This window comes from Neolamprologus brichardi, chromosome 6, assembly GCF_056152115.1.
Source record: "Neolamprologus brichardi isolate AB-2024 chromosome 6, ASM5615211v1, whole genome shotgun sequence".
NCBI classification, from domain to species: domain Eukaryota; kingdom Metazoa; phylum Chordata; class Actinopteri; order Cichliformes; family Cichlidae; genus Neolamprologus; species Neolamprologus brichardi.
In genome coordinates, this window is record NC_142109.1 from 3,950,237 (window position 1) to 4,022,325 (window position 72,089).

At 39.9% G+C, this 72,089-nt stretch overlaps 2 pseudogenes across 1 annotated transcript; one reads left to right on the forward strand and one right to left on the reverse strand.

Annotated features, from left to right (window-relative positions):
- Nucleotides 1–14,105: 14,105 nt before the first annotated feature.
- On the reverse strand, nt 14,106–30,837 carry LOC148102425 (uncharacterized; annotated as a pseudogene).
- Nucleotides 30,838–43,919: 13,082 nt separating this feature from the next.
- LOC148102426 (voltage-dependent P/Q-type calcium channel subunit alpha-1A pseudogene) lies at nt 43,920–46,533 on the forward strand (annotated as a pseudogene). Its single transcript, XR_015719157.1, has 3 exons — nt 43,920–45,057; nt 45,771–46,106; nt 46,434–46,533. The product of XR_015719157.1 is annotated as a voltage-dependent P/Q-type calcium channel subunit alpha-1A pseudogene (transcript).
- Nucleotides 46,534–72,089: the final 25,556 nt, after the last annotated feature.

Sequence of the window (72,089 nt, forward strand, 5' to 3'; positions counted from 1 at the left end):
TTCAAGCTTGTCAAAATTAGATAGAGCTCATGGCGGAGAATGATAGAAGATAGAATGGCTTGTCAACAAAGATGGAGCAGGGAGAGGGAGAGTGATAGGACAGACTGAATTGCTTGTCAACGATAGAGGGAGAGGGTTTTCTGCAGCAGGTCACCTGTAAGACAAAAAGGGACTGGAATTAGGCATATTTCCAATAAACATAGCTTTCCAGTATTTTTCGGACTATAAGTCACACTTAAAATCCTTTAATTTTCTCAAAAATCAACAGTTTACCTTATGTATTAATTCTGGCTGTGCTTACTGACCTCAACCCAATTTTATGTGCTACACAGCTCTCAAACCTCTGTCAAAATGTTTTAGTATGACTTTGGAAAGCTACAAAGCTGCAGCGCTTGATGGATTGTTGGAGCATTACAGCTACAGTAGTCAGGAGCCTCGCCGAGTAATTCGTATTGTGCTTAAACATAATATTATGGTGTGTGTATGAGGACCTGGCATCTGTTTACAGACATGCGTACGAAGCAGATTTCAAGCCGATCAATCAATGAAGAATTTGATAGATTTGTGGAAGAGGACTGAACAGAAAAAGATTGTAAGTGTACAATCTTTTATTGTAAGTACTTTATACATATAAAAAGTGTATTGTGTATTGTACACATATAAAAAGTGTATTGTTATGTGTTACCACTGAAAAATGTTGAGAGTTACTGTGAATGAGTTGAATAGTTTGAGTTATCTGAATATTTGGTTAGCTGCATATGCCTTATAATCCGAAAAATACAGTACACACAGGGCTTTACATATTGAAGAGTTCCACAGTACATTATTGGACTGAACTGATTGAAAATGCTCAAAAATAGTGGTGGAACTATTCTAAAGAAACTTTACATTCTATCAACACAATAAAAACAAACAGTGTCTATAAACTTAAACCAAGATGTGCTGAGATGTGCTGCTGTTGAGAGTTATTGTAAATGAGTTGAATAAAGTTTGACTTATCTGTTTTGTTTGGCTTAATGTGCCTTAGAATTTAGTGCGCCTTACAGTCCGAAAAATACAGAACATATATATCATTACACACTGAAGAGTTGTACAGTACATTATTAGATTCAACTGAATGAAAATGTTTAACATATGGTGGTGGAACATTTCTAAGGACATTCTATTAACACAATAAAAACAAACAGAGTCTGTAAACCAAGATGTGGTGCTACAGTAACTTATTATAAACATTATATGGTCAAGCTAAACCCACACAATGAAGTTAGAGCAGACAGTTTCAGACCACATGCTTTAAACACTTCACATGCACTCAACTCACATGTTCCTAAATGCCCAAAGGTTTCAAATTCCCGTTTCTGTGTGTACTTACCTGGTACAACAGTATATCATAATGTCTGGGGAGCCGTTAACATAAAAGTAACAAATAATTTACTCAGTATGACGTTTGGCAAAATGAAAAATTTGGAGACAGATGACTCCTATACAGCAGTTTCTACATTTTTCAGTCAAATATGGGGCATACACACTCCGCTAAATCTACAATAAACAAACAAACAATAAACTTAGCATGGCCGATATTAGGGCCTAATTAAAAATGTAGCATGATGATAAGAGAGATCTGTAAGTCTGGAAATGTTTACATAGACTTTTCTAGGATTTGATGATTGCCAAGAGCTGTGCTGACTCACTGCACTACACTGAATCTCCTATAATGAGAAACATTTCCCAGCACTGCACCTCAGACAAACCTTTACTTACCAGACTTGAGACGATCAGATCAGCAGTCTAGAGAAAGGAAACAATTCATCAGATCACTGTTTGATGATTCAGACTGTTGAGCCTCTTCACACACAATCCAATTTACTGTGACATAAATTAACTAGTAAAATTCTCAATTACTTTAAGGCTTTATGAGCTGAATTTAATTGCAGAGTCTCAGATGGCATGTTTAATAACATGTTAACATGTTAATTAACATGTTTAATAAAAACATTCATACTACAGAATTGCAAAGAATAGGCACCAATATTTGTTGGCACAAATGCAGGATATACCAAATATTTTCGTACACAGAACCTTTGTGGCTCCAACATTTTCTATCACAATTCATTTCTAATAACATGTGAAGAACGACAACTTTTAATCTCATTTCAGATTAAAAATGTTGAATACAAATTAATTATTTAAATCAGAAGCAACAGAAAACCACAACAACAACAGTGGCACACCATTTTTCTAATGAAAATTTCTTAAAATATTACGCTAAAAAGTCATTCCATTGTACTTGTTGCTAACAATATTTATGTTTTGCAGTATATCCCTTTTTGGCAACATTTATATTTAATTTTAAAACATTGGCTTTAATATACCTACTCACAACTGTACTTCTCTTACATTTTATTATTGCTTAAGCGTTTAAGCTATCACTTACAGTCACTCAGGCAAAATACTTCTAGTGTTTCGACTTCATGCTAATTCAAAAGTGGAATGAAAGAGACAATAAAAATCGATAGCTGTGGTGCTCTTAAGTGTTTAAGGTACCACCTATACTTACCTAAAGCACTTTCATAGTTTTGTTTGATACTTAAATCCACAAACATAAGGAGAAATCAAACAACTGCATAAAGATATCTCTGACATTTAACTATGTTTGGACTTGATAAGCCATCAAAAATTAAAATCAGAGAAAAATGGGCGATTAAACTTCATTGACATTTTCAGGGGCAGTTAGTGGTCCTGTGTGGGGGCTTTGCTGCTACAGATTCTAAATCCTGACTATTTGTTTTTGCCCATGAGTGAATGGCAAGATGACACAAGTAAATTACTAAACATTACCATTACTGTCTACTTACCAGCAAAGGCAAAACCAAAGATCAGTTCACTCTGTGTAACAAAAGACAAAGAACAAAAATACAGGATCAGACAACTCCAATCAGCATTAGAGTCAATACTGCATCACTCTCTGTAGTCAAAAAGATTCCGGAAACTTCTTTGTTTACCACAGCTGGAATACAAACAACAACTCTCCTCTGTTTTTCTTTAAAGATTATCATCTTCATAAAGGTAATATGTAGTTTTATTCATTTGCAATAAGCCACACAAGTTTCTGATTCATGTAATGCTCCAAAATTTAGGTTCGATTACTTAAGAGAGTAGACCAATGATTTGCAACACCTAGCACTGCACACTTTATCAAATGGTGATGTCACAATTTAAAAGTAGGCAACAATCACAAATGATAGCTTGTATGGAATGTTTGTAGGTTTTAACATTTGAGGTGGCCTGAATTCAAATTCTATTAACACAATAAAAACAAACAGAGTCTATAAACTTACACCAAGATGTGCTGCTACAATAACTTACTGTAAATATTATATGGTCCAACAAAACCAACACACTGAGGTTAGAGCAGACACTTTCAGGCCTACATCACAGGTTCCTTAATCCCCAAAGTTCTCAAATCACTGTTTCTGTGTGTACTTACCTGGGACAACAGTACATCATAATATCTGGGCACACAGAAACAGGGATTTGAGATCCGTTAACATAAAAGTAAACAATACTTTACTCAGTATGACTTTTGGCAAAATGAGAAATTTGGAGATGGATGGTTCCTACAAAGCAGTTTTTACATATTTCAGTAACATTTGGGGTATGTTTAATACACAGCCATAAGCACTCCACTAAATCTAGGACGTACTTATAATGGCGGATTTAAAGGCCTAATTAAAAATGTAGTATGATGATAATTTCTTTGTAGATCATTTAATCATAAAATACAGAAATGAGTGCTGTATCTGTGCTTTTGATTTTTTCCAGTCATCAACAAAATCTTTAGTTAAAAGACTAATTCAAAGAGCAGTTTTCAGAAAGTGACTTAATTTAATGAAGAGAAAGAAGGTTTTGAAATCCACAAGGCCCTACTTGAAGACTTAATTGTACCTAAACTGCTGTTCATGAGCTGCTCTAATGTGAAATAATATGTGCTGCTACAATAACCTACCGACCTCTGTAGGTCTGGAAATGTTTACACAGATTTTTCTAGGATTTGATGACTTTCAATGATCACCAATAGCTGTACTGACTCACTGCACTACACTGAATCTCCTATAATGAGAAACATTTCCCAGCACTGCACCTCAGACAAACCTTTACTTACCAGACTTGAGACGATCAGATCAGCAGTCTAGAGAAAGGAAACAATTCATCAGATCACTGTTGGATGAGTCAGACTGTTGAGCCTCTTCACACACAATCCAATTTACTGTGACACAAATTAACTAGTAAAATCCTCAATTACTTTAAGCTTTTTTAAGTTTACTGTAGTCTAAAGAGGAGATAATTGAACTGCAGTGTCTCACATGGCTATAGTAGTGTAATAGTGTAATAAAAGCATTATTACTACAGAAATGCAAAGAACAGGCACCAATATTTGTTGGCACAAGTGCAGGATACACCAAATATTTCCTACACAGAAGCCTTGTGGCTCCAACATTTTCTACAACAGGTCAGAGCTAATAAAGTGTGGAAAACCAAAACTTTTAATGTCCTTTCAGGTTAAAAACATTAAATACAAAGTAATTATTTTAATCAGAAGCAACAGAAAACCTCATCATGTTTTGTTAGTCTGATATGAATATGCAAATCCTAAAATACATGTAAATATTGACATGTTACAATAACAGAGGTGCAGAATGTTTTGTGATTAAAATTAAATGTCTTAAAATATTACACTAAAAAGTCCTTTCATTGTACCAGTTGCTACGAATATTTATGTATGTTGCAATGTCCATTTTTGGCAACATTTCTATTTAATTTTAAAACACATTATATTCACTAAATAAGTAATAAACTAATTTGACACAATGGCTGTAATGTACCTAACAATGTCCACTCACACCTCTGGTTCTCTTCGTTTTTATTATTGCTTAACTGTTAAAGCTATTACTTATACCGAGTCAGGCAAAATACTTCTACAGTGTTCTGACTTTAATGTAATACATCAGCAGAATTTGAGAGACAATATAAATCAATACCTGTGCAGCTCTTAAGTGTTTGAGCAACCACTTATACTGAAATACTTAATATACTACTATAATATAATATATAATATAATAATATAATACTATAATACTTAATATAAAATATACTGAATACTTATACTGACTCCCCTAAAACACTTTCATTGTTTTGTCTCCTACTTAAATCCACAAACATAAGGAGAAAATGAACAACTGCATAAAGACATCTGACATTTAACTATGTTTGGATTCAATAAGCCATAAAAAATTTAAATCATACATAAATGGGCTATTAAACTTCAGGGACATTTTCAGGGACAGTCAGAGGCCCTGTGTGAGGGCTTTGCTGCTACAGGTCACAAATCCTGTGTTTTTGCCAATCAGTAAATGGAAACATATCACAAAAAGTCAAACTACTGTATGTAAGTCGTCAAATGTGCTACGCAATGCCAGGTTCATACAGCTTCGGTTACAATCACTGTTTACTTACCAGCAAAGGCAAAACCAAAGATCTCTTTCACTCTGTAACAAAAGACAAAGCACAAAAACACAGAATGAGACAACTCAAATCAGCATCACAGTCAATACTACATCACTCTGTGTAGTCCAAAATATTCAGTACACTTCTTTGTTTACCACAGCAACAAACAACTCACCTCTTTTTTCTACACCTTATTAAAGATTACTGTCTTCATTAAGGTAAAATGTGGTTTCATCCATTTGTAATAAGCCACACAAGTTTCTCAGTTATGTGATAGCTCTATTAGTTTGGTGCTATTAGATAACACAATAGATTTAATAAGCAATGATTTGCTACACCTAGCACTGCACACTTTATCAAATTCTGACATCACAATTTCAAAGCATGAACAATCATAAATGAAACCTTTGATGATATTTTTGTAGGCTTCAACATTTGAGTTGGTCTGCATTCAAATTATGCTTCCTAAAAATATTATCACCTGCACACAGTATCATTTAATATGCTGTTGTTTTAAATATTTACATATCATATTTATAATATTAATGGTGCACTGCTGCATTTTATTTATCTGAAGGTGGACTTTTTTATATTTCATTAACTTTTCACAAAGTGAGAAGTTAAACAGAGCTGCAGGTGTAGGTTTTATTTAAAAAACCAACCTGCACAAACAAGTCTTTGTTAAACAGTTCTTAAAATTTAACTAAAAAACTAAAATTAATTAATTAAAAAAAACTTCTTGTTAAGAGATAGTATTATTCTTATATTATGTGTTTTATCCTCACTCTCTCTCTCTCCCTTCTGTTAATTAACCCACAACACAAACACACATGGTACAGGCACGTGACTCTTTTTCTCCCGGCAAGCTGTGTCCCAAAACGCCCCGGGGGGGGGGGGGGGGGGGGGGGGGGGGGGGAGGGAGGTGCAATGGTCACTCCAGCCGCGAGAGCAGCGGACTCCCGGCTTCATCGTTTTCAGACCCCCGCTCTTTCGCTACTCAGGTTAAACATGATATATAAGTCACTCGGATAACTTAAAAATGTAAATGTTTGCCTTTTTTCGGTGTTTTATTTGTTCCGGAGTAAATCGGTTTGGCTGAGATCAAAGTTATTAGATTATTGGATTAAATAAAACTTTATTAATCCATCGGGTGAGTTCCTCCGGGATTTTCACACAGCTGAATAAACGGTCGAGAATTTACGCCAGTGTCCTGTCATATTTTAAATAGCAAGGAGCAGACGGCCGAGATATTAAACTCCAGCGAGACAGCGGTGACGCAAATCTGAAGGCTAGACGTCCCATTTCACACCTAGTCAACGAAGGCTGGGTCCTCCGAAGGATGCAGCCGACGTTTTGGGACACAGCTAATGGCGGTAAAATGGCTCCTTTGAAGTTGCCGAACCTGCTGCTTCAGCAGCTAATCAGTGGTTCTAAAATGGCGGCTCATTACCTTACAACCTAAAGAATGAGGCCGTTTTAACTGACTGATTTGTGAAGAGGAGAACTAACTTCAGCTTCCCTAAGAGACTCAGAAACACTAACACACCGAATGAACCAAATACAACACAATAACTGTATTAAACAATCAAATGAACCATATTAATTTCACACTGGGCCTATAGCAGCTAGGCTAGGCGTTAGCGCTTAGGTTGTTAGGGCTAGCATACCAAACACACCTTTTAAATACTAAAATTACAACGTTTCACTAAAAAAGCAGTCATTGTGTTACTTTAACATGACTTATACTTCGACTGGCTTTATAAGTCACTAACAACAACTGGCTAAATCACTCAAACAGCTTATAGACATTTCACTTCAGAGAAGAGAGACAGAGAAGCAGCTTACCAGCAGGGATCGACCAGAGAGTGGGCGGAGATTCAGGAGTCAGCCAGAGACGTAAAAAAAGAGGCATTCACAGGTAGTGGGAAACTCCGCAATTACACAAAATTGGCATTGAAAACGTGAAAAATATATGTAAATTTAAATATTATTATACTAGATTTTTTTGCAACAAAAAACAACCTGCAGAAATTTAATTCTATAAGTTTAATAAATGTTTCAAACAGGATTCTTTGAATTTGAAATAATGGTTAAAAGACATAAATAAACATAAGGTCATTATGTTAAAATGTACTGTATTATGATAGATTTATTTAACTGACTGCAGTAATAAGAACAGTCTTCTTCTGAACACCAACACCAAGGAGCTGGTGTTGGTGATCGCCTAAGCATCCTCACAGGACAGTGGCTGCAGAGGCTCATCTCACTCCACTGCAGGACTCAAGAGGTTCAGGAGGTCCCTTAACCCCACTGCCATGAGACTTTTTAACAGCCACTCCTGACATGTTCATTGCACATTTGTTTCTTTTATTCTAATACATATTGGTTGCAATCATATGAATTCTGAGTTGCTTTAAAGCTGAAGCTGTCTGCTAAAACTAGCTGAAAAAGCTGAAAAGTTGCAGAAATTGTAAAAACTTTGCAGAAGCAAAGGAACTTTGCTAAAAAGTAATAACTTAGCAGAACTGCAATATCTTAGAGGAAACATAATACTTGGCAGAAATACAATAGCATAGCAGAATTTGGCAGAAATATTGTTACTTACCAGAAACATGATAACTTCTCAAAAATACAAGAATTTAGGAGAAATAGTATAAGATAACAGAAAGAATATATTTAGCCAAAAATACTTAAACATTACAGAAACACTATGATTTAGAAAAATAGTACAACATAGCAGAAGTACTGTGATTTACCAGAGACACTGTGATGAGCTATGAATATTGTAATTTTAAATTAATACTATGTTTTAGCACAAATACTATAATTTGACAGAAATACTATCATTTGGCAGAAATACTATGTTTCAGCACAAATACTCTGGTTTAGCACAAATATTATAACATAGCAGAAATACAATTATATAGCAGAAATGCTATATTTAGAAAGAAAAATATAATATAGTAGAAATAATATGATTTAGCAGAAATACTGTAATCAGCACATATACTGTAACATGACAGAAATTCCTCCACTTAGTAGTAATACTATAACATAACACAAATGTTATGATTTGGCACAAAAACCATGATTTGGCAAAAATACTATGATTTAGCAGAAATACTATGATTGAGCAGAAGTACTAAGATGTAGTAAAAGTACTTTGATTTAACAGAAATACAATTATGGAGGAGTAATACTTTAAAATGGGAGAAATATTGATACACACACATACACAGAGCCTAAAGGGAACAGTATTTGTGCCATGGAGTGTTAACAAGAATGTGAGGTCCATATTAGAAAAGCTGGTAAAATGATAAAAGTTTGCAGAATTGTAATAAATGATGAATATGAATTACTGGTCTGTGATAGTGTATTAATTTGTAGGGAAAAAAACATGTTGACCAAGGTGGAATCAAACCAACGACCTTTCGCTTAAAGACCCGTGTCATTACCAACTGCGCCACTGGGAAAGAGAGCAGATGCCTGGAAAACAGGGTGATGAGCAGTCAGAATTAGATCGCGGTGAGAGGCGAAAAACACAGTTTTTTGGAGTTGCAAAACGTCGTATAACTCAAAACATAGGTGGACTGCAAACATAATTCTTGTACTGGGTAAATCAGCGGACTTTGGTGTACTTTGACTGTGATTTCCATTGCTCTTTGTACATCCGTCGCTGAGATATGACGAGAGAAGAAACGGCAGACCTCAGATATGATTGGCTGGCTTACAAGCCGTGAAGGCCCCAATATGCAAATTTGAATGCCTGAGCCCTCAGATATGATTGGCTGCCTGGGGACCTGGCAGTAATATATAGAAATAGTATGATTAAGCATAAATACTACATTTAGTAGAAATACTATGTTTTAGCACAAATACTATAAAAAGCAGAAATACTATAATTTAGCAGAAATACCATAAAAAGCAAAAACACTATAATTTAGCAGAAATAAATAAATAAATAAATAGCACAAATACTATATTAAGCAGAAATACTATATTAAGCAGAAATACTATAAAAAGCAGAAATACTATATTAAGCACAAATACTATAAAAAGCAGAAATACTATAAAAAGCAGAAAGCTCAAATACTATAATTTAGCAGAAATACTATAAAAAGCAGAAATACTATAATTTAGAAATACTATAACACAACACACACACACAGAAAGAGAGAGAAGCAAGTTTTTAGGTCAATCAAGCAGACTGGGAGCTGCTAAATTTGAATCCACCAATCAGAGAGGCTGTGTACTTTTCCCCGCCAAAACAGGTGCAGCCGTTTTTACACACGCAGGAGAGAAACAGGATTTTTGCAGGCCCCAATATGCAAATTTGAATGCCTGAGCCCTCAGATATGATTGGCTGGATGGGAAGCCGTGCAGGCTCTGATTTGTAGATTTGAATGTCTCAGTCCTCACAGAGGATTGGCTGCCTGGGAATCTGGCAGTAATATATAGAAATAGTATGATTAAGCATAAATACTACATTTAGTAGAAATACTATGTTTTAGCACAAATACTATAAAAAAAAGAAATACTATAATTTAACAGAAATACTATATTAAGCACAAATACTATATTAAGCAGAAATAGTGTAAAAAGCAGAAAAACTATATTAAGCACAAATACTATAATTTAGGAGAAATATTATATTAAGCAGAAATACTATAATTTAGCAGAAATACTATAATTTAGCAGAAATACTATATTAAGCAAAAACACTATAAAAAGCAGAAGTACTATAATTTAGCAGAAATATTATATTAAGCAGAAATATTATATTAAGCAGAAATACTATAAAAAACAGAATTACTATAAAAAGCAGAAATACTATAATTAAGCAGAAATACTATAATTTAGCAGAAATACTATATTAAGCAGAAATACTATAATTTAGCAGAAATACTATAAAAAGAAGAAATACTATAATTTAGCAGAAATAATATAAAAAGCAGAAATACTATAATTTAGCAGAAATACTATATTAAGCACAAATACTATAAAAAGCAAAAATACTATAAAAAGCAGAAATAGTATAAAAAGCAGAAATACTATATTAAGCACAAATACTATAAAAAGGAGAAATACTATGAAAAGCAGAAATACTATGATTTAGAAATACTATAACACACACAGAAAGAGAGAGAAGCAACTTTGTAGATCTGTCAAGCAGCCTGGGAGCTGCTGGATTTGAATCCACCAATCAGAGATGCTGTGTACATTTTCCCGCCAAAACAGGTGCAGCCGTTTTTACACACGCAGCAGAGAGAAAGGAATTTTTGCAGTCTATTTCTAATTGTGACGACTACCGTCCAAACAAATGGCCATAATTTCCTAACCGTAGGGGCTAGAATGGTCATTCTTACACCATTTTGTTCAGAAGAGATGGGGGAATCTTCAAGTGTTGACAATTTATCATTAAAATATGAATTATTAAAGATATTTGACTTGTAATGCACCATAACTGAGTAGAGGCGAAGCGAAAACTGCCTTGACTTGCCCTCAAACAACGCTTTCTAACTCTAAATCTATTTGGAGTATTGATATCATTCTTTCACCGTAAGAGACAGCAGGCTTTGGTGAACAACCATGGAAATTTTCAGGTCTTTGTGGAAATCTATCAAAAAGATATGATGAGAGAAATAAGTGGCTCATTTCCAGAGTTTGAAATCTGAAGAAATCTGAGCGAAGGACGAATTTCCTACCCTCAAACAAACGTAATTCATGGCCAAATGGTAATAGGTGAGAAAAAAATTCTTGAATTGTGAGCGTCAGGAGAGTCTGAAGATATATTGGCACAAGCCTCATGTCTTAACTTCGCTTCATTAAGGAGATATGACGATTCGAATATGCCTCTCATTACAGAAATCCAGCGGTGATTTTGAACAAACTCTCCATTGACTTTCTATGGAGAGCTTTGAGACTTTGTGTTGGTCTGAGGAGATTTGCCAAAATTCTATAAATCCCACAACAATGATAGTGACATTTTCTGAAAGCCAGAAAAAATACCTACGTTTTGATGTATAATTTGTGGAAGTTGAGTGAAAATTGAGCAAGTAGCAAGAAGTTGTTCAGACATGAAGAGAAAATTGCCAAAGGTACAGCAGCTCACTTAGAACCAAGTGCATAGCAACCATAACAACCCATGTATTTTGTGAAAAATCCCAAAGATGAAACTCAAAACTTAAAGAGGGATAAGATGAAAACGGTAACAGATATGAAAAAGCTGAATCATACATGAATAGCCCAATAATTTGTGAACATTTTAAAGTTTAAATGGAGTTTCTATGTGAAAGTATGAGGAAGTAGTTAAGTTTCAAAAACGAGCAAGTTTTAGCAGAATTGCGGAAGTTTCCCATTCATTTCAATGGGACAAATTAAAGGAAAAAAGCTTAATATTTTAAAAAGTATAAGAGTTATAAATAGCAAAAATCATAGCATAAATTAGCAGAAATAGTAGAATAGTTTAAAATTTGAACGGTGAAAATAGCACAAAAATTGTGGAAGTAGTTAAACGGCGAAAAACGGGAGCAACTTGAAGAATAATAATAACTAGAAAAATTTGCATTTCCTGCGAAAATGCAGTGTGGATGCTTTAAAGCTGAAGCTTTCTGCAAAAACTAGCTGAAAAAGCTGAAAAGTTGCAGAAATTGTAAAAACTTTGCAGAAGCAAAGGAACTTTACTAAAAAGTAATAACTTAGCAGAACTGCAATATCTTAGAGGAAACATAATACTTGGCAGAAATACAATAGCATAGCAGAACTTGGCAGAAATATTGTAACTTACCAGAAACATGATAACTTCTCAAATATACAAGAATTTAGGAGAAATAGTATAAGATAACAGAAAGAATATATTTAGCCAAAAATACTTAAACATTACAGAAACACTATGATTTAGAAAAATAGTACAACATAGCAGAAATACTGTGATTTACCAGAGACACTGTGATGAACTATGAATATTGTAATTTTAAATGAATACTATGTTTTAGCACAAATACTATAATTTGACAGAAATACTATCATTTGGCAGAAATACTATGTTTCAGCACAAATACTCTGGTTTAGCACAAATATTATAACATAGCAGAAATACAATTATATAGCAGAAATGCTATATTTAGAAAGAAAAACATAATATAGTAGAAATACTATGATTTAGCAGAAATACTGTAATCAGCACATATACTGTAACATGACAGAAATTCCTCCACTTAGTAGTAATACTATAACATAACACAAATGTTATGATTTGGCACAAAAACCATGATTTGGCAAAAATACTATGATTTAGCAGAAATACTATGATTGAGCAGAAGTACTAAGATGTAGTAAAAGTACTTTGATTTAACAGAAATACAATTATGGTGGAGTAATACTTTAAAATGGGAGAAATATTGATACACACACACATACACAGAGCCTAAAGGGAACAGTATTTGTGCCATGGAGTGTTAACAAGAATGTGAGGTCCATATTAGAAAAGCTGGTAAAATGATAAAAGTTTGCAGAATTATAATAAATGATGAATATGAATCACTGGTCTGTGATAGTGTATTAATTTGTAGGGAAAAAAACACGTTGCCCAATGTGGAATCGAACCAACGACCTCTGGCTTGCAGACCCATGTCACTACCAACTGCGCCACTGGGAAAGAGAGCCAGGCGCCTGGAAAACAGGGTGATGAGCAGTCAGAATTAGATCGCGGTGAGAGGCGAAAAACGCCGTTTTTTGGAGTTACAAAACGTCATGTAACTCAAAAACTAGGTGGACTAGAAGCATAATTCTTGTACTGGGTGAATCAGCAGACTTTGGTGTACTTTGACTGCGATTTTCGCTGAGATATGACGAGAGAAGAAACGGCAGACCTCAGATATGATTGGCTGGCTGGGAAGCCGTGCAGGCCATGATATGTAAATTTCAGGGCTAAGTGTCTCAGTCCTCACAGAGGATTGGCTGTCTGGGGACCTGGCAGTAATATATAGAAATAGTATGATTAAGCAGAAATACTATAATTTAGCAGAAATACTATAAAAAGCAGAAATACTATAATTTAGCAGAAATATTATAAAAAGCAGAAATACTATATTAAGCACAAATACTATATTGTCACGGTATGGCATGGCAAACCGTGGGGGGTGTGGGGAAGGAGGACCCAGGCGCGGTGCTCTGTGTATAAACAGTGCGTTTATTTACAGTGTGTGGAAATAACACCAAATTCCCGTGCTTTCCCCAGACTCCCGTGTCGTGTCTTCTCCCAGTGTTTGTGCTCTCTGCTCCCGTGTCTCAGCCCTCCCCGTGCTGGCTGCTGTCTGGCACTCCACCCCTCTCCTGGGGACACAATAGAAGCAGCCGTCAGGACACATACAATCGCGGGCATACACACACACTAACCAAGCACAACAGGATGACTGACGTGGAGTCTCACGTAATGATCCCGCGTCGGTGGGAGCTCCAAGACTCTCTTAAGTAGCTTAAGGCTTAAGTAGCCAGAACCAAAACAAGCAAAAACAACAAACAACAAACCCTCCCAGGTCACAGTCCCAAAGTCAGACCGCGCATCCCGCAGCGGCGCAAAAAAAAGCGCCGCTCTCCTGCTAGCCGCTCTCCTGCTCGCCGAGTTCCGGCGCTGGCTCCACCCGCTCGCCGAGTTCCGGCGCGGGCTCCACCCGCTCACCGAGCTCCGGCGCGGGCTCCACCCGCTCACCGAGCTCCGGCGCGGGCTCCACACGCTCGTCGAGCAGCGGCGCTGGCTTCTCCTGCTCGCCGGGCAGCGGCGCTGGCTCCACCGGCTCGCTGAGCTCCTCCGGCAGCGGCGCTGGCTCCACCGGCCCGCCGGGCAGCGGCGCTGGCTCCACCGGCTCGCTGAGCTTCTCCGGCAGCGGCGCTGGCTCCACCGGCTCGCCGAGCTCCTGCTCGGGCAGTGCGAGCTCCACCGGCTCGCCGAGCTCCTGCTCGGGCAGTGCGAACTCCACCGGCTCGCCAAGCTCCTGCTCGGGCAGTGCGAGCTCCACCGGCTCGTGGAGCTCCTGATCGGGCAGTGCGAGCTCCACCGGCTCGTGGAGCTCCTGCTCGGGCAGTGCGAGCTCCTCCGGCTCGCCGAGCTCCTGCTCGGGCAGGGCAGGTCCGGGTGGCGACGTAGCAGCCGGTGAAGAAGATGGCAGAAGGGTGACTGCAGGCGGTGAGATGACGGCGGTGCCACAGCTGCAGATGTTGAAGCAGCGAGTGGTGTGGAGACCTCTGACCGAGGTGATGTTACCTGCGCTGTCGGCTCGTCCACTGCAGACACAAACACAGATGGTGAGGGAAATGGAAAATTGTCCGTACTACTCACCACAGCCGACTCTTGAGAAGTTCGTGGATTAGGCTGCGGTGAGGAAAGCCGGCGGCGCGAACGTCGTTTCCGTGTAGACGTCGGGGCCGGCATCTCAGGCTGTGAATCCACCAGCGGTCCGGGCCGGTGAGCAGCCTGAGGAGGAAAGTGGAGGTGGAGGGTGGAAAGCAGGAAGTCCAGGACAACTGGATTGAGGGAGTCCACCAGCCAGGGGAATTTAACAAGCGTCTCCACATATGTACAAGCATAGAGCAAAAGGGGAAGCAACACCAAAAATACATAAGATATAACTAGTCCATAACTGCTCACGGATCCTGGGTTGCTCAGACCCAGAACCCTGACATATATTAAGCACAAATCCTATACAAAGCAGAAATACTATAATTTGGCAGAAATACTATATTTAGCACAAATACTATATTGAGCAGAAATACTATAAAAAGCAGAAATACTATAATTTAGCAGAAATATTATATTAAGCACAAATACTATAATTTAGCAGAAATACTATAAAAAGCAGAAATGCTATAATTTAGGAGAAATATTATATATTAAGCACAAATACTATATTAAGCAGAAATACTATAAAAAGCAGAAATACTATAATTGAGCAGAAATACTATATTAAACAGAAATAGTATAAAAAGCAGAAATACTATATTAAGCAGAAATACTATAATTTAGCAGAAATACTATAAAAAGCAGAAATACTATAATTTAGCAGAAAAACTATATTAAGCAGAAATACTATAAAAAGCAGAAGTACTATAATTTAGCAGAAATACTGTAATTTTGCAGAAATAATATAAAAAGCAGAAATACTATAATTTAGCAGAAATACTATGAAAAGCAGAAATACTATATTAAGCACAAATCCTATTAAAAGCAGAAATAGTATAATTTAGCAGAAATACTATAAAAAGCAGAAATACTATGATCTAGAAATACTATAACACACACAGAAAGAGAGAGAAGCAACTTTGCAGGTCAGTCAAGCAGCCTGGGAGCTGCTGAATTTGAATCCACCAATCAGAGATGCTGTGTACATTTTCCCGCCAAAACAGATGCAGCCGTTTTTACACACACAGCAGAGAAACAGGATTTTTGCAGTCTATTTCTCATAGTGAGGACTACCCTCCAAACAAATGGCCATAATTTCCTAACCGTAGGGGCTAGAACGGTCATTCTTACACCGTTTTGTTCAGAAGAGATGGGGGAATCTTCAAGTATTGACAATTTATCATTAAAATATGAATTATTAAAGATATTTCACTTGTAATGCACCATAACTGAGTAGAGGCAAGCGAAAACTGCCTTGACTTGCCCTCAAACAACGCTTTCTAACTCTAAATCTATTTGGAGTATCGATATCATTCTTTCACCGTGAGAGACAGCAGGCTTTGGTGAACAGTCATGGAAATTTTCAGGTCTCTCTGGAAATCTATCAAAACGATATGACGAGAGAAAAAAGTGGTTCATTTCCAGAGTTTGAAAGCTGAAGAAATCTGAGCGAAGGACGAATTTCCTACCCCAAAACAAACGTAATTCATGGCCAAATGGTAATAGGTGAGAAAAAAATTCTTAAATTGTGAGCGTCAGGAGTGTCTGAAGATATACCGGGACAAGCCTCATGTTTTAACTTCGCTTCGTTAAGGAGATATGACGATTCGAATATGCCTCTCATTACAGAAATCAAGCGGTGATTTTGAACAAACTCTCTATTGACTTTCTATGGAGAGTTTTCCGACTTTGTGTTGGTCTGAGGAGATTTGCCAAAATTCTGTCAATACCACAACAATGATAGTGACATTTTCTGAAAGCCAGCAAAAATACCTACGTTTTGATGTATAATTTGCAGAGGTTGAGTGAAAATTGAGCAAGTAGCAAGAAGTTGTTCGGACATGAAGAGAAGACTGCGAAACTTCCAGTGCCTCACTTAGAACCAAGTGCATAGCAACCATAACAACCCATGTATTTTGTGAAAAATCACAAAGATGAAACTCAAAACTTAAAGAGGGATAAGATGAAAACGGTAACAGATATGAAAAAGCTGAATCATACATGAATAGCTCAATAATTTGTGAACATTTTAAAGTTTGAATGGTTGTTCTAGGTGAAAGTATGAGGAAGTAGTTAAGTTTCAAAAACAAGCAAGTTTTAGCAGAATTGCGGAAGTTTTCAATTCATTTCAATGGGACAAATTAAAGGAAAAAAGCTTAATATTTTAAAAAGTATAATAGCAAAAAATAGCAAAAGTCATAGCACACATTAGCAGAAATAGCAGAATAGTTTAAAATTTGAACGGTGAAAATCGGCTGAAAATTGTGGAAGTAGTTAAACGGCGAAAAACGGGAGCAACTTGAAGAATAATAATAAAGAATAAAGAGAAACAGGAACTCAATAGTGTGGATGCCCTTTAAGGCATCCACACAATAATAATAATAATAAAGAATAAAGAGAAACAGGAAAACAATAGTGTGGATGCCTTAAAGCATCCACACAATAATAATAATAAAGAATAAAGAGAAACAGGAAAACAATAGTGTGGATGCCTTAAAGCATCCACACAATAATAATAATAAAGAATAAAGAGAAACAGGATCTCAATAGTGTGGATGCCTTAAAGCATCCACACAATAAAGAGAAACAGGAAAACAATAGTGTGGATGCCTTAAAGCATCCACACAATGAGGAAACATACAATATGAAAGCCTGACTACAAGCCTGACTGCTCATCACTGCCTTTGTTACCTGCTGAAGTTCAGGGTCTGGCTGAGGTTGGTTGATTGTAGGATGCCAGGAGGTCACTGACAGATCTCTACGTCTGTGTCATCGAGGCTTTAAGAAGTATCTTTCATCCCAGCCGGTTCTGCTCTGTGTTGGCTCTTGCTGTTGCTCTCTCCGCATTATGAGTTCTTCATATGTGCTTGGAAGCACCAGGAAGTCCCAGAACAGTGAACACAATAAATGAAGCTTGAGCAGTCAGTTTCACAGTGACAACCAGCATCTTCTCACAACCAGTCAGGGAATACATGCTATTCCACGATGACTGGTGGTTGCCAAGGAGTAGCTGACTAGTCTCTAGTTCAATTTCCTTTTGTTCATTTACTTTTTAATGTAATTTAGAGAAGCAATTCAGCACTGAGAAAAGAAGCTTAAAATTCAAGCTAGCATATGTGTGCAACATTCACAGGCAAAAAAATCCAGTTTGTTTAAAGTCAAACTAGGGCTAAGTGAAAAAGAGCAATATGTAGCAAGTTTTTATCGATTACACAACATCGAGTATGCTATGATAGTTGATCCAGTATGAAAGCTACAGACACAGCCAAAGCTCTTCTTTATCCTAACTGCATTCATGTTGCAGATAAAAGAAGGACATAAGATATTAGACAAAGGAGCTTGCAAAGAAAAGCGTCTGGACTTCTTTAAGTTACTTGAAGACGTTTCACCTCTCATCCGAGAAGCTTCTTCAGTTCTAAGGTCAAATGGTGGAGAGTCCCAGACATAAACCTGGTGGGAGTTTCCCCCCACAGAGGGACAAAAGGACCCCCTGATGATCCTCTAATCGCCTGAGCCAAGGTGTGAAACTGGGTGTGGGTCCCAATCAGCCAGGGTTTCGGGTGAGTTTATTGTGAAACCTGGCCCCACCTTATCATGCGAATTCCTGAGGTCAGATGGCCCAGAGTGTGAGTGGGCGTTAAGGCGTCTGGGAAGGGATCTCAAAACTGGATTATAGATGGCAGACAGTTGGTATCGTAAACCACCGCCTCTGTTCAAAGATGGTCGCTCACAGTGGACATAGATGGCTTCTTTCACTCCTCTTTCAAACCATCTGTCCTCTCTGTCCAAAATGTGAACATTGGCATCCTCGAAAGAGTGTCCTTTATCCTTAAGATGCAGATGGACAGCTGAGTCTTGTCCTGTGGAGGTGGCTCTTCTGGTTTATATCTGGGACTCTCCACCATTTGACCTTAGAACTGAAGAAGCTTCTCGGATGAGGGGTGAAACGTCTTCAAGTAACTTAAAGAAGTCCAGACGCTTTCCTTTGCAAGCTCCTTTGACTACGATGACCTGGATGACTGAGAACCTTCACAGAGACATAAGATATTAATTTACACCAGCGCAGATTTGGGCTTTTGGATTAGCAAAACTGAGTTGTTTGTTGCAACTAAGACAGACACCAGACACCTCCGTGCGACTTCTTTAATGGCATAAAAATCAAACACATTATAACCTGAATCCTTCCAATGCCACCAGTGAGAATGATCCGGACGATAATTCCTCCAAAACATATTTGATAAAACAGCAAAGAGCAGAGGTTTGATGTTTTGGAGACGGGGTTATTTGAGGGGCAGATTGTGGATGGATTTTATAAAGAAGGGAAAAAAGTCAAATGTACCTCCCCATCCCTGTCTCTCCTTCAGCGGCTGGCTTTCTGTTGAGTTGTATTAGTGCCAACATCAGTCAGTTTGTTACGCTGGCTTGACGACACCACTCTGCTGCCAGCTGCACTTCTGACTGGAGAGTGCACATCATTCATTTTTACCCCTATTTTTTTCTTCTACGTCACCTTTTTCCATTCATCCATCCGTCCTTCTCTATCCAGTCTTTTGCTCCTTTTTCCTTCCTTCCCTCCCCTTTGACATTTCATCTAATTTATCACTTCTCAGTGCTCATTTTTCTAACAGTTTTTCTCTATTTCTTCCTCTCCCCTTACTATCAGTTTGTGGATTTGTGTTCTGATTCGATCTGATGGTTTTTGGTGCTCATGTGATGTCACTGAATCTATAAAATACATTAATGACATTTGTCTCCAACCAAGGTTATTATTAGTACTTTCCACAATTCAGCAGCTACTTCTAATGAAACAAGCTGTGTGAGCTGTATTTTAATCATTACTTCATTAATCATTAATCAAGCGTTTTCACAATTCAGTACACTGACTGCCTGCATCCCTTTCAGTTGTAAAAAGGCCGGACAATTCCCAAGTTGGAAATTCTGTTTATTTGTAAATTACTTTAGTGTTTTTCTGTGTCTCTTAAGAAGCGTTTAAGACTACAGGCTACATAAGATCTCTTATTTGACCAACATCAATTTTTCACACGGGTAAATATATTAGATTTTAGCAAAAGAGGGCTTAGTCCACTCACAGTTGCAAAACTTCACTTTTGCAACTGTAAAGCAGCTGCATCTGACTTTGTCATGTTTCGGCTGTGTGCAGGCAGGAATTGGACCCAAACGCAAACTCACTAGAAATGGGATTGAACTTAAAATGGCAGCGTTGATTGCTGAACAAAGAACATCTACACAACCTAAACTGAGAAGAATCTAACAAAACACACACAGGGAGCCACAGGGAGAAACACACAGCATGAGGGACGACACAACACTGATTCAGAGAAACACAGGGTTTAAATACACTGGGAAGTAACGAGGGGAATGAGACACAGAAGGAGAGCACAGCTGGGAGAAATCAGAACTGACGAGACAAGGAAGCAAAGTAGGAAACACTCACATGAGACACAGACCTTCAAAGTAAAACAGGAAGTAGCACAGACGCAAACTAGACTAGGGGAGACAGAGAAACTAAGAAACACCGAGAACAACAACAAAGAGACACAGAGGGCAGCTACTAAATACTCAGAGAACTAAACAGAATACAAGAAGGCCAAACTAAGACACTAGACTATAGAATAAACTGTGGCAACAAAGAACTAAGAGCATAATACAAAAACTCAGAGACACAAGAAACTCAAAACACTGGGTCACTGACCCAGGACCGTGACAGACTTAAGCTTCAGTCACACAGGCCTAGAGATCAGCTGGTAAGCCCCTGGCTACCCGAGTTGCTTGGAAAAAATGTACTTTTTCCAAGCGGTTGGTGAGTGATTACTGAAGGTTAAAGGCTGTCCCTGAACAAAATCAGTCACGAGCTTGCTGCACCAAAAACCTAATGGTGATTGCTTTGATCGCTAGCAGATTGCTACAACTGCACATAGTTTTCATAGAAGACACCAAATACTCGCCATTTATTCTGGAAGCTGTAGTGAAACTTGAAAGATTCAATTCCCTTTTATTTATACAACCACAACAGTTGCCTCAAGGCGCTTATTGTAAGGTAGACCCTGCAATAATACATACTGAGAAAAACCCAACAATCATATGACCCCCTATGAGCAAGCACTTTGGCAACGGTGGAAAGGAAAAACTCCCCTTTAACAGGAAGAAACCTCCAGGCTCAAGAAGGGGTGGCCATCTGCTGTAAGCGGATGGGGTGAGAGAAGGAAGACAAGACAAAAGACCTGCTGGGGAACAGAGCCAGAGATTAATAACAAGTGTGATTCAGTGCAGAGAGAGTGTATTAAGAAATACTGAGTGAGAAAGGTGACTGAAGAAGAAATACTCAATGCATCATGGGAATCCCCCAGCAACATATACCTGTTGCAGCATAACTAAGGGAGGATTCAGGGTCACCTGGTCCAGCCCGAACTATATGCTTTAGCAAAAAGGAAAGCCTAATCTAAAAATTAGTGTCCGTCTCCCAAATCCAAATTAGCAGCTGGTTCCACAGAAGAGGGGCCTGAAAACTGAAGGCTCTGCCTCCCATTCTACTTTTAAATACTTTAGAAACCAGAGAGCGAAGTGCTCTCAGACTGTGACACAACCCAAAACCCAAAAACATTTGTCTTCAGAATAAAAACTGTCTCCATTTCCAGTTTGCATCACAGTGTCATTATGTCTTTACTGAGTAGTTTGCAAGTGTTTGCAGACAAGCCAGGATCTTCAGGAAAAATTACATGGCAACTACTGCAATCTGTGACCAAAGCAATCCCAAGGACATTTTGGTGCAGCACCATATACCTCTTGCTAACTAGTTTCACACATCGACTAGATGGATGCAAAGAACACACCCTGGTGGTTATCAGTTACTGACAGGTATCTAGACCTCTGTGACTGGAAGCAGTGTTATATCTTTTGTCCCTGCCTGTTCTATTCTGTGCTGATTCTTGCTGCTACTTTCTCCACTTCATGCTTCCTAACAAATGCATATTCAGAGGTCAGCATTTCCCGGAACAGCAAACTCAGCTATTTCACCAATTACTTAAATAGCTTGAATCCTTCTTTAACCATCCGCTTGTTTATTGAAAAGGTTTTCTTTTGAATCTTAAAAACTATTACAATTTTTTTAAAAAAACATGAAGAAATAAAAGACTAACCATAAACACCATACATAAAAGACTGCTTTAGAAATCTGAAAAGACAGTCTGGTTGTGCTACTGTACACAGTTGTTGCAAACAATGAAAAAATGATTGCACTCCCAGATTTCACAGCTGGGCATATAATCTCTAGAGCTCTCGCAGTCTACAAGCAAGACAGCATGTCTGCAGCGTAGGTAATTAACATGCTTTCACAATTACAATCTACAGCTTTATTTGGATCAAACTTCTATTCATGTATTTTTTTATTGTGTGTGTGCGCATTGAATCAGGTTTCCCCAAAAAGCTTCCCCTTCCCCAGGGAAAGGTCCAATAGTGGAATGGGACTCATACATGCCTTCACCTCTCAGTCTGCCCCTCTCCTTCTGTTTCTGTTTACATAACCAACATCCCAACCCTCAGTGACTCACCCCACTGTCCATCCTTCACTCTACCTCGACCTGCCAATGTCCACAGACACACGCAGCCTGAACCGCACTAGCAAGTCAGTTTGATCAAAGGACTGATGTTCCTTTGACTGACAGCCACTCAGAAACTCGAGAGGGAGTGTACTCTGGCGTGAGGAGTAGGTGATGGAGCACTCAAGTGGGAAGCTGCTGCCCTCTTGTGCCCATGGTGGTGAAGTGTGAAGTCGTTATCAGTGATGTGTGTGTGAGTGTATGTGTCCAGAAGAATAAATCACAGCTCTCGTGTGTGTGTGTGTGTGTGTGTGTGTGTGTGTGTGTGTGTGTGTGTGTGTGTGTGCGTGCGCGCGTCACGCTGACACATACTCTGACTTAGATGGGCTCCATGCCCACACAATGGACACGATTTAGGGGAAAAAAACCTTCCCAGGGTTCAGAGCTGTTGCAGTGGGCTGTGTCTGGATGTGCTGAGGGAGGCAATGTCAGGGCTTGTGGCGACCCACTAGAGGGCTCCACTCACACCCAATCTTGGAGGAGGGGTTCTAGAGCTCCTGCGTCGTGTGCCGCATGCCTCCACAGGCTCATGTTACAGTCGTGTGAGATTATAATTGTGACTTGAATGTGTGCACAACCTTACTGCTACTTCCAGTAGTGCTTGTGTTAGTGGCAATTTTGCTCATATGAGTTAGGTCTTGTTTGCTAACAGGTGAAACCAGAGAAGTATGACTCCTTTAATAAAAGCTGAGTCAACTGTTAAAGTGGAATTTATTGGGCCTCTGTAGTTGTTTCTGCTAATTTGCTGAGAGGTTTCTGGGTGAGACCGTAGCTGTCAGCTATTTTTTCTGACTAAAAACACGATTGTTCTTAAAAGCAGAGGAGTAACAGTGAGACTGTTTGTGCCGTATGATTGTTTAGTTCTTATGTTATAATAGTGAATACTTGAATTTTGATTAATGTTTTTTAATATCACATTTAATACAAAAGCAAACAGTACCCAGCTAAACACAAAATAATGTTCTAGTGAGTTTAAAGCTTCTTATCTCTCACAACACACCGTAGCGCAAAGTTATATGTTTACACATTTTATGCGATAAAAAAAATCCAAATGTTTTCATGAAGATGAAATTCTCAGTCAAAAGTGTGAAAGCTGTCACATCACAGCAGCAGCACTTTTACACATGAAAAGATGAAAAGAAAGAAGAAGAAAGATGGTGATGTAGTAAAAGGAAAAAGAGAAATGCAAACAACAGCAGCAGAGAAACCAGAGAAAAGGAAATTCATTACATGTGAAACAGAGCTGATTGCTCTCTACACTAGCAGGACCCCGTTTTTAGGTTTTTGCACCTATTTGCAAAACCTTATGCAACCACAAAGTGTCAGCAGAGGACCATCACAGTATCCATCCATGCTGAATCAACACAAACTCTCACTGCCATTCACTCTGTCATTAGATGCAAACACAGCAACTTCAGACTTCCTGTACTGCAAATTCTAAAGCTGATAACACTTTTTAAAATCCTAATTATTAGCAGCTTATCATTCATGCTGTAAATGGTACAGCTGCAAAAATAAAACATAAAATAAAATAAAAGCCCCATATTTTCACCATCAGTCCAAGATAAATCAGTTCCATCAATCACATTTGGCTGCTACAATAGGAAGATTTCAGATCTAAGGTTTGTAATCTGCAGCAGAGGCTTTATCGTTTTTCTGCAGAGAAAGCATGAAACCTCAGCAATTTCCTTCCCCGAATAAATAGAAGGTTTGGAAATCATTGATTCGTCCTTTATTTTAATGAGGAGAAGTCCACTGGGAGGGCGTACACGCTCTCTGAGGATTAAACAGTGCACAAGACAGCAGTTTAAACAAATATCCTCTTTCAAAACACAGAGGAAAATACATGTACTTCACGCATTAATACACGTTGTCAATATGGAAACAACAAACCGTGTCATGTGACGCCATCTGTCTCGCATTTTTGATCCAAAATTTATAGTTTTTCCACAGTTGCTTTGGCTCACTTCTCACGTTGTTTTTGAAGGTCTCAGCTCTGCTTGCTGTAAAAAAAAAACATAAAAAGCTGAAACTGTCACTTTATTAGGTACGCTTTTTCAACTTCTCTGATCAGCCAATCACAGGGCAGCAATTTAATGCCTTTAGGCACATAGTCATGGTCAAGATGACTTGATGAAATTCAAACTGAAGGTGATTTAAGTGAGTTTGCTCCCCAGGAAACATGTCTGTGTGGCCACACTGTGGGGATGTGTGGCCAGGGAAAACCCACAGTGGGCTTCAGAGCTCCTTTCTGTGGGCAACCCATAGTTGGCTCCTCCATAGCAATCCCATATAGGGCCCCAAAAGGACAAAACTGCTGTGGGCTCTGTGTGAGCGCATCCATTTGGGGCCCACATCAGACAAGTGTGGATTTGCCCCACTCACACAGGTGGTGTTTTTGTTTTTTTGTTCAACATTCTGACCCAAACATCATACAAGCTGTGGCGGTAATGGACCTTGGGGCACACCTGGGCACCACACTGTTGGGCATGCTGTGAATACACTGCAGCAATAGACCCCACTGTGGGCCTCTCTCTGTGTGAGCAGCTCACAGCGCTACATTTCTTACCAGTACTGGACAACTCACTGTGGCCCATGTCGATCTGCCTATAGGGACCCACTGTAGTAGTTTCTATTTCTGCTAAATCCTACAAGCTGGTCCTTTAAGACAGTGGCCTGCCTCCTACGTTGTTACCTGTATAAACTTTCCACTTCCACTTTTTATACTATTATAGTGGTGGTGCTGTAAATCAAACTGGGGACTCAAAGGTGGAGGATTTTGGCTCTATCCCAGCAGAGGTCAGTGGGAGGATGGTTTATTTGGCTATTTCATCTGCACTGTTTCCATTAGAGCACACTCACATTTTAGCTTGTGAAAACAGGTTTGCCTTTTCAGCAATTTTTTTTGTCCACTGAGCTTTAAGTTTAGATGTACTCTCAGAATCATTGTGCTACACATAAATATTATAAAATGATATCCTCTTTGAGGTGATTTTTTTTCTGCAGAGAAGAAAAAGGCCCACTTTTCTTTTTCTTTTTTTTCTTTTTTGTTGCTGGAAGTCTCCGCGTCTAAAATGATTATTGCAGATGCCGGGTGTGTGGGTTTTGTTGTGTCAGCCTGGATGGACAGCTACAGCCAACACAGTCAGCCTATCAATTAGCTAATAGTCTTAGTCACAGCTATCTTCCTGTAATGACACAGCCATTTCTCTGCCCGCAGAGAAGGAATTGGAGGGGGTGTGTTTAGTTTTGGGCAACTCTGCATGCAGACATTTGGCATTTGTTTCCTTAGCGAAATTGATGAATTAGCTTTTATCTGCAATCTAAAAGAGCAAAGTGCTAATCTAAATAGGGCTTAATTATGGCTCTTTTGCTGACCTGTATTTAGTCATCTCATATGTTAAAAAAATGGCTTAGATGCTGAGTGTGAAATCTGAGATGTCAGAATTTTTTAAAAGTTGTGTTTTGACCACAAGATAATTTGAACTGGGCAGCACAGTGGTGCAGTGGTTAGCATGGTTAGCACCTCACTCAATAAGGTTCTGGGCTCAAATCTATCAGCCAGCTGGGGCCTTGCTGTGTGGAGGTTTTATGCTCTTTGCCTTCATCCCACAGTTACAACTAAGGCTACGTTCACACTGCAGGCGAAAGCGCATCAAATCCGATTTTTTGACCCTATGCGACCCATATCCGATCATGGTATGACAGTGTGAACGGCACAAATCCGATATTTCCAAATCCGATTTGGGTCACTTTCGTATGTGGTACTGATTCCGATACATATCCGATGTTTCAGAAAGCGACTGCTGTTTGAACGGTAAAGTCGCATTAAATCCGTCTTTTACGTCACTGACACAAGACAGACGCCAAATATCAGCGCCCGATAAGACATCGCGATCGCTTCCTGACCATCCGGTGAAACTGCTGGGAAGACAACGTTGGAGAAACGTGAACATTTTATTTGTACTGTATAATCTGCAGATTCGGACAGAAATCTGCAACTATCCTTTGAAGCCCCGTCCTCTCTGAAACAGCAACAAGGATAATTATTAGGTTATTTACATTATTATGTAAATAACAAAATAACTTAAAGCAAAAATTGGGAAACGTGAAGTCCGAAGTATTTATATTAAGGGCCATCAGTCAAACAATACTGTTTGCTCTGGGTCTAAACAGAGCGCGTTGTGTGTGACGTCTTCTTTTGCGCATGCGGGCCGCTTTGAGTGTTCACACTAGAGCGCGTTTGCTGTCGCATTTTATTTGTAGTGTGAACGAGCAGACAAAAAAATCGGATTTGATCAAAAAATCGGAATTGAGCATCAAGACCTGCAGTGTGAACGTAGCTATTAGGTTCATATGTGACTCAGTGGATAGAGTCACACCAATCACAGCTGGGAAAAAGTTAACAGGAAGAAACCTCCGACAGAATAGATATTCAATATGTAAAACTTTGAGTGCAAGTTTGTAAGAGACATTTAATCTTTTGGTGACATTGCATGGATTGCCTCGTGGTTCCAGTTTGTCCAGTTTTCTTTAAACTATTCAGGATTGACCATGAAACGCACTTTTTCGACTTGATTTTGTTCCGCTTGAAAAGCATGCTGTAACAAGGATTTTGAAAACTGGTCTGTAGTAGAAATAGTAGCAGTTGTAGCTTTCATTACTGTGTCTCCTTACTGATTTTAACAATCAGATGAATCCAGTTAACTGAAATCATTGACCCAAAACAAGTTTCTGTGAGTACTGGTCTGTATAAATCCATCTGTAAGACATCTTGGTGTTTGGTTTGATTGTACTCTGAATCTTGACTATCCCATTCAGTGTTGACCAGTCATGCATGTTTATGCAGTTGTGATTGATCATATTACTTTTGTGGACTGACAGATGCTTCGGCAGCCTGGTTGTCCTGGAAAATGAATGTTGGTTGCACATGAAAGGCCCAAGCTTAAACAAACATTATTACACAAGAATGATGAACCAAAAAGAGACAAACCGCCCCGTGCCTTATTTTTAATAAATTAATTTGAGTGTTTCGTTAAAGTTTATAGTTTATGGTCTCTTTCATCACTTGCAAAACTGACTGTTGCTGACGGTGAATGCTGAACGAGCGCCGCTGTCAGTTTCGCGGCCGTCTTTTGTCACATTACCAATGAAGCACTCAGATATGAACCTGTTGTTGCATTGAAAAGGTTAACAGAAAAATGACTTTGTACGGCCTCCTGAAAGAAACCCAACACCTCGGCCGCCAGATCTGCTTTTTACAGTTGAACGACTGCCAGCTACCCTCATTTAGTGAGGGCACCTCCCTACCCTTCATGCCTCAGCTTTTTCTCAATGAAACCTTTATACTAAGGACATTCATAACACACATACATATGGCTGCATTCACTTTATGCTTGATAGATTGATGTGGTAAATGACTTTATACTTCCAGTGGCCTGCCAAGCTCGAAGCAGCTGCACTTAAGCAAGATTTTCATTATTTTTTTTAAATTATAAAAAAGGTCTGCCTGTGTTCTTTTATAAACATCATTACTCAGGTCGCGTTATAGTGACAAGCCAAGAGTCATGAGCAAAACTGACTCTCAAACAACAAACAAAGCCAGCAGTTTTCCAGCATTTACTGCTTTCATTGATCACTAAGCATTTTTTCACTGCTATAGTTCATGATTCCTGCTGGTCTCTGAAGCAAACCTCCTTTTCTTTCTGTGTTTCATGTTTGAACTCAATCAAATTATTTCCTCTTTTATTTGGTAATTATACTTTGCACTTTTGCACACTTTATTTACTTCTACTTCTTCTCGTCTTTTTTCCCCTTGTGTCAAAAGTGCATTTTTGACTTTTATCTGCTTCTGAACATGAAAGTGCTTATCCACTATCCAAATGAACACCAGCATGTACAGAAACCAAGAGCTGAGGAGAGCCAGTTAAAGACAATTAAAGAAGACAAAAAGCAGACGGCAATGAGGCCCAATGAGAAAAAAAATGGATGACCGTTTATGGAGGTATGTTAGAGTGAAGAGGAGGAAGACGTCCAAAGAGAAGGAATGGAAACGAGGTATGATAGTAAACGGGAGGAGAGGGGACATCGAGCTTAATTCAGTAGTTAGGAATGAAGGAGGAAATGAAAAAATGGAGAAAAATGTTAGAAAGCAGGAAACAAAAGAATGGAGGCTAAAAAGATAAGACAATAGAAAGATGAGGGGGGAGGAATGGAGAGAAGGGAAACAGAAACACAAGGAGAAATGTGAGGATACAAGAAGGGGAGGGAGGGGAGTGCAACAGAAGGAAAAAAGGATAAAGGAAAGATCTGGTTTACCTCTGTGTCCTGCTCTACTTACTGCAAACACACACATTTGTACTTTTCTACTTATGAGGACCACATTTTATCACAAACTACATGTGTAGGAACTACTCTACCCTTCAGCATAACTTGGAATCACCCATTTAAAATCAAAGATTGTGAAGAGTATAACTGGAAACCTGAGCAATCAGACATTCAGACGAGTTATAAATGTGACTGCAACATTTGTTTTCTTGCATCAGATGCAACTCTGAAACTCGAATAGTTTCTAATAGCCAAACTGACAGTCCTAACCCTCTAACAGACCTCTGCATAACTAAGAACCAAATAAAATGTCCTCTTGTTCCTTGAAGCCTTCAGAGAGACAGAAGTACAAGACACATACTGTGCAAGCGTTTCAGGAGCTAAAAATAAGCGAGCTAGCTTGTTCTTGGAGAAAACCAGACTGGTTCAGTGATGTTGGCTCTTTTGGGGCCACACCATCTGTTACAGGACTCTGTGTTCTTCTTGTCGTTTCACGACTCTGGGGAAACTGTCTTAAAATGTGGGACCAATGGTACTGTATGATGGATAACAACGGAAAAATATTAGAGTCCCTGAAAGCTTTGCACAGTGCTTTTGATAAGGCAAAAATGGCATTTCATCACAAAGTGTATCGCTCGCTATTCTCCCTTAAGGCTGGTGCGTACGACCAAATGAGAGGATGTAAGCATCAATGGCATCAGTCTTTGCTGGCCTGGATGTACAGTTCTCTTGATTTGCAGTTTGCTAAATAACAGTGCTCACTATAAGGGTTTGCACATTTGTCATCATTTCTGAAAGGAGAGATTAGTGTGTGCGTTTCAATACTTTGAGCGCCACAAACCGAGCGCCATCTGCAAACACACATATATCAGCTGTTGATGTCTGCATTCTCTTGAAGACGCTGGAGGCAAACTGTTAGAAAATAATCTAGATGGATGAATAACACTTAAATTTGATTTCAGAGTCAAATGTCCCTTTCGCACACAGATAACAGCATACTGCTTTGGAGACATGGAAATGTAGAAATGTCGCCACACATCATGTCAGCACAGGCCACGCTCGCTGTGATTGGTCAGTCCTGTTATGCGTTTCTGGATACTTCTTCTTCTGCTCCTGTTTTATTATTTTTTAATCAGCTGGAAGAGAACGGAGAGATTCCCCACCACCAGTTTGTGTTTTGAAGGCAAAATATCAAATCAACACAGGAACAGACACGCAGGAATAACTGTGGTTTTTGTCCTGTTTGACGCACATCGAAGCTTCATTTTCTCCATCATTTAGTCAAGCAGCTCTACACACACTCATGGCAATATACTGAAAAAGTATCAGGCCTTTTTTTCCCACTCAAGCCACCTCCAGATTCACAGAGCACCTGAAGCAGGACACAGGAACAGCATTTTATTTTTTTTAATAAAAGCTCTCATGCAAAGCTCTCAGGCTGATTTCTGGTCTCACTATTGCCACGTCACATGCATCACATCGAGTGCACCTTACTCATTTATCAAAAGGCAGTAATTCACGTGAATGAAATAGAATCACTGGTCAGTTATGAAACCTTTACAACAAGCGTATCCAGTTATCATTAACAAAGACACGCAGGATGCAAACTGTCCATGGTAAATGGCCTGTATTTGTATAGCGCTTTACTAGTCCCTAAGGACCCCAAAGCGCTTTACACATCCAGTCATCCACCCATTCACACACACACTGGTGATGGCAGCTACATTGTAGCCACAGCCACCCTGGGGCGCACTGACAAAGGCGAGGCTGCCGGACACTGGCGCCACCGGGCCCTCTGACCACCACCAGTAGGCGGTAGGTGAAGTGTCTTGCCCAAGGACACTTCACGAGACTGTCCGAGCCGGGGCTCGAACTGAACCTTCCGATTACAAGACGAACTGCCAACTCTTGAGCCACGATCGCCTCCATGAATCTCCTCTGTGCTCTTTCTCTTTTCTTCCTGCCCGGGAGCTCCATCTCTACCACATCCATGGTCCAATATATCCACATTTTGTAAACCTTCCTTTTCACTCTTGCTGCTGCCCTTCTGTAACAAATCAGCCCAACACTCAGCTCCACCCACTTCCACCCTGACTCTCGGATTAATAAATATAATGATGTAACGATAATTAGTAAACAGTTAAAACAATTAACTTGCCTTTAGTAAACAATAGTTATTATGGTCGGCAATTGAGAATATAACAGCAGGATGCAAAGAGCGTACCATCACACATCATAATAATCACACACACACACACACACACACACCATATAGTGATGGCACAGTGAAAACAGGCTGTTCTTTCCCCCTCCCTCCCTGCCCTCATATCTCCTCTCCTCCTCCTTCCCACCTTCGCACTATCTCACTCTGTCCCTGTTTTCCTCTTTTTCACCTTCGTCCACCTCCTTATCGTACCCACTCAATCGCTCGCTTTCTCCTCTCCTCCCCTCGTCTCCATTTTGTCATTTCACTATCTCTCCTCTCTCAGGTCCTATCTGGTCCTATTTCCTGCTTCCTCCGTGCCTCTCCTTACCTTCCACTCACCTTCTTTTCATCTCATTTTTTTCTCTTACGTTTGGTTTTGCCCTCCACATCCTTCCTGCTTTCTTTATGTTGCTTTTGTTTTTTCTTCTATCATATACTTTTCCCCTCTTCTATAGTCTTTTCTCATACCCTCTCTCTCTTTTACCATCTTATCTTCTGTTTTCTCTGGTTTTAATTCCCCGATCTTGACTTTCTGTCAGTTTCTCTCCTCCTTTTGTTTTCACTCTGACTCTGGAGGCATTCGATGAGTGAAGAAAAATTGTTCACATGGGCTTCTTCTCATGGATATGCTTTTTTTTAGTGTTTTATAATTACACTTGTCTTCCTATCTGCCAGGCTTTGGTGATGACACCTATAACAACTGGAAATCATCCGAAAAGTGGAAAGTTTATTCCACCACACGGTGCCATAAATAGACTAAAACTCAGCAGAGTGCTGCAGTACTGCTCTTGAACCTACTACCCACTGAGACATGGATGATTCAGATTGTGAATAAAGTTTGAAGAACAACTAATTGGGACCTGGTATGGGGTTTCATCCATCCACCACTGGGTGTCTGGCAGCTGCCCAGTACAAACTGTACTGCAAAAAAGAAAAAAGAAAAAAATCACGTCACAGCCGCAGACTGTGTGAAAAGGATGAATGTAGCAGTTGAAAACTACAGTTTTGAAGCCTCAAATTTAGTGCCACTGCTGTTGCTAGCTTGGCTTCTTTGAAGCTAGCATGGGCGATATTTCAATGATACCTTGTAAGTTGTCAGCAAATGTAGCGCTAGCTGGCTTGGTTAGCAAGCAAAATTCATACTTTTACCACAATGATAATTAAGGGGAATTTAATGTTTAAGTAAAAAGCAAACTTAAAGCAAAATACACTTATTTGAGCACATCACCATGTATACAATCTTACAATGAGCAAGATAAAACAGCACACTTTGTCAAGTGTAACATAAAACCTTAACACAGATGAAATTGACAAGTTTTTGAAAAATAAGTAGCTACTGATAAAGAAATTCTCCCTCTGTGGAATTAATTGTATTTATCTATTTATTTCCTACTTGTTGGGAGATTTGGGATCGCTGTTGATATGTCAGTCCTCAACCTTCTCATGGCAACAAACATGCTCCATATAAAGGCACCAAAATATCACAGTTTCCTGACTTTTGGAGCACTAAAGCATCCCAGTGCCTTAACTCTCCCTTCATAAGGTCTTCTCCATGCTCCCAACACACACCCACACAGACCTGTACTCACGTTATCACCATTATCACTATTCCTTGTCCAAACATATCAAATATATCTGACCCCAAACTGACCCCTGACCTCCTGACTGCTCCTCAGACCTGATTCATGGTTTGACTACTTATATATGGCTTATATATCACTAAGCATGGTCAAAAATGTTAATAAAGAGGTTCTTCTGAGGATCCCGATCCTGCACATCTGAGTCGGATGATCAGCCAGGTATTAAATCCTCCAAGTGCCTGATAACAAATGTCTTGGAGCAAGGAAGAACCCCAAACAGTCCCCAGAACAAGAGCAGAGAACCACAGCTTTAGCTATTGCCCCAGGAAAAGTGGCCTCACTGCAGCTTTGTCCTGAGGCAACAAACCAAAAGGATGTTGTTTTAGTAAATAAATGAAATCAAAACCCGTCTTTAAGCAGACAAATATATTTCTTTACATAGTAATGCATGAGCACATATATGGTTATGGTTACTTCAAGTTTAACATGTACAAAACTGCAGTTTTCTGCCACAGAGGGTTAGGATTATTACACAGAGTTTCTCAGTGACTTTATATCAGAGGTGCCAGGAAATAGCCAATTACATGTATGCATGAAATTAGGAGTAGCTGTCTGCAGCAGACTTTGTAGTTAAGTGGATTCTTGCCGTCTCTCAGCATCAGTCTTTCATTCTGGACTGTATAAACATGTCCCATTAGCGTGTGGTAAGATATTAAATTCACACTGAACTCTGAGCTGACCCAATTTGGTTATCTAACTCCATCCATCTACCTTTTCATCTTGCTCTGTCTTCCCCTGCTTCATCACCTTCTGTGTTACAAAATACCTACAGTGGCTTGCAAAAGTATTCGGCCCCCTTGAACTTTCCCACATTTTGTCACATTACAGCCACAAACATGAATCAATTTTATTGGAATTCCACGTGAAAGACCAACACAAAGTGGTGTAAACATGAGAAGTGGAAAGAAAATCAAACATGATTCAAAACATTTTTTACAAATAAATAACTGAAAGGTGGGGTGTGTGTAATTATTCAGCCCCTGAGTCAATACTTTGTAGAACCACCTTTTGCTGCAATTACAGCTGCCAGTCTTTTAGGGTTTGTCTCTACCAGCTTTGCACATCTACAGACTGAAATCTTTGCCCATTCTTCTTTGCAAAACAGCTCCAGCTCAGTCAGATTAGATGGACAGCGTTTGTGAACAGCAGTTTTCAGATCTTGCCACAGATTCTCGATTGGATTTAGATCTGGACTTTGACTGGGCCATTCTAACACATGGATATGTTTTGTTTTAAACCATTCCATTGTTGCCCTGGCTTTATGTTCAGGGTCGTTGTCCTGCTGGAAGGTGAACCTCCGCCCCAGTCTCAAGTCTTTTGCAGACTCCAAGAGGTTTTCTTCCAGGATCGCCCTGTATTTGGCTCCATCCATCTTCCCATCAACTCTGACCAGCTTCCCTGTCCCTGCTGAAGAGAAGCACCCCCAGAGCATGATGCTGCCACCACCATATTTGACAGTGGGGATGGTGTGTTCAGAGTGATGTGTAGTGTTAGTTTTCCACCACACATAGCGTTTTGCATTTTGGTCTCATCTGACCAGAGCACCTTCTTCCACATGTTTGCTGTGTCCCCCACATGGCTTGTGGCAAACTGCAAACGGGACTTCTTATGGTTTTCTGTTAACAATGGCTTTCTTCTTGCCACTCTTCCATAAAGGCCAACTTTGTGCAGTGCACGACTAATAGTTGTCCTATGGACAGATTCCCCCACCTGAGCTGTAGATCTCTGCAGCTCGTCCAGAGTCACCATGGGCCTCTTGGCTGCATTTCTGATCAGCGCTCTCCTTGTTCAGCCTGTGAGTTTAGGTGGACGGCCTTGTCTTGGTAGGTTTACAGTTGTGCCATACTCCTTCCATTTCTGAATGATGGCTTGAACAGTGCTCCGTGGGATGTTCAAGGCTTGGGAAATCTTTTCGTAGCCTAAGCCTGCTTTAAAATTTTCAGTAACTTTATCCCTTCATGGTGTTGTTGCTCCCAATATTCTCTTAGACAACCTCTGAGGCCGTCACAGAGCAGCTGTATTTGTACTGACATTAGATTACACACAGGTGCTCTCTATTCAGTCATTAGCACTCATCAGGAAATGTCTATGGGCAACTGACTGCACTCAGACCAAAGGGGGCTGAATAATTACGCAAACCCCATTTTTCAGTTAGTTATTTGTAAAAAATGTTTGGAATCATGTATGATTTTCGTTCCACTTCTCACGTGTGCACCACTTTGTGTTGGTCTTTCATGTGGAATTCCAATAAAATTGATTCATGTTTGTGGCTGTAATGTGACAAAATGTGGAAAAGTTCAAGGGGGCCAAATACTTTTGCAAGCCACTGTATGTCATGGCAGATTATTAACATGCGTTTTGTCCATTTTCTTTCTATGCGCCCTCCCTTCTCCTCTTCACTGCCCCACTCTCCTTTCTAATGAAACAAACTCAAAAACCCTCCCTGTCGCCCAAATTGCACGGTTGCTTTTGGACATGAGCAAGATGCATGAGGGGAGAGCAGCACTGGATATTATCATTGTCCTGGATATGTTCTTCCTCTTCTTATCAGTCAGTGTATTGGGAGTCATAATTTACTCACTCACTCGCAGCGAGGAGCAGCGGATCTCACATGACAGCCTCTTTGAAATGATTAATCGCATTTCCTCCACTTATACATCATCTAAAGTAACAGAATAAACTCAAAGAACACTGACGGGATGTTACGCATGACGATGGACTGCAATTCCATTTCAAATGGCGTGAGTTCAGGGTAAATTCTGTATTCACTCTTTCTCCAAACTATTTCTTGTCTTCACCTGTGTAAGCTATGTGTGGCCATTTCTCTAATGAAGCATATTTATTGGAGTGATTTGACATTTATCCAACTTGATATTATAGCCCCTTGGTGGATATTGGACATTGTGGACATATGGACCTGACATCCTTGACTTGCCTTTCCTTTGGCCATCACTCAGTTTCAACATATTGTGCTGCACTAAAATTAGGACTGTTTGTTTGTTTTTACCCGAAAGCTTTGTGAAAATGCAGAAGTAGTGTGTGAGTGTAAGTACAGCCTATGATTGCAGCTTATAGAACCACTTTTAGCAGCAGTGATTTAAAGCAACTGTTTTCTGTGTGACTTTATCAGACTCTCAGGTCACTGTGGAGGAGTTCTGGTCCACTGAGTCACTGAGGCTCTTCTGGTCTCACCTCAGGGTTGCAGTCACGTTGAGGTCCATTGTAACATCTTGAGTCTTTTTTAAGCAATTCTGTTGTAGATTTGCTGGTGGATGGTACGGGGTCTTTGTGTTGATCTGCTGTGTTGTGCATTATAAACAAGCATCTCCACTTTGGTCTCATCTGTCCAACGGACATTTGTCCAGAAATCTTGTGGTTTGTTTAGATGCAACTTTGCAAACCTAAGGCATGCTATGTTCTTTTTAGAGAGAAGATGCTTTGTCCTGGTGGGATTTCCAAACAATCCAAGTCATGAACTTCAACATTTACGATCCTAACCGAGGCCTGTTGAGTCTGGGATGCAGTTTTTGCACTTTCTCAGAGCACTGCATGCTCTTACTTTGGGGGATATGTGCTGTGATGTAGTACATGTGAAGGGATTAGCAAGCATGTTGAATGCTTCCTATCTTGTGAATAGTCTGTCTAGCTGTAGAATGATGGACTTTGGATTGTTTAGAAATGCCCTTATAACCCTTCCCTGATTGGTGGACAGCAACAGTTGCTTCTCTACGATCATTGCAGATGTTTTTGCTCCTTGGCTTTGTGTTGCCTGAATGCACCAAACCAGCAAACTGCCAACATTTCTGCTTTTATACAGGTGTGTTTGATTAGCAGCACCTGGTACTTATGTAAGCAGTAAGGGTGTATTTCTGGAAATGCATTTTTGCTTCTTTTGTTTTGAATAAACAATGACAGTTGTGTATATTACATGTTGTTGTTCATCTGCGGTTGAATTAACCTAATTTTAAGACAAGGACAAAATTAATTTTATATTATTAGCACCTTGAGGCGAATGTTGTTGTGATTTGGTGCTATATAGATAAACTGAACTGAATTATATCCTGATAAAACCTCTGAACTCAAGGAGGGTTTGCTTTCATTTTCACATGACTGCGTGAGTAAGGATTGATTGTTCTCGTGGAATATGTTATTATATTTGAAAAGGCTTTTTTACATCATAAACCTGCAGTATTCAAACACCTGCCAACAAAAGATACAAAGACTTAAAAAAAAAAAGCTTTAAATTTTACATTTAAAAAGACAGAGAGACAGAGATTAAAGATTATGGTATTGATTTTTTATGGCAGTAATTATTTTTAACTGACAACAACCAAAGTAATAAGAATAAATACATGACAGCAAGAAAATGAAGTAAATAGAAAGAATGCAATACACAGAATATTTATTTACAGGAAAAAATGTAAATTTAAGCATGAAAAACATCATTTTGTTTGATCTAGTTATGAAGAAGACTTTTTATAACTAGATTTCACAAACAAAAACAAAGATCTTTAGATTTTTAAAACCTGCCTTTGATTCAAGGTAAAACAAAAAAAATTGCAGTTTTTTTTCTTTGTTTAACCAGATAACAGTTAACAAAAATGTTTACACTAGATAATATAAAGAGTTTTGTAAAAGTCTTTCTGTAGTTGTTTTGGAGAATATGCCCTTTGTTTTGTTAAATTAATATAATTTTATATTTTCCTTGCTGATTTCTTTTAAGACCTCTGTGTTCCCAGTATTTTGGGTTTGTTTGTTTGTTTTTTTACTCTTCAGATGTGTTTGCTCTACCTGAATCTTGTTGTCATTATTTGTTTGGTATATTGCCTCCTGTCCTGCATTTGGAAGCAATGCAAAGTGAGAAACATCTTAGCTGGGTATGTTGAGCCTAACATCACGAAGGCTAGATCACCATGATTACCACAAAGCCTGGTTCGTGTTCACTTCACTAATTCTTTCTTTATTCTGAACTATTCTCTCTTAAGTCAGAGAATATTTGCAAACATACTGAGCTGTGCATAATAGCACTGAATGAACCGATGATGTAAAATCTCATTAGTGTAAACTGTATGCCTTACAACGACATGGGAATTGATGTGCATTCAGGTAATGATGCAGAAAATGTAGAATTATGCTCATGTTTAGTCCTGATGGTATACAAAGTCTGTTTTACACTGCATTTAATTATAAAATGTAAAAAAAACGCCGCTCACAGTCAGGTCCTTTTGATCTCAGGCGTCTCTTTTCTGCTGCTTTCACTCCCTCCCTTTATTTCTTTGTACTTGTCTCATAGTGCTGATTCCTAGACTGGAATGCTTACTCCACACGCCAGAGTCGGGCCCATTAGCTGAGACTAGCACACTCATCTTCCTCCTCACTTCCATTAACCAGCCAATCAGTTAATACAGGTTGAGTCGCCATGAGAACGAGCCAAAAAAAAGAGCAATCATCTAATTAGCTTGGACGCTACATCAGCTCTCTATATCTCTCTCTGCCTGTCTTTCTGCAGAAGCCCCTACCAACGCCACATACACACATACATGCACACACACATACATGCACACACACATACATGCACACACACATACATGCACACACACATACATGCACACACATACATGCACACACATACATGCACACACACATACATGCACACACACATACATGCACACACATACATGCACACACACATGCGCAATCACTATTCTTTCTTTCATGCACACACACTTTCACATTCACAGTAATCCAGAGCACTGAGAGCTGACATGTCCTCACACAGGCTCTTAAATTATGTAGAACCATGTGACCAAATGTTACAAAACGCTTCTCTTTATCACCTGACACGTTGTGTGAAGCTTTTTCATTTTTGTTCTGTTTGGTTTTCCATGTGTGTGTGTGTGTGTGTGTGTGTGTGTGTGTGTGTGTGTCCATGGTTAAGTCTGCAGAACAAAATCAGTGCAGAAGAATCCCTTTTGTTGCTTCCTGACATGCAGACATACAGATTTGCAACAAAACAACTGCTCTGAGTTATCATCCTGTTATATCTCTGTGTTTGGTCTCCACCACATCCTATAAGAAATATTATTATATTATATATATCCAAGTTCTTCTGCTGGTCTCAATCTTTGTTCATAATTTGAGTGCTGCACAGCTACTATACAGTAGGAAGCAAAATAAACAGGCTTTCTGTGCTGTAGTTATTTATTTTTAAAAGTGTGCTTATCATCTAAAACAGGACGATTTAAAAACAATGCAACAACCCAACCCTGTTGTTTCCCATCTACATGATACCAATAACTGAGTAGATCTTTAATTCCAGAAGTACCAGCCATATTTGATAGCATTTCAGACGCTTTTCACAGCACACCAGTTTTAAGTGTGTTTCAGGTTTCCTGCCAGAGTAAAAAGGCAAAGAATACTTCAGGACTATTGTATTTCAGAATCTCCTCCAGTGGGTGAACGTGTGCAGATTATCAGTTAAAGGTCAAAGAAGGATTATTAGAAATGATGCCAATAACTGCTTTCATATGTGGATGGGTGTCTGTGTGTGACAGAGTAGGTTTCTTAGCCCTTTATCGTGTGCTGGGATGGTACTCTGAGTTCACAAATACACACAATAAATGATTAAGCTAAACTTACATTCTTGCTGGTTAGAGACCCCGTTGTCACTTCTGGTTTCTCTTTTCTCTGTAAATGTCGCTTCATTTTTCAAAGCTTTCAGTATCCAGGGCAGAGGTTTGCTGATCGTGCAGGTTGTTTTTATCACCAGCCTGCCTGATGGTCCCATAACAGTGCACTCACACCTGGAAGTTTCGAGTCACAATCATTAATGATGTACTAGGATAAGAGCTGCTTTGAGGTTTTTGTCATTAAATCTATGTTTGGAAACCAAAGTCATGATACTATGAAAAAAGAAATTCTAAATAATCTACTTATTTACTATACTTTAAAAAAACAATCATTTAAATGGACCACCATGGCTATATATGAGGCATGTTACTGCGTATGACACCGAGCAGCTCAAAGCAGCTGAATTCATTTACAGGCTCTGCTTTAATTTTTAAAAGTAAACGTTCTCACATTTTGGTGGGTGATAAAAAAAAATTTCTGTTCAGTTTGGAACCTTTTTTTTTCATTGCCTGGCAAGTTTGGACTGCAGGCTGGCAGTTTAGCAACTCGACTCTTTTAACACGCAGCAATGCTGGGGGAAAAAGCATGTGAGTAGGAGTGCTTCCTGCATTCTAAATAGTTTTCATTTGAGGTGCTCTTTGGAAGTGATATCAAACTCTTATTTCAAAAAAAGTTAGAAATCTCTATTACAGCGCTCATAAATCCGTGTTTTATTCACAATAGAATGCAGAAAACCTATCAGATGCTTAAACAGACACATTTTATTTAAAAATAATATCCTGGGAATAATAATAATAATAAGCTGGGAATGAAAAAGAGTCTCTCAGAGAGGCAGAGTTTCTCAGAAGTAAAGATAAGCAGAGGTTCACCAAGAAGAAAGAAAAGAGGTGACGATCAGTAAACAGCAGTATGCGTTCATGCTGTGAAAGAGAACTGTAGATATGATTTTTGCTTTGGGAGTGTTGATGGAGTAGTACAGAGGAGAAGATAAATAAAACTGTGTTTTTGTGGATCTAGAGAATAGGATGGGCTTACAGATGAGGTCAGGCAGCATTCTCTGTGGACTATGATTTTTGCAGAAGGCATTGTGATCTGCAGAAGGTGGAACAGAGTCTGTAGAGGTGGAGGTACGCTCTGAAGAGAAGAGGAATGACAAACAGTATGTGTGTGGCTGAGAGGGAGACAGACGGAAAGGTGATCGTGCAAAAAGAAGAAATAGTGAAGATATTAATTTATATACCGGGAACTGACCATCCAAAGTAACAAACAGTGCATAGGAGAGGGGAAGAGGAGAGTTACGGGATAGCAGTAAGACCTGCTATGATATATAATTTGAAGACAGTGGCACTGACAAAAAGACAGGAAACAGAACTTGTACTGCTAAAGATACTATAGGCATCATGGACCAGAAGTCAGTGAGCCAGAATTGGGCGTTGAAGAAGGAGCTGCCAGGCAGGAGGTAAAAAAGAGGAGGACCTCAGAGCAGGTTGATGGATGCAGTGAAGAAAGATATGCGGAGGGTTGGATCCACTGTGATGAGCTGCAAATCAAGCAGCCAAAGGAGAAGAAATATGTCATATTATAAAAGCTGACATGTTTTTAATATAATTTCTATGTTTGATTGTGAATAAAATATGGGTTCATGAGATTGGCACATCATTGCATTCTGTTTTTATTTATATTTTACCACGTGACTACACCTGCAGCTACAGCAGTCAATGAATAGAATGAACTGCTGCTCCAGAGGCCTGACACTCAACTTTTACTTTAGTCAGTGATGGAGGACATCTTTTCAGTCCAGCCTGTCTGGATTGCCATCATTTAGAATGAAAATTCCAGTCAGCATTAAAGAGACCCACTTCATATTCAGATTCAGCTGAATACAATGAATCATTTATAAAGCAGAATTGTTTGTTTTCTCAAATACCTCGCTCGGACAAGTTGTCACGATGTCTGCTCCAAAGTAAATCTAATTTTAGTGTAAAACTCTCACTGCCCGCACTCTTAGTTAATTATACCCTGTTTTCATTTTTTCTGATCAGAACGTGAACGGGCCCTGATCCCTCGCTGTTGTTTTCTCTCTACTTCTTCTCACACAGCTCTGTTGCCTTGGCCTGCTGAGTGAGATCAAAGAACGGGCGGGGGGGAGGGTGGAGAGTGAGGGGGGTCGTCATTTCAAGGGGGAGGTGCCAGGGCTTCCTGCGGGGGTAGCCTGTGTGAACGCTCCCTGAATGACAATGCTGCGCATCAGGGCCTCACTCCCTCAGCAGCGCGTACACACACACTCACTCACACACACACTTGCAGGAGTACAGCCTGGAAAGGCTGTATGGCCATGCAGCAGCAGCAGCAGCAGCAGTAACCGAGACATGCCAGGGTGCAGAAAGATTTTTTTAAAAAAGTGTCCAGCCGTAACCTTCCGCTCCGTCTGTCCTCATCATGAATAAGTGATAGGCCAGCGTGTCATGTGTCATCTGACCCACGGCGTTGTTTCCGTGATTTCGCAAAATCACAGCCAGGCTTGTCCACCAGCCCCAACCCCACCCGAGCATTTCTCCACCGCCACCCACCTCTTCCCGACACACACTCTCTCGCGCGCTGTTAGTAGCCGCCAGTCTGCGGGAAGCAGATGACGAGCAAATCCAGTCATGCAGACATTATGACGTTGAAAAGGCATCTTGGAAATACTAGCATAACTCGGAGCCTACAGCTGGTGGCGTGTACATACATTATATGACCTCAGGATAAGACTGCAATCAAGCTAGAAGTAAAATAACTTAATAATCTTTAGGGACTATGATAAAACACATAAATGAGTTTTATGTGTAGCATTTTATTTATTCACGAGATTTATTTTTGTCTGATCCATACTTTCCCGTGAACGGCCGAACAAGTCCACCGACTCGCTGCTCCTCTTTTTACTTTATGTTTCGCAGTGTTTCCATTTGATTGGAACATGGCTGCATTAAACTGTAGCACCAATCATTTCTGCCTTTCTCGATAACATAATTGGCTAGTTTTTCTTACCTAATATCACCAGTCTGTGAAAATCTCCAACTCAAGCGAGAGTGCTGACACTCAGTTCCTTGCGTGCAATTTTCACATAATGACCAGTCCTGCATTTGCACACACGGGAGAAAATTAAACTCCACTGTGTTGCATTCCCTTTCCTGAAGTTTGGTGAGACTTTTTTGGCTTTGGCTTTCACCGTTTGCCTTCATAATCTTACCCAAAATACACCATATGGCCCACTTTCAGTTCTGCGCGGACTGTGTTGTTGTTGTTGTTGTTGTTGTTGTTGTTGTTTGTTTGTTTGTTTTTAGAAGAGATTCAGACCTCCTAATGATGGGTGGGTACCTGCCAAAGAAGCTGTTAGAGGAGACAAACAGCAAGCAGAACTTGCAAATAGTTCTCAGTATTTAACAGATGGCAGCAGGTACAGTAACTAACCCACCCTGAGCAGTAATCTCCTTCCAAAGGAGTTGGGTTGGAGTCTGGTGCTTTGTAGTGTTGTTTCAGCACTTTGGACAGCGCCAATAGGTCTTTGGAAGCGTGTCAGCACCTATTTCAGGACCAAGGACAGCATCAAATTGCTTAAGTGACCAAACACCTTATTTTCTTTACAGACCTATATAAAACCTATAAATAAAAAATACCTTTAAAAATGACTTTGAATGGAATTCCTTCTTTTTCCTGCTCTGGAGAGGTGACAGCTTGGTTGGTTTAGCCCAAGCAAACAGATTGCTGAATCGTTTCAAAGACAGCTCAGATGCCAGAGCCAGACTGACAGACGGCCTGGAGGAAGGGAGGATTGAAGGGAGATAAAAACTCTTTCAAATTGTCCTTAAAATAACTGTACGTTCACAAAAAGCAAACACTAAATTCCCAGCTCTCCCCCTGGCAATCAACATGAGAGGTATTATGCCCACAAAAAGCATCATCACGGTAGATTTTTTTGCTGTTGTTGTCCGCGGAAGTCCATTTGAGTTTTAATTTATTGTTAGACTTGGCTTAGTACAGGATTACATAATTGTTTGTACAGTTGGATGGGTGGGGTGGGGGTGGGGGGTAAAAAGTAGTTGCATAAGAATTTTTTTGATAATAAAATAAATAATGATCATCCTTGTACATACTGAAAGACTCCTACTTTTATTTGCTGGAAGGCTAGACTGAAATTGTCTGGAGATAAATTCCTTGTATATGCCCCAAGCTTGTCTGTGCCCATGGCAAAACCTTGTGCTCAGCCGGGTGGGTTTGAGTAAACAGTGAACGAGGCGAATTGGACTGCGCCGTTGGTGCTTTTGACACTTGGCTACTGACAATGGAAGCCTTCCGCATGTGTAAATTCCAGTGATCCTAACATCGGTGGTTTCATGATTATCATGTGTATAAGCTCGTGGGAAATCAGTCTTCCAGAAATCTGTCTTTTGGCCTTCCTGATTTTATCTTCACACACGTGAAGTTTTTCACTCACTGTGCTGAAAGTTAAGGCGAGAGATGCCGTACCTAAAAGTGTCGCCCGTACATCTCCGTCGTGCGCTATGGGGAGTGGGCTGGAGAGGGGGAGGCTCCGGGGAGGCGCCGTGCGTCGTGCGCTGCAAGGCTTGGCCTCCGATATGTGCGCGGCGCTCGGTTCCCGTTTGACTGATCAGATGCTCAGCGCGCGGCTAAACACCGACGGCTGACTAAACTCAGGAGAGCCACTGAAGCGCTCGGCTGGTCGTGTTTCTTCGTTTCCACGACTGTTCTCCACGGAAATACAGCCTCCGGACCCACTGCGCGTTGGCTCACGTCCCCCTTGGGGGTCGAGGGAGGAAAGAAGTAAAGAAAAAAAAGAACGATAGGGAGAGACTCCTAGAGAGAGAGAGAGAGAGAGAGAGAGAGAGAGAGAGAGAGAGAACAGACGCTGGGCTCTGGCTCTGCGGGGCTGGCCGCTTCTCTGTGGTTCGGAAAGCCTCGAGGGCGATGCTGCTGGGCGGGGATCTTACACAGTTTCTGCCCGGTGGCGGAGGAGAAGATGCGAGCTGCAGCTACAGAACACCCGCAACGCCACCGTCGTGTTTTCAGACCAAGAATTGATGATGGTGATGATGCTGCCTCCCCCAGCGCTCTTTTTCTGCTCCTCCGGATCCCTTTCGCCCGGGATTCTTGTTCTCCCGACACTGGATTATAGATGATTGCTGTGGACACTATTTTTTTCTTTTAATTTACATCAACTCTTTTTATTTTCCGAAGCGAGGCGCAGGGAAAAGACATAAATTGGCGGGCTGAGGACCGGTGTATTTTAAAAGCGGTTTTTTATATATTTATTTTTTCATTTTCTATTTTTTGCCTCTCCAAGTGCGTGCAATCACGCCCAAAATCGGCGACCGACGCCTTGGCGGTGAGGAGGAGGGGGGGAGAAGAAGAAGACGGAGGAGGAGGGGGAGGAGGGATGCCGCACCGTCCATCACCAAATATCAACAAATGTCACCAGGCTCGGATTTTGGGGAAGCCCCCCTCGGCTGGCGTTTGCGTGTAACCCGAGCAGCAGTGTGGTGGCAGTGAGAGGCTGCAGCGGGACTTTCTGCCGCGACATATCAAACGTTGCAGATCTATGGCACAAAATTAAATGAATTATTAAAAATTTCATTCGTATCTATTTCTATTTTTATCACCGCCGGGAAAAAAGGAGGTGGAGGAGGACTTGGGAAGGGGGGAAGACAACTGCAGATCCTGTCAAGATGCACTAGGCTGGTGAGAGAGGGGGGGAAAAGACGCAGTCTCAAACTAGGATAGCCTACTTAGTGGAGATGATCGCAATATTTACTCAAACGCACAGCTATGCATCTTTATGGCGTTATTCTAGGATGATCGGTGTTTTGTTTGCCCGATGAAATGCAAGAAGCGATTCGCTCTTGGAGAGGGTTTTCCTAACCAAAAAAATAAATACAAATAAACACACACAAACAAACAAACAAAAAACAAAATCAACAAAAAACGGAATGTCTTAGAGGGAAAAACGCCGATTGTGTGACAAGATTTTCCCTTTTTTTCTCACAAATTTCTGGCCACCACTTAAAACCAATCAGTTTTTTTTTCTTTTTCTACAAGAGAACTGATTTTCCAGAAATTCCAGAAATACATCCCTCCGTTTCCCATTCATATTCCAAACACACGATCACAGACACCGTGCGCTCTCCCTCTCCTCTTCACCCTCCCCTCTCCTCCTCCTCCTCCCCCTCCTCCCTCCCTCTCCAATCACAAATGGAGGTATCTTCTCGGCGCTGAAGATCTGGGAAGGAGACAGAGATAGAAGGAGAAAAGAGACTCGAGATAAGCCAGAGAAAGCCCATCTCCATTCTGCATGTGTGTTTGGAGCCGAGGCTGATGGGGTGGTGGCATGTGGAGGTGTCACTCTGAGGTTCCCCCCCAGCACCTTCCTAACCTCTGGCGTTTGGTGTCTGCAGAATGGCGCGTTTTGGAGACGAGCTACCCAACAGGTATGGAGGAGGAGGAGGAGGTGGTGGTGGCGGTGGTGGCGGGGGTGCCGGCGGACAAGGGGGCCCCGGCCGTGGCGGCAGCAGGCAAGGGGGGCCCCCCGGAGCGCAGCGGATGTACAAGCAGTCGATGGCCCAGAGAGCCCGGACCATGGCCCTGTACAACCCCATACCCGTCCGGCAGAGCTGCCTAACGGTCAACCGCTCCCTCTTCCTCTTCAGCGAAGACAACGTGGTGAGGAAGTACGCCAAAAAGATCACCGAATGGCCATATCCTTTCATAGCAATGCCAAGCAGACTGCCAAGGTATCGCCGCTGCTATGTTGTGTGGTGTGTTGGAGTGATTGGCTAGGTGTGGCCTAGTGTGGTGTGGAGTGGATTGGTGCTGAACTAGCCAATGGAGGATGGACGCCAGAGCCGGTGTGGTGATTTGCAGTACGATGTACAGTGTGTGAGAGTGTGAGTGTAATATGTGATGGTTTCTGTTTTCTCTTTGCAGTACTGTGAAGTGTTACATGCTGTGTTGATCTCCAGTACGTGCGGTGTGTGTTTTGCGGTACTTCACAGAACACATGATTCCACCTCGTTCTCTCTTTTCGTTTTCGCTGCTGTTTCCTAACCTGCTGGCCGCAGCTTATCTGAGTCCACTGATGGAATGAAAGATGATCTTGATGATGATGGCGGTTGTCATGACACCGGCAGTCGCAATCATGTTGATGCTGCTGCTGATTAAGGTGCATCTTGAATAGAGCATTTAGCTCAAACCTGTTACTGAACTCGTGTGTGTGTGTGTGTGTGTGTGTGTGTGTGTGTGTGTGTGTGTGTGTGTGTGTGTGCGTGCGTGCGTGCGTGCGTGTGTGTGTGTGTGTGTTTTCGGTCGTTGTAGTCAGAGCTGAGTGCTGATGTCAGCATTTTGAAGGCTTAAGCACCATGCAACCAGAAGGGAGAGGAAATGACTCTCTCCTACTCTCCCTCTCTAATTACTATTGACCATATATGGGTGGCCTATGGCTCATCCAACAGGACAGCATAGGAAAAAGCTGTAATTGTCAGGACAGGTCGGTCTGCTGCTGTTGGAACACTCTCATGTAGCCCACTATTATATCCTGTGTATAAAAAAAGAAAGGAGATGAAGCATACAGTACAAGTTTGAGACTTTTTAGGTAACTGACAGGAAATGAGTGGATTGAGTCTTTTTGAAGTGGACCAGCTATGCTTTTTCTTATTTCTTACATATATTTTTCCTATAGGAGTAAAGATATCAGCACTAGCAGCATGTCCAGAGTGCCTAGCGCATGTTAGTTGGATAAGCGGTTCAGAAAGTGGATGGATGGATGCTGTAATAACGGTGGATAGTTTCAGGCAATGTGATCGGCACATGTGCAAGTATTCTCTATGAGCCAAAACCTTAAGTTTCGGACGGTCTTTGCACTCTTGGCCCTTTTTGATGTCAGAGAGAGCAGAGCATCTCTAATCTAGCACCTCTGGCTGTTATCTGTTATTAAATAAGCCCCGCCCACCTGCTGTTCACATCTTAGTGTTGCAAGGGCCAACTGACCAGAGCAAAATAAATAAATCAGCTGTGAGGGGAGTGGGAAACTGAGCTAAAAGCGCTTGTTTCAGACAGAGCTGAACTGAGGGGCTGCAGGAAGGCCTAGTATAACATAAATAACGACTATTTTTAAACTGTGACTCATGCAGAGCTACTCAAGTCAAAGAATAACAATTAGCAAAATAGAGCTCCTTTAAATCGAAACTGATATAGCATCAGTGACGTCACGATACAGTATTTTCAGCAGCTGCAAAGATTTTAAAGACAAAAAATAGAAACACGCATCCAGGCTGACTCACTGTACTATTTTCTTTCTAACCTGGAGAGGCTTATTTTTCTTATTCATTAGTCCACCCCTTGTTTTCTTAATAAAACAATAAATTATTTAAAAACAATGTTAGCTAATATTGGGGGGGGGGGCTCTTTGCATGCTTGAATTGCTCATAGTACGATTTCCTACTTTTGAGTATGTTGTTACTTAGACCACCTGCCTAAATTCCATATTCAAATCATAACATCGTAGAATAAATTTATCAGTACATATAAAAACATCTTGGAGATCAGCTGATTAATTAAACTGCCAAGGCTTTTGCCTTTATTTGATAAAGCACTGCGGGAGTAAATAGGACATTCAACAAAGATCCCAAATTGTATTAGAATCGGTGATTTAGTAATTATATGGGATGTAGACCACTAATCCATGAGCATGAGTTATGGCTCAAACCCGTCCAGTAGTCCTGCACTGAAACAGCCTAGACACAGGGTTCATTTAAGCAAATCTTTTTTTCAACTCCTCTGTTGTTTCTCACTTTGCTGTTCGTCACTTTTAGTTGGAGGCAAGATCTGCAAATCTGCCATTCACCAGTTTTTGAAGAGGTATAGTTGGAGTTTCGGCAGTTGCTTCACTCCAAGTGTAAAATGCAGTTTAGACAGAAGGCGCAGGAATGTTTTAGAAGCTTTAATGTAACATTTTAATAACATTTGTTATGCTTTTATGCAGAATTAATTTTTTTCACTATGTTAACATTTTAGAGACCAAATAAAATGGTTGGTTGGTTGATTCAGTGGTTCTGAAACCTCTCCTGCAGAGTTCTCATTCAGAAATGAGGTTATTTTCAATCCTCTGATCCCAGGCACATCCTTTCCTTACTAAAACTCGTTGTGAAAGATGGGAAGTTTCCAAGATGTTTTTTTTTTTAAACTTATTTGCTTTCTCACAGTCAGTTGTTAAAATTTTGACTAGAATTCAACCTATATAGGAATTTTAAGACTTACACTAATATTTGGTGGTTTTAAAAGATAATATTCTGAAATATTGTCTGCTATTTTTTTCTTTCAGACACATGATTTCCCTAACATTTGTTATACGTACTTATTTATGTTCCCGTTTACACTCTGTTGCTGTTTATGATGTTCCAAAATCATGTTGCCACCAGGGATGTTGCAGAGAAACTATATATGCAACATCAACACCCGGCACATAGCTAAAAGTAACATAAGCCTATCGATACGTCAGTCAGGCTCTGATTTTAAGGAACACAGTGAATTTTGATCTGTCCTGTTTGTGTTTTTTTTTTTTAGTAATTGTTTTTTGTGGTCACTACCTTTACCTGGCATTTCTTTTCCAAACTCGTCCATGCCTCAGTAGAGATGCAGAACCATGATTCATTTGTATTCAGCCCACAAGTTTGGGAACCACTTCGCAAATTAATCCATGAGAAAAAAAACCATTAGTTTCAGCCCCTGTAATGAATAAGCCTTACCATAACAGCATAAAGTTCCCTCCTAGTTTGTATTAAATGCTTTGATGGAAAGACAGTTTGCGTGGAGAAATGACATCAAGTGTCAAATTTAGTCAAAGAGGCTGGCTGATGGTGGGAAAGGGTGACTTACCCCAAACACATCACCTACCTTGCCCCTAACACCACAGGTCTTTTATGGTGAGCTTAGAGTATGACATCCCTCATGGGAATTCTTCCATCTAGTTTTTAGTGTTTTAATAGTTTTTGCAGAACTTTTTACAGCATGATTGTAACTGTTAGAGGGGAATGAGTGTTTTAGCTCATTTAAAAGAAATAAAGAAAGGAAATAGTAATTTTCATACTAACTGAGAGGATACAGAGTAACTACTCTCACAGGGCTTTACTCGCTGAGCTCGTCTATTTTTAGTAGGTAAATGATGTGAGAGCCAGGTCACATGAGAATGTGCCTGTATGAGAGAAACAATTCATTTGTGGTAGTGATGCCTGTGGTGTGTGTGGTATCTGTGTCTGTCTGTCTGTGCGCAAGTTTTATTATCGTGCTTTTATGCTTTCAAAAAAGTCTGATCACTAATATTCTGCAACAGAAATGGTGAAAGAGCTGTTTTTTTTATTAGAGTCTAAAATTAGCAAAGTTAGAATCTGTTAAAAAAAAGAATCTGATGATGATCAGTAACACTCCCTTCACCTGTTAGCAGTTTTAATGTTGTGTACGTTTCCTATAATCTGGTCTCACACTAAGCAATTAGTGAAAATAAAATGACATATAAGATACCCAGTGGGGAGCGGTGCGTGTTCAGAGGGGGAGGGGGGATTTATTAGACGAGAGAGGAAATGCTGTGTTTTGGCAGAGTGCCTTCATAAAAGTTCTTCATATTTCTGCCAAAATGTTTTGGCTGTTCTGCTGGAATGAAAACATTTTATTTATTTATTTATTTTTAGGAAATCCATCATCCTACTAAAATAGCTGAGTTTGCTCTCACTTTACAGCCTTTGTTTCACCTAATGTGTCCTGGTTTCAGTGGAAAATGTTGTTACCATTAAATAAGGCATTTTTAATGGTGTTACTGTGAGACGAACATGGGAATCATGTCCAGGATAATGGCAATACAGTTTCATTCTATATCCAAAATTCTTAAAAACTGTTAAAATGTAAATTTAGAAAAAGGGGGAACAAATGATAAGCAAAGGATTAAAAATACAGCTTTTAGAAATAACAGTTAATGTCCAGGCACCATGAACGGGGGCAGTACCAGGACTCAGGACTCTTCTTCTTTCTTTCACACACACGAATCATAACCAGATTTCCCTACCATTATAGGAACAATCAGATTACATTGGTTTCACCACAAGAATCAGCACAATAGATACGTTAGTTTTTAAAATATAACCATAATTAAAATCATACCATTAAAAAAACATATGACTTTCTTTAGCATGAACAATTGTGAGGTTATTTCACTGATTGAATTTATTTTAAGTTGTAATAGCTAAAGTTGCCTGAATCATTGGTAGATTGTTAGATATAGGGATTTAATACATTTCTAACTACATAGGAGGTGTCTGTATGCTCTTAGCTTTTGTTCCAGTTTTGGTATATAAACATATACTTTACTTTGTAAAGTAACTCTGTCTTTCACAGTTCCTCTCCAGTCAACTGTAGCTTTGTTTTCCAACTAAATGTAAGATTTTTATTCCTCAAAGATGTTATATGGATGCTGTGATGGAGGTGTAGTGTTACATGCAAAAGGACTATAATTCAAGCAATCGAGGTTTTCAGTAATGAATCCCACATGGGTGGGTTTAGTTTTATAAAGAATGTTAAATATCAGGGTTAGGGTTATGTAATCTCAATGTAAGTTTTGATTTTTTTTAGTAACTCAGCAAAGATGTAGTTGCGATTCAAAGCTTTGCAGATGACTGCATCTTGTCACCAGGGGGCAGCATCAAGAATATGTGAAACAGCTGGCAAGAAGGGCTGATGTTTTTTGTTTGTTTGTTGGTCCTCTGGCTAAGCCTCTGTTGTGGACAAGACAGAAGTCATAACAGACAAAGAACTTCTTGTAGTGGAGTGAAACCAAGTGTTACAAACAATACAGACTCTACACCACAGACATTTGTCTGCGGTTCCCACATCTGCCAAGGATGCTTTTGTTTACCTGAAACAGTGAGAAACAATAGCCTTTCCATATTTAAGTCTCTAAAAATAGAAATACACCATTAAGTGAAAATTAATGTGAAGCTATCAGCAAATGAGATCACAATGGCATTGATAAATGCCGTTGGCATTGATAAGTCCTGGTATGGGCCCATCATTAAGTTTCGCTAATGATTTACTTACCTACATTTCTAGGTTAGCAGTGTCCTGTCTCACTAGAGGTAACTTAACTGTGCACAGTTAACAGTGCACAAATTACTCATGGGGATTTCAGTGCACTTTCACCTGCTCAAGTGTGACAAATAAACATGCTCATTTGAGTTTTCTATCCAAACATGCACCATGTGGTAGCATCTTTGTCTGTTTTTACTTTATATCAGTTGATTTTTTTTCCACCGGAAAACATTTTCAAATGCAAAGAACATCCACTTCCTGATTTAAAAGTGCAGTGAGCATATCCCAGCATGCTGCCATCTGTACAGAGCCAGGCTGTGTTGGCTGGCAGGCGCTGTGGCTTCTTCCACCAGAGACCCAGAGGACTTCATTATACCTCCCTCCCTTTCCTTTGCCTGCATTTCCCCATTCCCTCTCGCCCTCCCTCCCTCTCCCTCTCTCCACACTCCTTTCATCTCCTCTTCTCCACTGCACTTCTCTGCCTGAAATCCAGTTTTAAATCTTCTGTCCTCCATCTTCTCTCTTTTTTGCCTTTTTTTCCCATTTTATCTTTACACAGCTGTCACTCTGAGTCTAATTTAGTTTAATGTAGGGCCAATATCACCAGAGTGTACAAAAATACATATTAAGTGTCATATATAAGTGTCATAAGTTTGTAGCACAGACTTAACAGAATTTGTGTTTAACAGGATAAATGAAATGCAAATGAATGCATATTCAGGAGTTGGGCATCACATCAAGAAAAAACAATCGGTGTTGTGAATTCCCTTGTGCGCTGTCGTTAAACCGCCGCAGACAAAGAGGGTGCTACAAGATGATGTAATCTAATAGTGCCAGTAAACAAACCCAAACTCTGTGGGAAACATGATGCAAATATGGCATTTCTGTCCTTTCATGTAATCATTTGGGGGAGTCACTGGATACAGCATCCCCATAGATCCATCTAGTCAGATCCAATGTTTTTATCTGTGCAGGGTAGTTTTTCTGTTTCCATCTGTTTCATTTTATTATTTTTAATCAGTACCTTTACTAAGGTGACTGGTTTGTTTGGCATCATGACACAAAACAGGAGTTTCTCTGTTGAAACGTTATCTGTCTAATAAATGCCATAGGAGAGCTAATAATTAGCCAACCAACGTCATGGGTGGTAGAAGAAGTATTGTTAAGCACTCCTTGAACTGTTTAGAAAAGTGTAGAAATGTAGAAGTTACAGCGTGTAAAATTTCATTTCTCGATGTCAGTAAATTAAACTCAACTGAATCTTACCCATCCCAATTCAAGTTCATGGTCCTAATGAGGGTAGTTGCTGTAGGACGAAAATGTTTTAGTCAGCCAAGAGAGAGAAAATATTAACTGTAGACTGTATTCTATAATGTCCACAGACATCTAATGTGTTTCTTAAAGAAAAAAAATATATACACAATATATTTTTACCAGATTTTTATAATGTCAACACTTAAATCAAGAAATAAAAGACAGATATTTTTTGGTATTCTATGTTTTACTGCTGAGTAAACTTAAAAACTCTGGGCAGTTATCTGCTAGTTAGGTGCTATCTGTGCTGTCAGTCCACTGCTTACTTCAGGTGTCAATGGCCAGTGAGAAGAATCCATATCTATTTACTCTGGAGGAGGCTATAAAACTTTGTCAAAGAAATCCAAAAAGAGTCAATGAATCAGTAAATCTCACTTCTATGTGATGGCAGCAACACTGTGGTGAGTTTTTGAGGACATGCTCAACTTTTCTGTTGGTAAGTGCTGCTCTGTTAGCCTATGTTAGCCGCTAATAGCTCTGTTAGCCGCTAATAGCTCTGTTAGCCTATGTTAGCCGCTAATAGCCTGTGTTAGCCTCCCTTAACCTGTGATAGCTGATGTTAGCCTCTATTATCTACTGTTAGCCAGTGCTAGTAAAACTTTCTTTGAAGTGGCTGTAACATTGTGGGACTCAGACATTTAGTGAATGAATTCTCATATATGTTTGAATATAATCGAGCTGTTCATTAGATTGAAAGTGTGATTTGTAGAACACTAAAGCCTAATGTTAGCTGCTATAATGTTATCTTATAACCAGCTGTTGTTATTTAGCCAGCTCATTGTCAGCTGTTTAATGTGCTGACAGTCAGGAATAAATACATTTTTGTGCACATTTGCATGTGTTAGAGCAATGACATCAATTGAGGACATGAGGCTTGACGTGAGAATACAGAGGATAACATTTTATTAAGATACCAGTCATTTTGTCACTGCTTTGGTGAAGGGGACCCCTTGTTGGATGATAAAATTTGCATGCAAACACCTATGAGTGTCTTGTCCTCTGCCTTTGACATACAGGCTATGTGATTAGTCAGTGATGTCCTTCATGGGCACTGTATCTGAGATGTAAGGGCAGTATGCCGACTTCCAGAACCCGGCATCCACTCATACGTGTTTTTAATGGATTAATTCCAAGAGAACATCCATTTATTGGAAAACATAATTACACACTAATCAATCTATATTTGTTACAATATGCTTTTTTTCTATTAAATGAACTCAAAAAGGGACTGACTGTACCTTTAAAGTTACATTCTTTCTAATAGTCAGCAAGGAGCAACTAAGTATAAGACAACAGCCTGGGTTCCCTTTAACGGTGCCATGAGTATCCATGCCATGAGTTTCTGAGTTAACCATCTCAATTGCTATTTTAATTTTTTATTTATGATAACATATTTATCACTTTGTAATTGATGGCTTCTATTGGAGTCAGAAAGACAAAATAACAAGAAATGCTTTAGTCTGGTCCGACTTTGTGACTGACAAGTCACTACTTCAAGTGTGCACTCACAAATTTCATCGGCAAGACATGATGGCAAAAACGCATAGCTCGAGGCTTCACGTCAGGATTTCACTAACAAATGGGTGATGGGACAGTTTAAATCTAATATTAAAAAAGAAAGAGCAGAAGTGAAGTTGGGTTGGAAGAAACTTATTATATGGTGAGCCCCAGACTACAGAAGCGTAGAGCTGCCACCCAGGTAAAAGAAAAATAGAGCTATATCACGTTATAACCTGAAAACATTATTGTTCTAACGGTATACTTTTCATGTTTGTACAATATACCATCATGTAAGTAAAATATACTTTTCACGTTTGAACAACATAATATAACGTTATTACAATATACATAACTGTCACATTATAACAAAAAAATTCACGTTCTTACAATATGAATACTATTTTGTACGAACGTGATAATTATATATTATTTGAACAATAAAGTTTTCAAGTTATATGTTTTATTTTTCTAAAATGATATATATGTTTGCCTGAAAACATAGTGAAGTGGAAGACAGTGCAGATCAGAGTTCGAGAAAATGGCTTGTTTATCGGAATTAGTTAATAATTAACTAATTAATTAGTTAGTTAATTATTTTATGCTTGGATTGAGGCATGGGGAGATTTTGTTATAACGTGATAGTTATGTTTATTGTAATAACGTGATATTATGGTGTTCAACGTGAAAAGTATATTGTTAGAACAATAAAGTTTTCCCATTATAACGTGATATACTTCTATTTTTGGGTGGGTGGCAGCTCTACGCTTCTGTACCAGACTGCATTTTTTAAAATCTTTTTTTATTTACTTTTTATTCTAAATTGCCTCATAAGGGCAACTGCAGGCACCCACCACCTGTCTTCACCACAGGATGTCTGCAGAAGTAGACATAGGCATAAAGAGGCTCAGGCCACAATTTACATGTGCACATCAGGAGAACTGCACATTAGCCACATTAAGAAAAGGAGAACCGACGACAAAGCAACACATTAATCACATGCCGCCAAAAGCAGATCAAGTGAGAGACAGAGCTGCACTGATTAATGATCCTTCTACAGGGTCAGTAGGAAACCTTCTTACGACTTTTATTTCTTATAGAAAGATCTTTTTGGTCATTTTTATGATCTCGGCTTAAGCTGGCCTAAATTGGGCCTCAGTCTTGCTCTTTAGTGAGTTGTGAACAGGGCTGGCTGTAAACAAAGGTAAAGGTGCATTAGATTTACCTTGCAAAAGAAATCTAGAGCTTTCTACTGAAAAGTGACTACAAAAAGTAAAACCAGATCAGTCGCTCGTTTTTCAGTCCTAGATCTGGATTGGTTGGTCTCCTTTTTTAATATTCAAGAAAGCAACTGAAACGTTTTTTTTAGCTACTGTTTGGTTTGTTACATTTTCCTTTTCTTTATATCACATTTAATGCTTCAGTTACACATGTTATTCCTGATATTACGACAGCCAGTGACATTTATATTGGAGTGACCCATTTAGTTTTTCCTAAACTTGGCAAGTAAGAAAATGTGTCTCTATATGTTGTCAAAGCAGCATACCATCAAACAAGGTGACAGTGTTGGAATCTCTCTCTCTCTGTCTGCCTCTCTCTCTCTATCTTACCATCTGTCCAGGGCATTTGTTGTCTGTGTGGGTTTCACACTTTCCCAGCTGGGTCCTGGCCACACTGCCTGGTATCATGTGAGGGAAAGATATGTGGGGAGAGGTAGCAAGTGTGAGGCCTTGAGAGAGATTAAAGAAGATTAAAGAAAAGATTAAAGACAGCCCCCATCCCTCAGCTCCCCTACCTCCACCCTCATCCCCCCCCCCCCCCCCCCCAAAAAAAAATAAAAAATAAAACAGCGATTAGTCAGTTCACCTGTTCACCATATGTTTAATGAAATATCAGAACATAGTTAAAATTGCCCTGAAGAAATCTCATGTAGATAAAAAACACAATGTTCCCAAGGACTGTCTGTCTTTTTGTTGTTCAACTCTAATTGATCAACAACTAGTGATCTAGTGATTAAACATTCATCTGAGATTGCAGTTGTCTGAATCTGTGTGTAAATGAGCATCCTCGTGTGCAAACGTTTTCATCCATAGGATCAAAAGCATAAAATGCTTGTCTCAGTCAATAATATTTTCCCAGGTGGAAGGGAAAAGCTCAAGCTGTTTCAAGCACTGTCACTTTTGCCAATCAAGACAAATAAGATATAATAATGTAGATGGATTACTGTAAAAGTGTGAAAATACTGTCATTTAGGAAATTATTATATCTCGGCTTAAAGAAAGCTAGGGTGGCTGTGGCCCAGGTGGTAGACTGCTAATTAGGTCCATGGATTGATAGGCAGGTCCTCCAGCCCGCATGTCAACGTGTCCCTGGGGAAGTTGCTGAACCATTAGAGTGTGAGTGTGTGTGTGAGTGTGTGTGTGTGTGTGTGTGTGTGTCTGGGTAAATTAGAATGTTAATAAGAAGTGCTATATGTAGAAAGGATGCAAATTGTCATGATCCTGGGTCCTTTCGACCCAGCGTTTTGTGTTTTCTATTATTGTGATTTTGGTTCTGTTCTTCCTCAGTTTAGTGCATAGGTGTCAAACTCTGGCCCCCGGGCCACATTTGGCCCGCAGTGTAATTACATTTGGCCCGCGAAGCCATACCAAATTACTATTGCTGGCCTACTGGTATTATACAGCTAATATATATATATATATATGTATATATATATATATATATATATATATATATATATATATATATATATATATATATATATATATCGTTTAGTATTAAGCCTTGCTTGTTCCATATTCATTTTTTCAGCAAAACTTGTTTTATTAATAAGAAAAGATTGATTCTCATATCTAGAGGAAGATTTGTTTTTCAATAAATATTAATGTTAGCCCGCGACATTGTTCCAGTTTTGAATTTTGGCCCACTGTGTATTTGAGTTTGACACCCCTGGTTTAGTGTGTCAAGTCCGCGTTTCTTAGTCTGTGTCCTTGCATGTGTAAGTTCCTGTTTTATTGTGAAGGTCTGCGTCTTATGTGAGTGTTTTCAGTTTGCCTCCCTTGTCTCGTCACGTTAATCACTCCCAGCTGTGTCCCCCACCTGTGTGTAATCTCCCTGTGTTTCTCTGAGTGTATTTAAGTCGTGTCTTCTGTCATAGTAGTTGCTGGTTGGTCTGCGTTTCTCCCTCCGTCGTCCTGTGTGGTTTTTCCCTGTTTTCTTCGTCTCCCTACATCTCAGTTTCTTATCTCAAGATTTCAGGTTTGTTTTCCTTAGTTATTCCCAGTTTAGGTTTTCTTAGTTTTAAGCTCACCCTCGCGATCTCTGTTTGTATTTACATTGTTAAATAAACTCACTTGCACCAAAGCTGCCGCATTTTGGGTCCTAATATAGTCTCACACGGCTTGCCCCGGCAACCGATGACACAAATACACGCACATTTAACTTGTGTTGTTGAGACCTTAGCATCTCTACGTACTCTTTGACATGATACCAGATTGCCATATAAGTATGCACAATCTGTAAGAAAGGGGCAAGATTTTGGGTCCCTGAAGCTTTCTTAGTTCTGTTTGTAGTTCTGTTTGATTGCATTCAGGTAACCAGTAAAGAAGGATAGCATTTTATGAGGTTGGGCTGTTTAGCTATTTATTTTTTTCCTTATTTATCCCCATTCATAAACCTTGACAGGCAGTTGGAGGCAGAATTGGCCCAGAGGCTAGATCTTCTCTGCCTGAGAGGTTGACACGTTTACATTGCTACTGTGTTATTATACAGAAATAAACAGGAAGTCTGTAACATGTACACTATTTGGCTGAAATCATTTTGGTTAAACACTTACACATGCAGAAATAAAGATGATCTACACACACACACACACATACACACACACACACACACACACACACACACTGATGCATCAGCTTGTGGTTTGGCTTCATCTTTCTGGCATGGACCAAGCAGATCTGTTCAGATCAGTCACGGGTGATGGAGGCTCGCATGGCTGTGTGTGTGTGTGTGTGTGTGCACGTGTATGGGTGGGGGCAGGTGATACTGTAGCACCTGTTCAGCAGAATCACTTACCTCAGGGGGCTTTGCTGCATCCCACCACACACACACACACACACACACACACACACACACACACACACACACAGTCACAGTCAGTGCAGCCCAGTGGTTGGCAGAAAAAAAGCACCATTTGGGACATTCACGCTCCAGTGTGCAATCTCTCTTTCACTGTCTGCCTTTCTCTCCCTTGTTTGCCATAACACTGCCTGGTGGCATAATGGTACATTTGATAATGCTGACACTATTACATTACAATAAAAAAACAAGGTACCAAAAAGGAAATATGCTTGAACAACAAAGGTAAAAAAAAAAAAGGGTGCGTCTTTTAAGAAAAATGCAAAAATGAAGCTAAAAAAAGAGAAACTTTTACTCTTGATACCATATATAGTGCAGCCCTCCATGCAAGTTCATCTCTACTAGATACAGCATCCTGACAGACAAGCACCATAGTAATAGATGTTTTGACAGAACTCTACTCAAGATATGTGATCCTCACAGTCAATTCTCTCAGAGTGTGAGTGTGTGTCTGTCTGGATCTCACTGTGGTGAAATGTGATGCCCCTGCTGTCCTCTCCTCAACTCTGAGTGTGGGCTCTCTCTCATCTATTTGTGCATGTGTGTGTGTACATGCGTGTGTTGGATATCTGTTGCATGTCATGGACAGATGTGCACTTTAAGTCAAGATATAGAAACTAAACAAAATGCAAAAAGCGAAAGAGAGACACTCAATCACTGAGTAGCCTGTAGAGAGGGACAGTGGGCCAGTGGGCTAGAGATAAAGAGAGGGGGTTGTGTGAAGTAGGAGGAAAATGGTGAAGAGAGGAAAGAAACCAATTGAATGAGGGGAAAGAAGTGCATACAGTGATGGGTGAGAGAAGAGGAAACAACAGCAAGTGCAGAAAAGCGGTGACAGAAATGTGAACAAAAGGAGAAGAAAGAGTTTAGTGAAGACAAAGATTACTGAGTAACACACTGACCTCACTGGAAAAACAACAGCTGTGTGTTTTTCAGAGGTGTTTTATATGCACTGCTTAAAAAATGAAGAGAACACTTAAATTGCACATCAGATCCTGATGAATGAAATGTTCAAGTTGAAAATCTTTACTGACATCATTGTGTAATTTTCTGAGAACAAAATCATGTAACGTTGGTCTGTTGGAAACCGTAATCATCAACTCTTTTATGTGCGGATTGAAAATCCCACCCAAAAAATCTTAATTGATTACAATGTCATTGAAAGCAGACATCTCAGCTGTGCATCTGTGTCTTTGAGAACAGAAACCCAACCCAGCTGCTGTTCAGACTACCGTTCTATGGGGGGCATCCAATCAGAGAAAGATTGGTGTTAAGGAAGGAAGAAGAGAGGTAAAAGGTTGTTGTTACACAAACTGGATAAACACAGTGGATGCACCAAGGTCCAGTATAAGATAAATAAACATTATTACAATTGTAAATCAAAATAAAATGCACAAAAGTTGTGTAATGTCACTCCTTTTATTTTGGCTTTTTGTCATTAATGAACAGTAGAATGAGAGGAAAGTATGTAGAGTGAGTGATGGATCAGATGCAGTAAATAGTCTGGGTCAAAATCGAACCCAGGTATCTGCAGTGAAGTCACAGCTGTTAATGTAATCAAGACCTAAACCTTTAACCTCCAAAACTATTGGTTAGGCTTCGGAAATAATAAATAGTTTTGCCTTTAAATATCTCAATAGCTGATGTAAAATATCTTTTTAGAAAGTACTTTGATGCCTAAACTTAACCAAACAGCAACTCATGTGAACCACATGTTGAAAGTCCTGTGCTTGATTTGAGCCACAGTGTCTCCATCTCCAGGGCTGTCTCTTTAAACTACAGTGATTGTAAATGTGAAAACACTTGTCTGTTGTTCTGGAATCGACAGGCAATCAAACTATCATGTAGGTGTGAGAATGTGCTGAACAACTGATATGATGCATTATTAGCTGAAAAACACAGAAATCGACACGATTAATTGGAATCAATCAGATTGTTGCTGTAGTGACGGCTCAGTCCTTTCATGATCCTGTTGGAGTTAAAAAGTCCACTTGCTGTTTCAGCCTGGTCTCTACAAATATCTGACAAAAGCAATAAACCGCAGCTTGTATTAAGATCATTAATCAAAACCATTTCAGCTTTTCATCAAGCAACTTGGCTACAACTGATATGATCTACTGCTGGCAACTCTTGTCATTTACCACCAGTGAAAATGATGGTTGAGAAAAAAAACTGCATGAAGAGAGGCTGAGAGAGGCAGAAAAAGAGAAGACAAAACAGAGGTAGACAAAAAAGATAAGTGAGGGTGGAAAGTAGGTGGCGAGTGGCAAAAAGACGAAGAAAGGGCGAGAGAAAATAGAAAGGGACAGAAATCTGGAGAAAGAAGGACAATTGGGGAGCTATAGTGTTTCCCCCCATGTTGAGTCACTGATCTACATTCAATCTGCACTATGTGAATTATTGATTGGCCTTTAGCCAGCCGGCGTGTGTGTGTGTTTGTGTGCGTGAGAGAGAGAAGGATGTGTTTGCTGAAAAGCACAGTGGTGTTTTCTTTTTTTGCGTTTTTATTCTACTGATGCAGAACGGGGGACAGGTAGAAGAGGGACAATGGAGCAGACTGATGGACACACCCGTGCTTGTTCCCACCCCATCTCATTCATCCATGCACACATGAAGGTGTGCATAGAACACAGAAAACATATACACACATACGCACACCGACAGATGCGTAGAACAAACCAAGGAGGCAGCACTGATATATAAATACGAAGCGAGGCGCTGGCGTTGAGGGAGACTGGGACTCTTTAAGCCAACCCTCTACATGCTGTCTTCTCAGGCCAGATGAACCCGACATATCCTCGGTCTAACAAGAGTGGTTTCAGTTTTGACATTTTCTGAATGTTTGGATTCAGCATTTCTTTAGTACACCTGCACAATGTCTGAACTTGCACATCAGGAAATAGATGTTATTACTAGGCAGTGGGTGGCGTTTCTATATTTGTAGGCTGTTTCATCTCCCGCTCTGTAGTCTGCATCTCAGGTGTCCAAATGATGTCTTAGTCATCTTCTGAAAAATCCATTATTCATTTGTTTATGGGAGGCGGTTAAAATTGGCGGTTCGTTGTTGATTTGGGTAAAGTGATTACCCTGCGTTAGTGAGAAGCAGCTTGGTGGACTGTGATACGTATAGCACAGAGAGAGAGAGAGAGAGAGAGATGAAGGATGTAAAGAAGATGGTGTGGAGGAACTGTAAAGTGAAATAGAACATGATGTCCCTGAAAGGTTTTTCATCTGCTCCATGCACAAAACCTGAGAGAAATCAATTTCCACGGCAGAAAAGGGTCACGTGGAGGGCATGTAAATCCAAATAGGGAGTAGTTGAATACTTCAGTGTTAAGGCAAAGTTTGTTGGAGCCTAGGTAAAAAAATCTTTGATAATATTGTTGCTTCATATTTGTATTTTTTTCTATTTAGTTTGTTCAAGCAGTCAGACAGACTGGTATTACTGGACTGTATTATGAATTTTGAGTCCTGCCATATTACTTTTTTAAAAATATAAAGTATTGAAGAAGAAATTTCTTCACTTCAACTGTGAGCAATAATGTTGCAGAGTGGAAGTACGCAAAGTACAGGATAACATAAAGATACAGAGCGAGGTCGTGAAGTTAAGTGAGCGCTGCTGACTTTTTATCTGCAGAGTCAAACCATTAACATCTGAATAAAAACTGTGTGCCGGTGTTCTGACAAACTGTCGTACAAATCATCCTACCCGTATTACAATTTGATGGTGACTTCTGACTAACCCTAAACCTAACAAATATTTACAATGGGTTAAAAAAAACGAAGCAAATTTGGGTTTTGTGTTGTGCGCATGCGCAACGTATGCGCAGAAACAACGGGTAGGATGGTTTGTGAGGTAGGATGGACTCCCAGAACACCGGGAGCTTGGTAACATGGGTTTCCATTGCAAAGCAGCTCCTGTAAGTGTAATGTAAAAATTCCCAGGTATTTCTATCAATACAGTGTATATATAAATTAAGTTTCTCATAAGCAGAAGAGATGGATGGATTTATGTCTCATTGTGTGTTATGAGCTTGTTTGTAAGAGTCTATGGGCAATCAGAACTGGTTGTTGCTGGTTACTAGTATAGCGATTAATGTTGCCTCATTCAGATTTGAAGGGATCACTTGTTCACCCTTCTTTTTTTGGACAAGCATTCGTTATTATGGATGCTTGTGCACAACTTTCATGCCATTATAAACCAGCTAAATGAACCATATTGTTTTCTAATGAATCATTTTTATGTCTGAAACATGATAGTAAGTCTAAGATGGTAATGTGACCTATAGAAAATAATAAATAAGAACATTTTTGAGCAGTTCTCTTGTTTGCCTTACTTATTGTTTCTTCCTGTCTATTGAGACGGCACACTGAATTAAGAAGTAAGCAGTTTATTTACTTTTGGCTTCAGGAGATTGTAATGGCATCTTTAAGTTGTCATTTCTGGAATTTTCTAGAATATTTTTTGTGTGTAAAGACCAATAATGAAAAAAACTCAAAAGCATTCCACAAATGCAATATGGGTTCATGTTGTAAAAGAAGACCATCCCTCCCTCCATTCCTGCCAGTCTGCTGCTAATAGTTATTTTGCCAAATTAATGAATGGTGGTGTCAGGAAATGATCACCTTAATGATTCTAATTATTGTAATTGCGCTGCAATTGAACATTATTCGAGGTTTCAGATAGATAATGGGACGAATGGTGTGCTGTGAGTTTGATATGTGAGGGCTGTGTGGGGACAGAACTACAGAGTGAGGATATTACATAAAACGAAAAAGCACTGCCAAAGCTCTCAGCTGCTTCTCTTCCTCTTACTCCATCTCCTTTTCCTCTCCAGTCCTTCCTGGCCGGTCTCCCCTCCTCCCTCTTCCTCCTCTATCTCTTCCTCCACTTACACCCCTCACGGCTCTCCTCTGTTTTGCTCTCCTCATGTCCCTCCTCCACCACACCCCTCCGACCCCCTTCCATTTTCTCTCTGGCTGCTGTCAACTGCAGTGTGGAGAGCAGATTGGAGCAGTGAGAGACAGTGAGGGATAGAGAGAGAGACACGGAAGAAGATATGCAGGGAGAAAGTGAGGAATGCGCAGTAAAGGGTGTGTGTCTGTGTGTGTCTGTGTGTGCTTTAAGAAAAAATAAATAAAAAGTAAAAAGGGAATGAAGGAGTAGTGACGGGCTCATCGTGTTTGATCTGAGCTGGTTTCCACCCTCCTGCAGCCCAGGACACCTCTCCCCAGAAACAGGGCCAAATGTAGGCAAATGTGTGCATGTGTGTAGCCTATAGTTCACTTGGGCAAGTGTTTGATCTATCTATCTATCTATCTATCTATCTATCTATCTATCTATCTATCTATCTATCTATCTATCTATCTATCTATCTATCTATCTATCTATCTATCTATCTATCTATCTATCTATCTATCTATCTATCTATCTATCTATCTATCTATCTATCTATCTATCTATCTATCTATCTATCTATCTATCTATCTATCTATCTATCTATCTATCTATCTATCTATCTATCTATCTATCTATCTATCTATCTATCTATCTATCTATCCATCTATCTATCTATCTATCTATCTATCTAAGGTTATCAATGCTGTGTTAGTTTTACATTGGATGTAACAGGACACAAACATTCCAATGATTCTCGATGATCCGTCTTGAGTATCATCAAGATGTTTTTTTGTGGCAAATGAGAAGCGAGTCATTGTTTGTTTTTGGCCAGCAGCGGTTTTTCGCCTTGGAATTCTATCACGGATGCCATTTTTGTCCAGTGTCTTTCTTACTGTTGAATTATGAACACTGACCAGTTCGCTCCTGGGAATATTCACCACTGTTCCAAATCAATATTGTGTCTCAAAGTGGTTCACTGGAGTTCCAAAGCCTTAGAAATGTCTTTGTAGCATCTCCACACTGATGGATGTCAGTAACTTTGTTTTTCAGCTGTTCTTGAGGTTTTTTAGATTTCTCGATTCAACACGTCGTGCAGTAATGAGGTCTGGGTGTGGTTAGTGAAACTGAACTTGGCTTTCCAACTCAGGTTGCTTTGTGCTTTGCATAAGTGTGCAGTTGTCGGAATTAGTACGTCCAAAGCTGAGGCCGTGGTTTTTCAGGCAGAATGAGTTTCTGATTCAACTGAAGGATGGAGGTAAAGTAAGGGATATCAGCTGATACATTTTTTGAGCGTCTGCACTGATGGAGACATTGTGCTGGTCTGCTGTGGTGAAGAGAAAACTGAGCATTGAGAGAGCTGAGAATAAGATCGCATTTTCAAGTGGCGTAAATGAGCTTTCTCTGAAGGGAGTCTGAGCTCTCCCTTAGAGATAGGGTGGGAAGTGCGGTCACTTGGGAATAGTGACCGCACTTCCTCCTTTGTAAGGAGCCAGATGACATGGTTCAGGCCTAGGACAAGTAGGTAAGGTCAATGAAACGAATCCAACTAGAACTAAAACAACCACTGAAATAGTTCTTTTGTTTTGTTTTTTCATCACCAAGTGACCCTTAGATTAGATCACTAAAATAGGAAGAATCTTGGTTTAAGAGTTTAAATCAAATTCACATTACATTTTTTTTATTTGTCACAACCATGCACAGTACGACATGTGGTGAAATGCTTATTGCTGTGCAATGCCCGACCATGAAATCACAGTAAGAATTGACAGTAAGATTTACAGATTTACAGATTTACAGATTACTACAGAATTTACAGATTTTAACTCATAAATTTACAGTAAAAAGAACGTGCAAATAACGAATTATGAAAGAAATTATAAGAAGTGTGCAAATAGTGTGCAAATAAACAGAATGCGTGTGATGTGTGTGAGAGAGCCCAGTCCTACACCTGGTTCAGGGCCCGAATAGCCTGGGGGAAGAAGCTCCTCCTCATTCTCTCTGTTTTAGCCTTAAGGGAGTGGAAGCACTTCCCAGACCTCAACAGTGAGAAGAGTCCATTGCTGGGATGGGAGAGGTCCATCATAATCTTCCTGGCTTTGGTCTTGCATCCTGCTTGGTGCTGTTCCCAAACCAGGTGCAGACGTTTCCCGCCAGGATGCTCTCGATGGAGTAGAAGTTCTTAAGTCTCTAAGTCTTCTGAGGAGAATAGACGCTGGCGGTCTTTCTTAACTAGGGTGTTAATGTGACAGGACCATGACAGGTCCTGAGTGATGTGGACACCCAAGTACCGGAAACTGTCCACTCTCTCCACTGGCGTACCACTGATGATCAGGGCTCATAATTCCTCCCGCAGTGATTGAAGTCAATCTGTGAGAAAGTTGAAGATCCAATGACACAGTGATGAGCTGAGTCCTAGATCCTTCAACTTGGTGAAAAGCTTGAAGGGAATTATTGTGTGGAATGCTGAAGTGTAGTCCACGAACAGCATCCTAACATAATTCCCTCTGCCAGTGTCCAGGTGACTCAGGGATTTGTGGAGCAGGTGAGCTGTGGCATCGTCTGTGGAACGATTAGTCCGATATGCAAACTAAAGTGATCAATGGTGGCAGGAAGTGAAGAAGTGATGTGATCTCTTATCAGTCTCTCAAAAAGGCTCCATAAATGTTTTGAAGAAAACAGTAACTCCTGATGTTTTACTGCAAAAACAATAAAAGTGAGGAAAAATCTCTCCATTAACTTTTTCACATTGATCTTTAAAATGTGGAGAAAACAAACGTAAAGGTTATGTCATTACAGCAGGTGTTAGCATTTGTGAAATCAAAACATAGTGCCAGGCAGTGAAGCAGGCTGGCACACTGCAACATCAGCAGGCCTGCCCATCAGACTGACAACCAATCTGCCACATTAGTGTGTCATTTGGCCAAGCCAGGGGGATTGGCCCTGTCATTCTGAGAGGGTGGTCCCTGGGTTCAGCATGGCTGTCAATCAGCAGGCCCCGAGGCAAAGATGCTGAGGAGGATGAGTGGATAACAGAGAGGAGAGTCACACTGTGTCAGAAGGGGACAAATGAATAAGTGACATGATGCTTTCTTTAAGTAGTGAGGGAGGATTTAATGGCCTCTGAGTGTTTTGGAAGGGTATAACGGTTTGCCAATATAGTGAGTGATTTGTGATTAGTTTGTGTTTTCTTTCCACAACGAACCTCAACTGTAAAACCTGAAATTCAAATATATTTTTTATGGGTTTTAAAGAATGAACCTGTAAATTGTAGTCTTTCTGAGTTAGGTTAGCTTGTTTTTATTGTTTGTGTGGCCCAGGATGGAGGGAACTTGGAAGGAAAAGAACTGAAGGAGCAGCAGCATGATAGCTGCACCCCTCTGACAGAGGCTAATAACCTCTGAGGTCGCTCTGGGGCAAAAGAGGTCAAACAAACTGACCTTGTCTTTATTAGCTACAGCACTTCAATGTAACAACTCACTCTGCCTCTTCTCTTTTCTGTGGATTTTCTGCTCAAACTGTTACCGTTACAGGACATGAACATTATTTAAAAAAAAATGAAATAACAGAAATATTAAATCTAACTGTATTTAACATCTGATTACTGTGGGCTAAAATAATATGACAAACTTCATTTTTGTTTTTAGAGAACTGAGTTCAATTCTTCATACTGTGTGACTGAAACTCTGTCCCGATGTTCTTTGTAAAGGATTGTAGTTACTTTAATTGAACTGGTGGGCTGGATTGTCTCATCAGTGTCTGCACACAAAGTCACTTATCTCAGTCTATCAGCAGGCCTGCTACATTAGCTGAGGTCACAACGTCAATACCAGCCTCAGATCCGCAGGTCAAAGGTCATCTGTTTGAAACGGGGAGGATGAGACATCGATGTCATTAAGTCTTCCAGGGTACTCTCCAGTCACAAAGCTGTGGAGCGCTGGTACGGTGGAAGGGACGGAGAGGGAAGAAGACTGGTAGTGAAAGTGACTGAAGGTATTTATATTCATTTGCCTTTGAATTAAAAGAGCAGTGATGCATTTCTAATAAATTTACTGAAGCTGTTTCGGGAGAAAGTGCATAACATTTTGCAACACTTGAATCAGGTTACACATAACTGGGATGTAACGTTTCATCATGCACCCTGGCCCTAAATTGATTTTTCCAGACCAGAGCTATCCTATTTTTGGTTATGATGCTTAAACCCTCTTCTCTTTTACCAAGTGACATTTGTGAAAATTATAAGCAATCAGATGCAGATTTATATAGAGACCAGTGTCTCTCCAGAAACATCCCAGAGTGCCCTTGTATGGCATTATTATTATTATTATTATTATTATTATTATTATTATTAGACATCATTCTTTAAGTTATATAAACTAAAATGTTTCTGCAGATTGGTGGGGAAAAACGACTTTTTTCATTCTATTACAGTGAAGAGATTATGTGTTAGGAAAAGGTGGAAAAGAGACAGAGAGGAGAGGACATAATTATAATTACAGCCTTTAATCCTCTGGATACACACATACACACACTCCTATACCCACACTGGGCAAGCTTTTAATTAACTATTTGGCGACAGGGGACTCTGGTATTGGGCTAATTATTTGAACCACACATCCCTGCACTTGTCTTCTCCTCTAAAATGCTTCCAGAGACGCAGACAGGTATTTTTTTTGATTTTTTTTACTCTGAGCTCACCTGGTAATTGAAAGGTTTTGTGTGTAGATCAGTATGCCCTGAAATCCCTTGAAGCTGAAGTCAAAATCATCGGGGACAACGAGCGAGCTAAAGTTAGGCTTCTTTTCTGCTGCAGACTTATCCACAGTGTAATAAGGATTTAGTGTAAAAGGAGGACAAGGAGGCAGAATAACCGGCTCTCGTCTCCTTATTAAAGGTTTTAAAGGCTCCCCGACTTTATCTGTGGACACAATTCAGCTCAGTTTTAACACAGTCATATTCTAAGAGGGATTGTGTTTGCTGCTGGAGTTTACAGCGGAAACACAATGTGAAACGTGGTAGAACACAATGAACACTAGATAAACAGACGATCCCAGGCAAAATGTTCAGTGTTACTGCCTTCACTCATCTATTATCTGTTACTATATTTTTCATTAAATATTTTGACAAAATTGTGTGGAAACATGAAAATATGCAACTTCCTGAATAATAAATAGTATTAGTCTGCAAATGTGTTTTTAATAGCTGGGTTAATATACCAAGCTTGTGCTGTATTTTGTTAGTCCTGTGTATCAGTGTTTCCAGACCTTCTTTTAATAGCCTAGATTTGTGCTTTCTTTTTTGAGCCCTACTTATTTTTTTTCCTTTTTCTTTTTAGTTCACTAACCAGTGTGATTTAATAGAATGTCTACTGAATCAAATGCACGCCACTTGCTAACAGTTTTATGCATTAATATTATATACAGACAATTAAGCCATATACAGATGGCCGTTTAAACCTTTGTTAGTAAAAGACTAAAGCTGTGTTAAATGATTTTTGAAACAAACTCTCAGAAACACCTCTGTCGCATACCTTTCTGTTTACACATTGTATCCTTTCTAAGCGTTAATTGTCAGGGTTAATTATATTGTTTGGAATGTTTTTTGCTCTCAGACACATCTATAAATGTGCTGTTGCTCAGTTAAACACTACTGCAATACACCAAATAAACAAATAAATAACTTATCTTCTGACACTGCGCATCCGTACAGAGCTGTACTGTGTTTGAAAAGGTAAAAACCTGTGACCGAACTCTTTGTGTACCAAATAATGTAACCATTGAATGTATAAACACACTGGCTTCTTAAATATTGCTGTGATAGGGTTCCAGTGTAACATTCACATTGATTTGCTTTGCACGCTGACTGTGACTTCACTACATCTCTGTAGCATTTATACCAGCACTTGATGTATGCTTTAGCTGGAAATTTACACCATAGCTACATCAAACCCACAAACCCCGCCCCCCCCCCCCGAAACGCCGTAACCTGTGGCATAACCTGACATGCACTTTCGAGGAAATATGACTACACGACAGCTTGACGCAGTCCGCAGCTATTGTGATTGACCTGTTGAGTGCCAGCGATTCCAGCGACAGAATAATCATCATCATCTCAGTAAAAAGAATGACAATAATAGCGTCAATATAAGGATTCACAAATGTCAGCAAATTCCTGGAGGTAGATTGCTGAGTGTATTTGAGGAGGAAATGTTCACAGGAGTGGGAAAGCTTGGAAGACAAAGATTTTTGTTCCCAAACCAAACTATACGCAAAAAAAATGATGGGGAAAAAAGATCCCATCACACGTCCTCGCAAACCGCAAGGTGTTTGGTTCAGCACTGTGTAACTGTTAATAAACTATTTCAACTAGAGCCAGCAAGCAATCGCCTGCAACTGCTTACCAATCAGTCTGGGAATATACATTTTCCCCTAGCGACAAGTGGTTGCCAGGGAACCGGATGCAGACCGATCTCTAGGATTGTGCGACTCGGGCCTTACATGTTGCTAGGCAAGGGCCTTGAAGACATTCAGTTGCGCATTAAATATAATAAATTAAAAATGACATCCCGTACTTCTTTTACATAAAAAAGTATAAATGTGTCACATTAACGCATTACTATGCTGTGGATTTGATGTTTTGTGAGATGACAGGGGTTGACTAGCTGGAAGTAATGTTTACCTTGTTCACAGGTTTAAATAGAAATATTTCATACTGCTCACACCACATCTCATCTCAGTTACACGAATGCCTCTTTGGACTGTTCACTGGTGGTGGTCAGCTGACCTTAAAAGCACTGTTAGAAATTGTTTAAGTAATCTGACTAGAATAAGAATTCATCACGTTTGTGTGACGATTGCGTGATGTTAGATCAAGAACAAATGTGATTCCAGTCTAGTAAGCATCAAATATCCGTGTCCATCAGTGTATGTGGATAAGTGTCTGTGGGAGGATTTGTTACACGTCTGACTGTGAGTGTGCATAAATGTGTCTGTGTAGGTGTGTGTATGCATATGTGTGTGCGTGTGCATTAGCGTGTCTCCATGCATGTGTGTGTGTTTGCCAGTGGAAGCGGCAGTCAGGTGGATGCAGTCTGTTTCTAAATCAAATCTCTATGTGATTCACTGGGTTGATGAGTCACCACAGCAGCACGAGCTCAACCAGCCTTGTCTTCCAGTACATCCCCCCAACCGCACACACAGTTAGTACTCTGTGTATCCTGTTCTATGTTTGTTCCCAGCTGTACATTTCTTCATATGTCCTCGCTTGTGCGTCTGGTTGAGTGTACACCTCTATGTGTGTGTAACTGTGCTAAATAATGAGATAGTGCTCTATTCTGCGGATGCAATTTGGTGACTAATGTAGAAGCTGCTGATGTCATGTGTTTGCTTCTCCTCATTTCCTGGACATTCATGATTTATCAGCCAATCACCTTGGGCACACAAAGACAGACGCAAAGACATATGCATGTGTGCACTCATTATCCATACACCAGTCAAATGGTGCTGGTGGTAAAATGTACCGGACATAAGCTGATGATGTGATGCTGCAAGTTGCTTTTATTCAACGAACCATGAGTAATAAGGAAGGGCAGAAAGTGGAGTGGTGTGTGGAGAAGTGGGATAGTGTGTGGTTCGAGGATGCAGTGTACAAGAGCGACTGAGAAGGTGTGAAATTAAACTAGTAACAGTAGTAGTTGTACTACTGGAGCCGTGCAGTAGCATGCAGCCTCTGTATCAGCAGACAGCCGAGCTAAATGCATCAATCAGAGTATAATATATACATGGAACCTCCAGTAAGCAGTTTACACATGGAGCTTTCTTGAATGTGAATCAAAAGTAAGCATGTAATGGAAGAATTTTCAGGGATGTACACTTCGTTATTTTCCCTACTCATGACTACTTGGATAAATAAAGTTTTAATAAAATTCAAAAAATTTAAAAAACAAACAAAAAGGAATTCAGAGCAACCACCACAGTGAAAAGAAGATTGTCATTTCCTTCCACTGCGATTAGAGTTTGGCAGCATCGTTCTGTAGAGGTGGGGAGGCCCTAGCATAGAACCAGGAAGGCATCAGAGGCAGATGATATGATTTTGCAGCAAGAAAGCAGAAGCTGGGTTGCAAAGAGGGTTGCAGGGGAACAGCACCGTTCCAATTAGATGATTAGAAGATATCTGATAACTGATATAGGCTGGCTTCAAGATTGTGGCTCGGTTTAACTTCATAGCCTGCTTGAGCTGACGCTATGCTCGATTTGTTGCACTGTTTCATTTTTATTCTGCAGTGTAGTCATTCAAGAACATGATCTCTGTAGTGCACATAATATGGGGAAAAATAGATGTGCAAAGTAAAAAACACGCTTGTAATTGTGTGTAGCTCTTATGGGAAGTTAGTCTGAGGAGTAATAGCCATTACGCTGCCTGTGTAGACACTTTCTGTTAGACACCCTAGAACAGATATATAGAATTTAAAATGGTTCAGCTTTCATTTATATTACTGCTAACCATTTTCTAAGATTATAAAGGAAACATTTTAGTTGCTACAAAGGTTTCTTGAGACTTTTTAACAAATATGTCACCAAAAAGCACTTGATATTGAATGACTCTGAAAAGGCATTTTTATTTATTTAATTATAAATGAATTATTCCTACTGTATAATCTTTGTGAAGGTTATCACACTACAGCTAAAATATATACACATTAGGGAAAGGGAATTAGGAAAACATCAGGGAAAGACTGTTGGAAGTATACAAGGAAGGATGTTAGACACTTGTACATGATGGGACACAAGCCAATCTC